Source organism: Ziziphus jujuba, chromosome 8 (assembly GCF_031755915.1).
Source record: "Ziziphus jujuba cultivar Dongzao chromosome 8, ASM3175591v1".
NCBI lineage: Eukaryota > Viridiplantae > Streptophyta > Magnoliopsida > Rosales > Rhamnaceae > Ziziphus > Ziziphus jujuba.
The window spans coordinates 5,870,488-5,942,576 of record NC_083386.1 but is presented as its reverse complement, the minus strand read 5'-3'; the positions used below and the strand labels follow the sequence as shown (position 1 = coordinate 5,942,576).

General features: G+C 34.5%; 3 protein-coding genes and 1 pseudogene across 6 annotated transcripts; 3 read left to right on the top strand and 1 right to left on the bottom strand.

Moving 5' to 3' along the window:
* Nucleotides 1–30,283: 30,283 nt before the first annotated feature.
* Nucleotides 30,284–33,573, bottom strand: LOC107412915 (uncharacterized). The gene is made up of 9 exons (XM_016020745.4): nucleotides 33,439–33,573; nucleotides 33,214–33,354; nucleotides 32,662–32,707; nucleotides 32,501–32,552; nucleotides 31,660–31,755; nucleotides 31,116–31,169; nucleotides 30,979–31,044; nucleotides 30,793–30,871; nucleotides 30,284–30,726 (listed from the first exon to the last, which is right to left on the bottom strand). Exons 1-9 carry the CDS (start codon nucleotides 33,499–33,501, stop codon nucleotides 30,649–30,651), a joined length of 675 nt encoding a protein of 224 aa, XP_015876231.3. The 5' UTR covers nucleotides 33,502–33,573; the 3' UTR covers nucleotides 30,284–30,648.
* A 3,593-nt stretch (nucleotides 33,574–37,166) lies between these two features.
* On the top strand, nucleotides 37,167–38,283 carry LOC107412916 (NADPH:quinone oxidoreductase). Its single transcript, XM_016020746.3, has 3 exons — nucleotides 37,167–37,327; nucleotides 37,431–37,622; nucleotides 37,765–38,283. Exons 1-3 carry the CDS (start codon nucleotides 37,228–37,230, stop codon nucleotides 38,061–38,063), a joined length of 591 nt encoding a protein of 196 aa, XP_015876232.2. The 5' UTR covers nucleotides 37,167–37,227; the 3' UTR covers nucleotides 38,064–38,283.
* A 433-nt stretch (nucleotides 38,284–38,716) lies between these two features.
* LOC107412912 (NADPH:quinone oxidoreductase) lies at nucleotides 38,717–45,956 on the top strand. Of its 4 annotated transcripts, none has more exons than XM_048470280.2 (5): nucleotides 38,717–40,623; nucleotides 41,232–41,344; nucleotides 41,488–41,679; nucleotides 42,839–43,132; nucleotides 45,587–45,956. In XM_048470280.2, the coding sequence occupies exons 2-5, from the start codon at nucleotides 41,260–41,262 to the stop codon at nucleotides 45,697–45,699; spliced, it is 684 nt and encodes a 227-aa protein (XP_048326237.1). In that variant the 5' UTR covers nucleotides 38,717–40,623; nucleotides 41,232–41,259; the 3' UTR covers nucleotides 45,700–45,956. The 4 variants fall into 4 exon arrangements, with proteins under 4 accessions (XP_048326237.1, XP_048326236.1, XP_048326239.1 ...); XM_048470279.2 differs by having other exon boundaries at nucleotides 38,717–40,632; XM_048470282.2 differs by lacking the exon at nucleotides 38,717–40,623 and having other exon boundaries at nucleotides 41,124–41,344; nucleotides 45,625–45,647.
* LOC125421353 (probable UDP-glucosyl transferase 73B6) lies at nucleotides 39,409–40,999 on the top strand (annotated as a pseudogene).
* Nucleotides 45,957–72,089: the final 26,133 nt, after the last annotated feature.

Sequence of the window (72,089 nt, the reverse complement as noted above, 5' to 3'; positions counted from 1 at the left end):
GTCGGGTACGATCATCGAAAATTAAGACCGGATCTGTGATTAGCATCACTCGAGCTTCGATTCGGTATATAACTCGTAAATTCTAGATATCGTTTGTGTTTTGACCCCCCCGGGTACCGGGTATTATTTACCCGAATAAAATATTAATTTATTTGACTGTCTGTGAATTTTGTTCTAGGAGCACCGGTGAGTCGTAGAATTGATCCCGTAGTGGATCATGGGTTAATTGCGTGCTCCAGGTGAGTGACCCACCTTCAAATTAATTTTGGGGAATTTAATTGATGAATATATTATGAGTGAATTAAATATTTGGAATTTAATTTCTATGTGCCAAATATTTATTGGATTTATTGTAGAATTATTTATGAATTTATTGGATTTAAGAAAATGCGAATTCTACAAATTTATGCCATGTGGAATTATTTTATGGTTTTGAGGATTTTGAAATTGGTGTGGTTTTAATGGTAAATTGGGCACGATTTGATTTTCAAATATTTCAAGGAAAATATTTGGTTATATTGGTGATTTCAATTTTTATAAAATATGCCCATGGAATATTATGAGATTTGATTATGATATTTCGAGAAATTATTTATGCTATTGGGAAAATGTGGATATTTGAATTGATGGATTTGGAAGTTGGTGGATTTGAAAATCATGGAATTTATGGTATGGATTATAAGGAAATTATGGGAAAATTCCCGGTTCAAGCGGATGGATTATGCCCGCTATGTTTATGAAAAATGTGAAATTTGTTTTATAATTTAAATTGTGGATTTTATGATTTTTAGATGCACCGTGCACGTACTGGTGTTCTGATTATGTGATATGGTATATGTGATATGGTTAGTGTGCACACGGTTGTGATTAGCGCGCAGGTGGGTGTGATTAGCGCGCAGGTGATGTGATTAGCGCGCAGGTGGGTGTGAGTAGCGCGCGGTTGATATTATGAGGGTGTCCTGTGGATGCCATCGGAGAGGGCGGCCACCCCCCTTTGGCCGGGACACCAGGTTAGCAGCGGCGCAGTGGGACGCCACGCGACCGTATGCCGGTTTCTTTCTATAACCTCCTGTCTGGCGGTACCTTGGGACGCTGGGTACTGTTGGCGCCACTGGTATATAGTGGGTGCATCAAATGATTTTCAGAACTGTGTTTTAAAAATAAAATGTTTGGAAACTGAATTGGAATTAAAGATATAATTGTTACCGCTTCTGGTTTTTAATTGATGTCTTGGTTTCGGGGAATATGGATAAAGGGTTTTGTGAAATTGTTTTAAAAGGGGAACCTTTCCAACTGAGAGAATTGTAAGGGTTTTGAGAGAAAATATTATTTCCAAATAATTATTATTTATACTTATTACTGTGATAATATATGGTATAGTAGTAGGGTCGCTCACTGAGATGATTAGCATCTCACACTCTTAAATTCCGTTCCTCTAGGTACCAGGTTGTCGGTGTTCACTCGGAGCGAACTTGATCTTCCTCGCTGTTTTAGTTCGGCAGTACCCTGTTATTCTTTTATTGCAGTTGTAATATTTCTTTCACTCTTGTTGTATTTATTTTGCACTGGATTACTGTATTTTTTTTTTAAGTACTGCAATTTGTGGAACCAATTTGTAGTTGTGGGAGGAATAAGGGGATATTTTTGAAGTGTGTTTTCAGTGCAGGTAAATTTGTGGTAAGTAAATCCCTTAGGGGAGGTGCTGCCGGATTTTCCGTTGGAAGGTTCGGTGGTATTTCCCTGGGATCAGGGCTGTCTAGGGTTCCGGAGGAGGAATTCTGGACGGGTCCTGACATTTCAACATTCATAGCCAATCACTAAAATCTTTTAGACTCTATCCTAACCGCAATTTCGAAAAGGATTTTATGAATATAGAGGTAATATAAGTGCCACAATTGATACACCAAATCTAGTCTACTCTAACTACAAAAGGTACAAAAATTCAACCATTTTAATAAACTCTCCCAATCTATTAGAAGCCGATGTGCAACTTTTGGGTCACAGTCCTCTTGGTGAAACATGGTATTTCAATATGATACTGTTTCTTTCATGTCTAAATTGCTCAAGCTCCGCCAAGCTGAAGTTGTTTGTTCCATGGAGAGAGGTATGTATATTATTGTATTTTCTATTATGTAATGTAATATAATACTACATTATGTTAAGTTTGTGATGTATATATTAATTTTTTATGGTTTTGTTATTGGAAATTCTTTGTAGGCTCTAGCTATTCCAGAAATTATAAAGAGAATATGCCGTCCACCCTTGCCTGATTTGAAGCATATAAAAGTGAAGATAAAAAATATAGATGAAATGACACAATTTCGTAATAGTAGGCAGAAAGCAGTCAGCTCGAGGTTTGATGAAGAAACCAATGATGATGAAATAAATAATGATGATAATTTTAGCATATATGATATAAAATCCATTGATGGTTTGCTGTGGTTGGCACCTTCTGCGGAGACTCATGAAATAGAATATGTATAATATATGCATTTGGGGCTAATTTTTATTACTACACTTTTAGTTATGATATGCTTCCCCTGTAATAATAATAATAATAACCTGACTTTTCTTCTTCTTCTTCTTGCAATTAGAAATTTGAGGTAGCTCAAATTATTTTGTTTACCTATGATTTGATATTTAATTTATGTTTATATATTTTTTGAAATAATTAGAATATATTTTAATAGGAAATCAGAATTTAAAAAAATCACATAAAAAATAAAAAGTTTAGGAGGTATATAATTGATTCACTTAACAAATTTTTTTCAGATGAAATAATTCACTATAAGTTAATACTATTATTTTTTATTACTTTTTGCTTTAGTTAATACTATTAATTTAGGTGTGGGTTAAACAAGATAATATTGTGCATTCCATATAATTTATAATTTATCCAGATATAATTAAAGGCAGTAATAAAAAAAAGAAGGAAAAAAAATATAGGACAATATTTTTCTCTATCACTTCCAAGAAATTTTTTTTTGGGGGGGGTGGGGGGGGACAATATCCTAGGTATGCCTGAAGGGAAAAAATAAAAATAAAAAATGCATATTTTTGAAATATATGTAGAATCTGAAATAAAATTGGAACAGTTTCTACAATATAGGTAAATTTAGAAAATATTTTACTTGTATTAGAATTTTTTTTCCAATATTGGAAACATAAATATTAAAAGAAGGAGATAATAATTGTAATTTTAAATTAATTAATATTTATTATATATATATATATATATACTATATTTAACATATATCAGATATTATGAGATGTTTACCATTTTCCAATAAATAAACATTATTCATATTTAATAATTACCAAACACATGATTTTTACTAATTTTATTAAATTAATCTATAATAATGTTTATATAAAACATTAACAAACAAGGCCCTAAGAAGCGAACAAAAAATGCATGGTCTGGAAATTACAAAGTCTCTAGACATAAAACCTATCAAGATCATATGGCACACAAGTTTGTGTCTAGAGACTTTGTAATCCGAAGTCGATGGGTTTTTTGTATTAATGAAGTATTTTTTTCTTTTTACTTGCCCGCCAAGTTTTTTTTTTTTTTTTAAATAGCAATAAATACGCCTATATTTTGATTCCTAAATATTTTGCAGATACCGTTCGGTTTTTTACTTTCATCGAAATAAGTATAAAAATTGTTAACAATTTTTACTTGCCAGCCAAGTTTAAACAAAACTAGCCATAAATACGTCTATATATGTTTTGATTCCTAAATGATACAGAACTTTCCTTCATCGAAATAAGAATTTTTAGTAATTTGTTACTTCTCTCAAAAGTAATAGAGATTAACGAGACAACTACAGCTACACCCGAACCAACCCCCAAAAAAAAAAAAAGGGGACTAGATCTACTACAAACCTTGAGACCTAGACCATTGTATATAATATTAATTATATATATATTTAGGGTTTTCCCAGGCCTCCATAAACATGGAAAACATGGAAGACAGATTATCGACTATGCCTGAAAGCCTCATCCATCATATCCTCTCATTCTTAACAATTTCCGATGCCATTAGGATGTGCTGCCTCTCGCAGAAGTGGAGAACTATGTTGCTTGACATTCCAATGTTAAACATTCTAGAGTTTGAGGACGAACAACTTAGATTAAAGTTTAAGTTCGTGGGGTTACAAAACTGCTTGAATCCCCGCCACCAAAGTGATCAGCAGCTTATTACTACCGGATATAAGCTCCATTTGAACTACTTTTGCCAGCCAATTATGGAATGTGGTTGGTTAAATTCTATCACTGAAACAAATTATACTTTGAGGGAGTTACATCTTTGTATAAATAGGTATAGCATACCCCACTCCGTACTAATTAACAATGTAAGTTCATCCCTAACGATCCTTTATAAGTTGGAACCAAATTATTCTACTATTAGCTTTCCTTCTTTAACATCTCTTTCTCTGGCTTATCATTCGGAATTTGAAGATTTCGACACTCTTGAAAGTATAATTTCTAGAAGCCTTTTACGTGGTATAGATCTAATTAGTTGTGAATCACTTAGAAATCTTTCATTATATAGAGTCACCGCCATTGACTCGTGGTTGGAAGATGTTGTTTTCGGTCTTCCTTCGGTTGAGAGATTAAGTTTGGATTCTTGTACAGGTTTGGTAGTTCCAAATATTCGTAGCCAAACACTGAAATCTTTCCATTACTATTGTAACAATCCTTGTGAGTACAAAAGGCGTAATATAGAGAGCGCCACATTTGACACACCAAATCTGGCCTACTTTAGCTACAAAGGGGTTTATGGGAGTTCAAGGTTTTTGATAAACTCTCACAATCTATTAGAAGCCAATGTGAAATTTACAAGTTACAACAATGGTAAAGAGTGGTATTTCTTACTGATACTGTTTCTTTCATGTCTAAATTGCTCGAACTCCACGACGCTGAGGTTGTATTTTCCATGGAAAAAGGTATTATACATTAATATACATATATATATATATACATATGCAATGCAATATTTATTTATCCTTTTTGTTATTTTCATTTTTGATATACATTTATAAATTTATTTAATTTTTTTTTATTGGGTTCTGTTAATTTTGTAGGCTTTACTTATCCCAGAAATTATAAAGAGATCATGCAATCCACCTTTACCTCATCTGAAGCATTTAAAAGTGAAGATAGAAGATACAAGTAATTATATGATACAAGATGATGATCATTTTAGCATAGATAATCCAGAATCGAGAGCTGCTTTGCTTTGGTGGGCACCTACTGCGGAGACTCATGAAATAGAATAAGGCTGTTTGGAACTAATTAATCATCTTCATTGTTGTTATGATGCAAACTTGTGTTTCCATTATGATAATAATTATAATTTCAATTAGAAATTCTAACTAGTAGTTCAAATTCTTTTTTACTTATTTGTTATTTTAACTTGTGTTTCTATATAAGAAGAGCGTTGTTTTGCTTAATTATTAGAATCTACTGTAAGATTTGAAAATTCTTTAGTTTGTTTTACACCTTTTACAATCAAAATACCAAATAATTATGTTGCGCAAATTTTCTTCTTTTGTTTTCTTGATTATTAACTAACAATAAAAGTACTTTTGGAACAGGTCTTGAAACTCGAGACCTGTTGATGAAATCTCTCTCCCCAATTCTATCAAAAATATAATAATAATAATAAATAAAATAAAATGTCAAAACAGAGTCCAATCAGTACTGGAGCATTTTTATATGGGGGAGGCAATAATCCAGTTTTATTATTTGTGGCTTTTTTACACTATTCGGAAATTTTGTTTTCTATTATTACTTCGTTGATATATTATACTATATGTATACAACCAAAATAGGACCCACAATAACTAATCTATTTGGTTTCATTATTGATTAAAAATGTGTGTGTATGTGTGTGTGTGTGTGTGTGTGTGTGTGTGTGTGTGTGTGTGTGTGTGTGTATCTATATATAAATCTTTTATCCGACTCCATCTTAACGAATCAGTACGTACTCAATAATTTAGCATCTTCATCTTCCTTAACATTCCATCAATTGGAAGGTATTGAGGTTGAATCTTTGTAAGCCAAAATTTCATCCTATAATCTTTCCCTCTTTGAAAACTCTGTCTTTGAAATTTCTCAGGATTGAAGGTGGAACAGATTTTCCTACTAGTTTTCCTTCTATAACTAGTTTGTACACCAAATCTAGTGCAATTTTAGATATAAAGGCAAAGGGAGTTTGATTTTTTTTTTATATACTCTTCCAACCTGTTTGAAGCAAGTGTTGCAGTTGTCAATCAAGATTATGGTAAATCATGGTTTTCTGATCTGTTGATGCTACTATAAAATCTCAAATGCTCGAATATATTGGCGTTTAGTGTTCCTTCCTAAAAGATATGGGGATTCAAACCCAGGATCCGAAGGGAAACTGCACCTTTTTTCTGTTAATTATTTACACTGCCTACATAAAGCTTTTTCTTACTAATATAATTGTGTTTCTTGCTGTTGAAGGCTCTACTTATTCCAAAAAAACATAGAGGGAAATGCCATCATCATTGCCTGATCTTAAGCATCTAAAAGTGAGGACAAAGAAGGAACGTGAAAATCTGAATTCAAAGAAGCTTTGTTCAGGAATTCTTTGCCTTGGTGTGCACCTTCTCTGGATATTCTTGAAATAAACTTTTATTTCAATAAGATTTGGGGGGGAAAAAAAAAAAATTAGTTTAACATTACTATAGTGAATAAAGAGCAAAGACCATGCTTCTATGATTATTCAATTTTCCACATATAGTAATATAACATCCCGTTCCAAAGTACATTGGAAATTTCTCAAATTTGACCAAGGTTGACCGGGTTTGACCGTCATTGATTGAGAAGGGGTGAAATGTTGACTTTTTGCTCCTGATGGAATTTCACGTTGACCGATGTACTGTTACGAAGTGCACATTGTCACAAATTCATAGACTAGTTAGCACGTCAAAAACGGAGCTACAGTTTGAAAGTTATGAGCAAAACAATTTGAGATCCAAACTGTCCAAGGGGTGGCGGAGTTGATTTTTGATTCATGCAAAGTTGAGCTTTGACTCATGCATGGTTGTGAAGTACTCGTCGATACGAGTTCATAGACTAGTGGCACGCTTAAATTGGATATCTGGTTAAAAAGTTATGGACATGTAAAGTTTTCCAAATACCGTAATATTTTATTATATTTTGACTTGAGTGAACAGTATGTGCCACGTGTTGCAATTTCAGCCAATCCTATGAGTGAACAATGTCACCCAGGGGTGGCTTTTATTTTGGCAAAACACGGGAGCCGGGGAGAGGAGAGAGAAAGAAGGGAGGAGAGAGAGAGCTAGAGAGAGAAACCAACCGGCAACTGCCGTTCATCCATTTCCGGCCACCGGAACAGTACACGCGCCACCCCACCTTGAAGCCCACCTGAAAACCAGCTAGCCAGCCATCGGATCGAGGCTTTTTCCGGCGGCGAATCCGATCACTTCAAACCCAGATTTCTCCCTATTCCGACCTCCATTTGCCTCACCGCCGGTCCCGTTAAGTTACCCATCACCAGATCTACCTTCCCACCAAAAATCACCTCCAGTGGCCACCGGACACGCCACCGGCGACGGTGGATTCCGGTGACCACGGCGGCTCGCCGGGAAATTGACTTTCAGACTAATTTCCAGCTGCACCGCCCCTCCTTTCCTACTAATTCTGACCCTCTGAATCCAAATCCGGTGTCCACTTTCCTCAATTCGCAATGGATTGAGAGAATCGAGGAGTTGAATTTTGAAAGCTTTCCGGCAAGATTCCGGCCACCTCGGGTCCGATCTCCGGGAAGTAAGACCGGATTCATAATCCTCGCTCCACAAGCTTCGATTCGGTATATTACTCGTCAATTTTGGTTAACATTTGTGTTAGTCTCCCGGGTACCGGGTATTATTTACCTGAATAAAATATTAATTTATTTGAGTTGTGTAATATTGTTGTTCTAAGAGCACGTGTGCGTCATGGAATTGATCCCATGGAGGATCTTGGATTAATTGCGTGCTCGAAGTGAGTGATCCACCTTCAAAATTATTTTCGGGTGTTAAATTATATTTATTTGGCGGTAATTAAATGTTTGGATTTAATATTTATGTTTTAAATATTTAGCAAAATTATATTTTAAATTTTGATACCCATATTTGAATAAATTGAAATATATGATTTTTGATAAATTATGGAAATCTAGATTTTATGACAATTTGATATTTAAAGGAATTGTAAAAGTAATATTATTTGATTTATTGTGGAATTTATTTGCGAATTTATTTTGATTAATAAAAAAATGCATTTATATAAATTTATGCATTGTGGAAATTATTTTATGGTATTGATGATTTGTGGAATTAAATTATATATGTTGATTTAATGGACTTTGAGGATTGGAGAAAAAAAAAATATTGTTTTAAAGCATTATGTTTCAAAATATTTATGCCATTGGAAAATTGTATATTTGAGTTGATGGAAATGAAAGTTGATGGATTTGAAAATTGTATAATTGTATCGATGGATTTTGTGATATGAGAAAAATTATATATATTATCGAAGTATTCATGCTGGTGATACTAAGAAAAAAAAATGTAGGATGTGAATTTGAAAAGTGGTATAATTCCCACGGTGAATTTTGGAAAATTGGTATTTTAATAATAAATTTAATAATTGGTTTTAGACGCACTCATACAGTACTGGTGTTCTGTACTGTATATGTGGATGAGCGCGCAAGTTATAATGTCTCCCGTGAGTTGCCATCAGACCAAGGGCAGGCAAGTTTGATATTGGCCATAAGCCGCCCCCCTCCATGGATAGGATGACGGTTTAAGCAGCGGCGCTATCGGGACGCCGAAGCGACCATATGCAAGTTTCTCTCTGTAACCTCCCGTTACACGGTGCTCAAGATGCTGGATATCGTGGAACATCACTAGTATATAGTGTGGTACGTCAAGTAATTATTTTTCTGATATAAATTTCAATTCCTAAAGTTTTAAAGCAGTATTTAAATTAGAATTATTTAATGTTGTTTTTATTATTTATTTAAATTTAAAGCTTTACACAAATTTTATGAAATTGATATTGTGATTTTATTACCTATTCTTATTAATGTTTAAAAATTATTTGCCTTGAATTTATCATTTAAATCGATTAATTTTTTAAAATAAATTCTATTATATTTTTATCATTTGTTTTATATCGATGTTTAAATTGATTTAAAATGTTTCTTTAATTATTTCATTGATTTAATTAATAAATTTTATAATTTATATATTAGGTTTATTTTTGTTCTTATGCCAAATTTCTTTAATATAAGTTTATTTATGATTTTATTTATTGTATCCAATGATGTCTTATTCTATATTTCCATTATAAATTTTGGATCTTTAAATTCTTGTATATTATTTGTTTATGATATTTATTAATCATTTAGTAGTTGTTACAAAATTATTTTTATCTCTATTCCTATTTTATTTTCATTATAAATTTTGGATGCTTGACTTATTATATTTTATTTGATATTTAGTTAACTAATTGTTTCCTTGGTTTTGGGGGCATAAAATATTGGGTTTCGCAAAAAAATGTTTTAAAAGGAGAACATTTCCAACGGAGTGAATAATGAGGGTTTTAAGAGAAAATATTATTTTCAATTAATTATTATTTATTTACTTATTTATTCTTAATTAATCAAATACGCTATAATTATTATTACTATTATAATTGTACAGTAGATAAGGTCACTCACTGAGATGATTAGCATCTTATATTTTTAAATTTCGTTCCCCCTAGGTACAAGGATTGGAAGACGTTGATCGTCCGGGGTGAGCCCGACGTCTCAATTCATTGCCGAAAGTCCAAGAAGCATTTCCTCCATTCTTTCTCTTTATCTTGTATTACTTCTTTATCTGTCATTGTATTAATTTCATATTTATTTGTATAATGCTCTGTATACTGCATTAATTCCCTATTATTATTTTGGAATGCTGCAAATTTGTGGAATTATATTGTAGTAATGTGGAAGGAATAAGGGGATGTTTCTAGAAGTATGTTTTCAGTGCAGGAAAATTGTGGTAAGTCCAACCCTTAGGGGAGGTTCTGTCGGATTTTCCATTGGAGGATCTGGTAGGGTTTTCCTAGGATCAGGGTTTGTCCATGATTCTGGTGAAGAATTTTGGACGGATCTTGACAGTAATCATTTTTTTGGGTGTGTTCTTCTTTAGAGACTATTGAAGTAGAATACAAAGTAATTCTTAGAATTTACTATAAGCGTTAAAATTCTTTTGTTTATTCTACACTTTCTTCTTCTTCTTCTTCTTCTTCTTACAATTAAAAATGTGAAATAATTTATTGTTTTACAAAATTTTGCCCCTGGTAACATAATTAACAGCTTCTTTTTTTTTTTTTTTTCCCTATATTATTAGTATTAACAATAAGAGTCCAAAACAGAGTCCATATTTATATGCAGAGACATAAATCCAGTTTTATCATTTGTTGGTTCTTTTACGTTATTCGGTTCCAAACAAAGAGTATGTATTATAATTATGTTAGTGCCATCGATTAATTTGCACTATAGGAACTTTTGTTTTGATAACAATGAGAATTAATTCATAGAAATATAAATGAAATTGGTTATATATTTATCAAATTAAACAGTTAAAAAAAAAAAAACAGTTTCAAAACCTTTAAATCTCAAATTATTGGTTGTGTAAATATGCGCTGGGATTTAAAAAGATGCATTCAGAGCTTAAATAAATCCATACAAAGGTTCATTTTACCCGCTTAGCTTAAACGAATCCATCCAATATTTTGGATAAACTCTCTCAATACCTGTTTGAAGCAAGTGTTTGCAGCTGTCAATGATCTTTATAAATTTATAGATTATTGTAAATCATGGTATTCTGATTTGTTGATGCTGCTATCAAATCTCAATTGCTTAAAATAAATTGGCGTTGAGTGCTCCTTCTATAAAGGTAAAAATATACATGCATTTTTTTTTTTTTAGGTATTTACTCTGCATACATAAATTTTTTGATGTTAATTTAATTTTTCATGTTTGTTTGTTTTTGCAGGCTCTACTTATTCCAGAACAAATAAGGGAAATGTCATCACCATTGCCTGATCCTAGACATCCAAAAGACTAAAAGTGAGATACAGAAGGAACGTGAAAATTGAAAAATCTGAATCTAGAGAAGATTTTGTTGAGGAATTCTTTAATGGGTTCGTTGGAAATTCTTGTAATAAATTATTGCTAATTTTTTATTACAATAAGAATTGAAAAAAAAAATCTTTTTTTTTTTTCAAACATTACTCTAATGAATAGAGGGCAGAGACCATTGCTTCTAAGATAATTCAATTTTCCAAATATAATAATCATTTGTTGGTTTGCAGCTTCTCTAAAGATTCTTGAAGTGCAATATAGTAATTATTATAATTTACTGTAAGATTTGAAAATACCTTTGTTTGTTCTACACCTTATTTGCAAATTTTATTCTCTTAGTTGTAACATAGTTAATTATTTTAGTGCAAAAGTTAGAGCAGGGTACATATTTATGTACAGAGACATTGATCCAGTTTTATCATTTGTACGTTTTTTTCAATTATTCGGTTCTAAAGACGATATATGATAATTTTTTTATTTTTTTATTTTTGAAAGGACTATATATGATAATTATGCTAGTGCAATTGATCAACCTGCATTATAGAAACTTGTTGTTTGATAACCATGAGAGTTATTCATATAAATAAATGAAATTACTTATATTTATAAAATTTGAAGAAAGACTATACTTTTCAAATTGAACAGGAAAAGAAAAGAAAAGGAAAAAAAGAACCAAAAACAAAAATAAAACAATGTATAAACCTATAAATATCAAATTATTGGGTTTTTTCTATTTATTAAAATCTTAAATTATTGGTTGTACTATTATAGTGGATTCATTTCAGTCTCCAAAGTCTATTTATTATCATAAATTTTTGTTTGGTTAATTATACAGAATACTCCATACACTCTTGATTGGACATCTACAAAGTCTTGTCTAGATAGCTGCAATAAATTAGCCACATTAATTCTTTTAATACCAAATTAATAATTAGTAGTTTACTGTTTAATTTTCGTTCCTTTTTGGAGTAATTATAACAAAAGAAAATAATATAAAACGCGTTACTTGCCAACCAAGTTTCCGTCTGATAAAGTATAAATTTATTAATTTACTTTCCTAATACAAATACACTCCGAAACCAATAAGAATTAGACGTTTTAAAATATATATATATATATATATATATATATAGTCTTTCTATAGTGTTGACATCCTCAAACTATTAATCAAGAAACAAAGGCAATGGCAATGGTTAGTGATGAAGAACACGGAGAAGATAGAATTTCAAAATTACCAGACCATCTTTTACATCAAATTTTCTTATCATGCATGCCCTCCATTGATGTTGCCGTTCGAAGAAGCTGCATTCTCTCCAAACGCTGGAGGTATCTTTGGCTCAACTCTCCTATCTTAAATTTCAATAATTTGGATCTTTTAGAGATGTATTTGAACACCCAAAAGTTATCTTCTTCACCAAGAAATAGAAGCTTTATTAGGTTTAAGCTTTTTGCATATAATTTAAGATTTATTAAATTCTTTCCTTCTAACAAACACTGTCAATGAGTTCCATCTCTCTATCTGTCCCTCCTATTGCTTTCCAGAGTCACTACTCAATAATATTGCAAAATCTAATAATTCTTTGACTCTACTTAGCTTGGGAGGTATAAATTTGAATGCAAATTCTTATACCATCTTTCCCTCTTTGAAAATTCTGCATTTGATTTATGTGACTATTCGAGGTGGGACAAAGTTTCCTATTTCCTGTCCTTCTTTAACAACTTTGTCTTTGAAATCTATGTGTTTGAAATAAAAAATTATTCAAAATCTAATTTCTGGTTGCCCTCTTATTCGGGATTTGCAATTTTCTGGAAATAGGTTTTTGTCTGACATAGATCTTACTCTTTGTAAACAACTTAGAAGTCTTTCGTTACTTAATGAGAATGTTAGTGATAAATGGTTGGACTACACTGTAACACCCCGTCCCAAAATACAACGGAAGTTTTCCAACTTTGACCGAGGGTGACCGTTGACCGTTGACTTTAACCGTTGACCATTGACCGAAAGGGGTCAAAAATTGACTTTTTGACTCGGATAGAATTCTATGTTGACTGAGGTACCGTTACGAAGTACACGTTGGTACGAGTTCGTAGACTAGTAGCACGTTGAAAACGGAGCTACGGTTTGAAAGTTATGAGCAAAACAAATTGAGGTCCAAACTGTCCAAGGGGTGCCGAAGTTGACTTTTTATTCATGCAAGGTTGAGCTTTGACTCATGCATGGTTGTGAAGTGCTCGTCGATACGAGTTCGTAGACTAGTGGCACGTCCGATTTGGACATGTGGTTTGAAAGTTATGAACCTGTAGAGTTTTTCAAATATTGTATTATTTTAATATTATTTTTAAACGTGTAACGATGTGCCACGTGTCACTTAATAAATGTGACCATGTGTCACCATGTTTAGATGCCACATGTCAACCATGTTTAATATCATATTATTTTATTGTTATTTTATATAATAATATTATTTTTAATATTATTTAATTATTTAATTTTATTTTCTTTCTCTTTCTTTTTCTTTTCTTTTTTCTTTTTTTTTCTTTTCCCCCACGTGGGGAAAAAGGACCACGGGCCCGTTCTTCTTCTTCTTCTTTCTTCTTCTTCTTCCTCCTTCTTCTTCCTTTCCTTTCCTTCTTCCTCTCGGCCTCACCGTTTTTGTTCTCACCGGCCACCACCTTGCTACAATCAGAGGGAGGAGGCGAGCTCGGCCGTAAAATTTCACAATCACCGGCCGCCGGACGCACCCAGATCGGGCCGGGGAAGCCGCCGGCCGAAAATTTTCTCTCTCCTCTTTTCTTGTGTTTTCCGGCTAGCCCAGTCCAAATTGCCACCCCTCTCCCCCTATTTTGGGTCCTCTGAGTTCAAATATGGCCTCCAATTTCCAAAATTTGAAGCGGTTTGCGAGATACGAGGAGATCAAAACTGGCCGAAGCTTTCCAACCACCACCGGTGGAATTGGGGTCAATGGAGACAGGTAATGCGATCCTCGTTCCACAAGCTTCGATTCGATATATTACTCGTCAACTTTGGTTAACGTTTGTGTTTAACCCCCCGGGTACCAGGTATTATTTACTCGAATAAAATATTAATTTATTTGACTGTATGTGAATTGTGTTCTAGGAGCACGGGTGAGTCGTGGAATTGATCCCATGGAGGATCTTAAGTTAATTGCATGCTCCAGGTGAGTGACCCACCTTCAAATTAATTTCGGAAATTAAATTTGTGAATATTTTGTGTGAATTGAATATTTGAAATTTATATTCTATGTGTCAAATATTTAATTGATTTATTGTGGAAATTATTGGTGGATTTATTTTTATTAAAGAAACTATGCATTATATAAATTTATGCCATGTGAAAATTATTTTATGGTATTGAGAATTGTGGAATCAATTATATATGAAATTCTTATGGTTTTAACACTATTTTGGGCATGATTTGATTTTCAAATATTTCAAGGAAAATATTTGTTTATGTTGGTGACTTCAATTTTGATAAGTATGCCCATGGAATATTATGTGATTTAATTTATTATATTTCAAAAATATTTATGCCATTGGAAAATTTTGAATATTTAAATTGGTGGATTTGGGAGTTGGTGGATTTGAAAATCATGGAATTTATGACGATGATTATAAAGGAATTGTGGAAAAATTACAGGTTTAATGGGATGGGATAAACCCGGTATATTTATGGAAAATTTTGAAATTTTGAGATGTATTGATTTATGATTTTTAGATGCACCATACACGTACTGATGTCCTATTTATATGTGATATGGTTAGTGTGCACACGGATGTGATTTGCGCCCGGGTGGGTGTGAGTAACGCGCAGGTGATTTTATGGGGTTGTCCTGTGTTTGCCATCGGATGAGGGTAGGCTGCCCCTCCATGGCCGGGGCACCTGTTTGCAGCGGCGCGGTGGGACGCCACGCGACCGTATGTGTCAGGACCCGTCCAGAATTCCTTCCCCGGAACCCTAGACAGCCCTGATCCCAGGGAAACCCTACCGGATCCTCCAACGGAAAATCCGACAGAGCCTCCCCTAAGGGATTTACTTACCACAAATTACCTGCATTGAAAACACACTTCTAAAACATCCCCTTATTCCTCCCACGAACTACAACTGATTCCACAACTTCCAGCACTTCTCAAAAGCAACAACAGTCCAGTGCATAAATAAAACAGGAATATCCCAATAGTATACAGAGCTTTAAGAAGTGCTAAACAACAGAAATACAACAAGGCTGAAAGAAATAATACACTGAAATGAAAGAGTACAAAGAAACTTCTCGAAACACAACAGCAGCGGAAAACTTGGTTCGCTCCGGAAGAACGTCTACCACCACTTGCACCTAAGGGAACGGAATTTAAGAGTGTGAGATGCTAATCATCTCCGTGAGTAACCTGAACTACTGAACACCTTTTTCGATAATAAAAATAATAGTAATAGCAATTAAGGAATAGAACAAATACCAGCAATTAATAAATAAATAATAATAACTTTTGGAAAATAATGATTTCCCTCAAAACTCTCACCAATCGCTCCGTTTGAAATGTTCCCTTTTTAAAACCTTTTCGCAAAACCCGATATACATACCTCCCAAAAGCCAAGGGATTAAACCATTTGATAAACAATAATTAAATAAATTCATACCCCAAATATATAATTAAAAATGTAATAAATTGTAGTAAATCATTTTGAACACCTTTGGGGTTTAAAACACTATTTGCAATTTACACCGACAATTACACCTGACGCACCACACCATATACCGGTGATGCCCTCCGATACCCAGCGTCCCGAGCACCGACTGGCGGGGGGTTAAAGAGAGAAACCTGCAGCGGTCACTTCGGCGTCCCGACAGTACCGACTGCTAAAAACCATCACCCGGCCAAGGAGGGGGGCGGCTGTGCGCAACAATAACCTTGCCTGCCCACGGTCCAATGGCAACTCACGGGTGAAGTAATAACCGCACGCTAAACCATATAATAACCGCGTGCTAAACCACGTGTCCATACACCATACACCAGAACACCAATACTGTATGAGTGCGTGTCAGGACCCGTCCAGAATTCCTTCCCCGGAACCCTAGACAGCCCTGATCCTAGGGAAACCCTACCGAACTCTCCAACGGAAAATCCGGCAGAGCCTCCCCTAAGGGATTTACTTACCACAAATTTACCTGCACTGAAAACACACTTCTAAAATTGTCCCCTTATTCCTCCCACAGTACTACAAGTTGGTTCCACAAATTTCAGCACTTCAAAATAAATACAGTAATCCAGTGCATAATAAATACAACAAGAGTGAAAGAAATAGTACAACTGCAATAAAGAAGAACAGGGTACTTCACGAAGTAAAACAGCGATGAAGATCGAGTCCGCTCCGAATGAACACCGACAACCTGGTACCTAGAGGAACGGAATTTAAGAGTGTGAGATGCTAATCATCTCAGTGAGCGACCCTACTACTATACAATATAATACCACGGTAATAGGTATATAAATAATAATTATTTGGAAATAATATTTTCTCTCAAAACCCTTACAATTCTCTCAGTTGGAAAGGTTCCCCTTTTAAAACATTTTCACAAAACCCTTTATCCATATTCCCCGAAAACCAAGACATCAATTAAATACCAGAAGCGGTAACAATTATATTTTTAATTCCAATTCAGTTTCCAAACATTTTATTTTTAAAACACAGTTCTGAAAAATCATTTGATGCACCCACTATATACCAGTGGCGCCAACAGTACCCAGCATCCCAAGGTACCGCCAGACAGGAGGTTATAGAAAGAAACCGGCATACGGTCGCGTGGCGTCCCACTGCGCCGCTGCTAACCTGGTGTCCCGGCCAATGGGGGGTGGCCGCCCTCTCCGATGGCATCCACAGGACACCCTCATAATATCAACCGCGCGCTACTCACACCCACCTGCGCGCTAATCACATCACCTGCGCGCTAATCACACCCACCTGCGCGCTAATCACAACCGTGTGCACACTAACCATATCACATATACCATATCACATAATCAGAACACCAGTACGTGCACGGTGCATCTAAAAATCATAAAATCCACAATTTAAATTATAAAACAAATTTCACATTTTTCATAAACATAGCGGGCATAATCCATCCGCTTGAACCGGAAAATTCTCCACAATATCCTTATAATTAATACCATAAATCCCATGATTTTCAAATCCACCAACTCCCAAATCCATCAATTCAAATATCCACATTTTTTCCAAGCATAAATAATTTCTCGAAATATCATAATCAAATCCCATAATATTTTATGGGCATATTTCATAAAAATTGAAATCACCAACATAACCAAATATTTTCCTTGAAATATTTGAAAATCGAATCGTGCCCAATTTACCATTAAAACCACACCAATTTCAAAATCCTCAAAACCATAAAATAATTCCACATGGCATAAATTGGTGAAATACACATTTTCTTAAATCCGATAAATTCACAAATAATTCCACAATAATTCAAATAAATATTTGGCACATAGAAATTAACTTCCAAATATTTAAATCACACATTATATATTCACCAATTAAATTCCCAAAATTAATTTGAAGGTGGGTCACTCACCTGGAGCACGCAATTAACCCATGATCCACTACGGGATCAATTCTACGACTCACCGGTGCTCCTAGAACAAAATTCACAGACAGTCAAATAAATTAATATTTTATTCGGGTAAATAATACCCGGTACCCGGGGGGTCAAAACACAAACGATAACTAAAATTTACGAATTATATACCGAATCGAAGCTCGAGTGATGCTAATCACAGATCCGGTCTTAATTTCCGATGATCGTACCCGACGGGGTCGGAATTTTATCGGGAAGCTTTTCGGGTTTCGGCTCTGCAATTCTCCCAAACCGTCGCGAATTGGTGGAAACGGAAGTCGGATTTGGGTTCAGGAGGTCGAACACTGCAGACTGGAGCTGGCCGGAATTTTCGGGTACTTGCCGGAACAGTATTTTCCGGCGGGCCGCCACGTCACCGGCAACCGTCACCGGAACAGTATTTTCCGGCGGTGGCCGTTTGCTGTGCAATTTTGCAGATTTGTAGATCGTGAGGAGAGCAATCCAACGGGACCGACGGTGAGCAAAACGGAGGTCGGACGGCGGAGAAATCACCGTTTGAAGATTTTCGACCCCTCGCCGGAAAACGCTCCGATCCCGGCGCGTCGGTGGTCCGATGGCCGTGATTTTTGGTGGGTAGGCCGGACTTGAGGAGAGGATGATGGGTGTATGGCGCGTGTACTGTATATCGGCCGGAATAGTGCCGATTTGCGGTGGCCGGCGGTGGAGGGGGAAAAATCGCCGCCAAACTTCGGACGTCCGATCCGGGCGCGTCCGGCGGCCGTCGCCGTGAAACTTGGAGGTTTTGCCGGAAATGAGGTGGGCAAGCTTTCTGTCCGGTGCGTGTACAGTAACTCGGCCGGAACAGTGGCAAAATCCGGTGGCCGGCGGTGGCTCTCTCTCTCTCTCTTTCTCTCTCTTCTCTCTCTTTCTCTCTCTTCCCCGAGTGTTTTAACAAATAAAACCCCTGTGTGACACTGTTCATGCCACGTGGACCAATCAGAAACTGACATGTGGCGTTTCACTGTTCACCGACCCAAAAAAAATATTAAAATAATACGGTATCCGGTAAACTTCAAACGTCCATAACTTTTTAACCGGATGTCCGTTTTGAGCGTGCCGCTAGTCTGTGAACTCGTATCGACGAGCACTTCACAACCATACATGAGTCAAAGCTCAATTCCCCATAAACAAAAAGTCAACTCCGGCACCCCTTGGACAGTTTGGACCGCAACTTGTTTCGTCCATAACTTTCAAACCGTAGCTCCATTTTCGACGTGCTACCAGTCTACGAACTCGTGGCATCGTGCACTTCACCACGGTACCCTAGTCAACTCAAAATTCTCACCGAGTCAAAAAGTCAACTTTTGACCCCTTCGGTCAACGGTCAACCTCGGTCAACGTGCACGGATTCCGGTGCGATTCGGGACGGGGTGTTACAGTGCGTCTAAAAATAAACAATAACAACCAACCGTACCATTTTTCCAAAAACCACCGTGGGAAGTATACCAATTTTTCACAAAACACCATCCCACACATTTTTATTTAATAACCCGGTACAAAATAGCAATAATCAACAAACCAAAATTTCCTCGAAGTACGAGATGTAACCATAACAATACCACGGACATAATTTATAAAATTCAAACCAATATTTTTGTAAAATATTTAAACCAATTATGCCCAGAAAATCAATTTTAAAAACCACGTACAAATGCCACCAAAATACACCTTGCTCATGCATAATAAATAAATTAAATCACAATAAAACCATAATTAAATCACACCACATGAGCATAAATTTAAATATCAATTTAAATACCAATTAAATATAATAAATTACCCCAAAATAATTTTTGAAGGTGGGTCACTCACCTGGAGAGCGCAAATCAACTAAGATCCTCCTCGGGATCAACTCCACTACTCGCGCGTGCACCTAAACAACCACAGTGCACAAACCAAAAATATTAATATTTTATTTGGGTAATCCCCAAATGGGTACCCGGGGAGCGAACACCAAGCGACATCTAAAGGGTTACGAGTTATATACCGAATCGAAGCTCGCGTGATGAGGATCACGGATTCGGTCTTACTTTCCGGTGATCGAACCCGACGGGGTCGGAATCTCGCCGGAAAGCTTTTCGAGTTTCGGCTCCGCAATTCTCCCAAACCGTCGCGAATTGGCGGAAACGGAAGCCGGATTCAGATTCAGGAGGTCGAACACTGCGGACTGGAGCTGGTCGGAATTTCGGGTACTCGCCGGAACAGTACTTTCTGGCGAGCCGCCACGGTCACCGGCAACCGTCGCCGGCAGCGGCGCGTGCGGTGGCCGTTGGTCGTGAAATTTTGCAGACTTGTAGATCTTGAGGAGAGCAACCCAATGGAACCGGCGGTGAGCAAAACGGAGGTCGGACGGCGGAGAAATCACCGATTGAAGATTTCCGGCCCCTCGCCGGAAATTGCTCCGATCCCGGCGCGTCGGTGGTCCGATGGCCGTGATTTTTGGTGGGTCGGCCGGACTTGAGGAGAGGATCAAGACTAGCTGGCGCGTGTGGCCGGAAAATGGCCGGAAAAGGGTCGATTTGTGGTGGCCGGCGGTGGAGGGGTAAAACTCGCCGCTGAACTTCGGAGCTCCGATCCGGGCGCGTCCGGCGGCCGTTCGCCGTGAAATTTGGAGGTTTTGCCGGAAATGAGGAGGGCAACGTTGCTGGCCGGCGCGTGCACTGTAGATTGGCCGGAACAGTGGAAAACTCCGATGGCCGGCGGTCTCTCTCTCTCTCTCCTCTCTCTCTTTCTCTCTCTTCCCCGAGACTTTTAACAAATAAAAACCCCTGTGTGACACTGTTCATGCCACGTGGACCAATCAGAAGTTGACACATGGCTTTTTAACCGGATGTCCGTTTTGAGCGTGCCGCTAGTCTGTGAACTCGTATCGACAAGCACTTCACAACCATGCACGAGTCAAAGCTCAATTCCCCATAAACAAAAAGTCAACCCCGGCACCCCTTGGACAGTTTGGACCGCAACTTGTTTCGTCCATAACTTCCAAACCGTAGCTCCGTTTTCGACGTGCTACTAGTCTATGAACTCGTGGCATCGTGCACTTCGCCATGGTACCCTGGTCAACTCGAAATTCCCACCGAGTCAAAAAGTCAACTTTTGACCCCCTTCGGTCAACGGTCAACAGTCAACCTCGGTCAACATGCACGGATTCCGGTGCGATTTGGGACGGGGTGTTACAGTATGCCGGTTTCTTTCTATAACCTCCTGTCTAACGGTACCTTAGGACGCTGGGTACTGTTGGCGCCACTGGTATATAGTGAGTGCATCAAGTGATTTTCAGAACTGGGATTTTAAAATAAATATTTTGAAATTGTATTGGAATTAAGAATATAATTAATACTGTGTTTATTATTTATTTGAGTGAGGATTTTAAATTCATTTAATTTTTCCTTTACTTAATTATTCAATAAATTAATTTCTTTTTAATTATAAATTTGGAATGCTTGATTATTACTATTTTATTTGATATTTAGTTGAATAAATTGATTTCTTGGTTTTCGGGGATTATGAATAACAGATTTTGTGAAAAGGTTTTAAAAGGAGAACTTTTCCAACCGAGAGAATCGTAAGGGTTTTGAGAGAAATTATTATTTCTAATTAATTATTATTTATCTACTTAATTATCGTGGTATTATAATTGTACAGTAGATAGGGTCACTCACTGAGATGATTAGCATCTCATATTTTTAAATTCTGTTCCTCTAGGTACCAGGTTTTTCGGTATTCATCCGAAGCGGACTTGATCTTCATCGCTGTCTTAGTTCGAGAAGAACCTTTGCCTTCTTATATTGCAGTTGTAATACTTCTTTCACTCTTGTTGTATTCTATACTAAGTAGTACCTCATAAAGCTCTGTATACTGTCTCGGACATTTATGTATTATTTATGCACTGAGTTACTGTTAGTCTTTTGGAGTGCTGCAAATTTGTGGAATCAACTTGTAGTAATGTGGGAGGAATAGGGGGATGTTTATAGAAGTGTGTTTTCAGTACAGGAAATTTTTGGTTAGTCCTACCCTTAGGGGAGGTGCTGCCGGATTTTTCATTGGAAGGTTCGGTGGTATTTCCCTGGGATCAGGACTTGTCTAGGGTTCCGGGGAGGAATTCTGGACAGGTCCTGACAACACTCTTTTCGAACTTCCTCTGCTTGAGAAATTGACTCTGAGACATTGTTATGGTCTGCAACAGTTCAACATCGATAGTGAGAGCCTAAATACTGTCAATGAGTTCCTTCTTTCTATATGTCCCTCCAATTGCTTTCCGGAGTCACTAAATAATATTGCAAAATTTGATAATTCTTTGACTCTACTTACCTTGGAAGGTATAAATTTGAATGCAAATTCTTATACCATCTTTCCCTCTTTAAAAATTCTGCATTTGACTAATGTGACTTTTCTAGGTGGGATAAAGTTTCCTATTTGCTGTCCTTCTTTAACAACTTTGTCTTTGAAATCTATGTGTTTGGAATCAAAAAACATACAAAATCTAATTTCTGGTTGCCCTCTTATTCAGGATTTGCAATTTACTGGAAATAGGTTTTTGTCTGGCGTAGATCTTACTGTTTGTAAACAACTTAGAAGTCTTTCATTAGTTAATGAGAATGTTAGTGATAAACGGTTGGAGTACATTGTTTTCGAACTTCCTCTGCTAGAGAAATTGACTCTGAGACATTGTTATGGTCTGCAGCAGTTCAACATCTATAGTGAGAGCCTCAAATCCTTCTGCTGTATTCATCATTTTAGGTATGGGATATCGGCAACACTTTGTACACCGAATTTAGTCTACTTTCAATATGAAGGTAATGGGAACTCAGTTTTTCGTAAGATCGGTCTCAAGCCATTAGAAACAAGTGTGAAGCTTCATACTTCTTGAAACTTTCAAGTTTATGATCAATATTCATGGTATTCCGCTGGGGAATGATTTACATTGGTATGCACCTTCTCTGGAGACTCTTGAAATAAATTAAAGCTAAAATCTTTTGTTTTGTATTTTAACATTACTCAAGTAATACTCTTGCTATGGGCTATTGCTTTATACAGTTTTACTTTTCACTACAAATTTGCTTCCCTTATTTGTAACGTAATATCTTTTGTTTTTATATTTTAGTCAACAAGTTTGAACTTGGAAAAAAAGTGTAGAAGTTTTTCCAGTCTTTTTGGAATCTATACAATACAATAGGAATTCCATAAAAGAAGCCAATGTCGCACCCAAGATTTTCTCTGCTCCTTTTGCTCAATGAAGACAAACAAAAACTCAGATTTATGCCTAAAGCAAATTTAAATCTGACAGTGAACCATGACAATCCTCTGTCAAAAAAATGCGCAAGCATAAGGTTACTCCATGAGAGGCATTTTATATCTTTCTTGACTACATCTTAACAATGTAAGTACTCAATAATTATTGTGGCATCTTCATCTTCTTTAACTCCTCTTAAGTTGGAAGGTATGAGGCTGAAGCTTTGTAAGCCAAATTTACATCATATTATCATCTTTCTCCCTTTAAAAACTCTTGTCTTTGACTTTTGTCTGGTTTGCTGGTGGAACAAAATTTTCTATTATTAGCTTTCCCTCTTTAACAAATTTGTCTCTGAAATATAACATTTTTTTGTGCAAGCTATGTCTTTATCTGGTTTAAATCTTTTAATGTTTGCAGAGCACTTAGAAATCTTTAATTGGATTTGTTGGCAGTGGCTTATTAGACCAATTTATTGGAAAACCTTTTTCTGGGATTCCTATTTTAACATTGATAGAGGGAAGAGGATTCCTTGCATTGGTAGACTCTGTAAGATTGAAAAATCTTTTATCTATTCTACAACTTTTTTTTCTTCTTCTTCTTCTTTTAATTACAAATTAATTAGTATTAAATAGTTATTGTGGTACAAATTTTTTTCCTCTTATTTCTAACACTATTAACAGCTTCTGTTTTATTTTTATATACATTATTAGTATTAAAAATAAAATGCCAAAACAGAGTACAGTTTGAGCAGAGTATATGTATATAATGTAGAGAGACAAAATGATCCAGTTTATTTATTCGGGGGTTTTCACATTATTCCATTACAACCAAAGACTACATATGATAAATAATTATCTTTAATTGTGTGAATGATCAATTTGCGCCAGAGGAACTTTTGTTTTAATATCTTTAAATCTCAAATTTTTGGTCCCATTCTTCAAACGGTAAGCTTTGTGCTGCTATATAGTATCCCTTTCAAATTTTTGATCTCTAAGGCCTTTTTCTTTTTTCTTTTTTGGTTAATTATACTTTATACTCTCTTGTTTGGGGCATCGCCGAATTTGTGCTGCTATATAGTATCCCTTTCAAATTTTCGATCTCTAAGGCCTTTTTCTTTTTTCTTTTTCGGTTAATTATACTTTATACTCTCTTGTTTGGGGCATCGACGAATTAGATAATTACCATATATATATATATATATGTACATAAATAATGCTATTGGGTTTTGTTTCTTAATACAAATAGTGTTTCCCTCTCCCAAACAATCAGGCATTGTAACTACATGACCTCAGCTTAAAAAATATCCTCACCTAAGCACCATTTTAGATATATATATATATATATATATATATACGGAAATTCTATTGTGAGGACGGTCCGCATGAGAATCGCAGTATTAGTGACGATTTTTCATAGTATTAACGACGGTTTTTTAGAAAATCATCACCAATACTATGAAAAACCGTCACCAATACTGTGGTCCGCATGAAGACCGTCCGTACCATAGACGGACTGTATGTATATAATACTATATATATATATATATTACTGTACTTTTCAGTTTCTAATCACTAAAACACGGAGGCATTATGGCAAAAGCAAAAGCAAAAGCAAAAGCAAAGGCAAAGGCAATGACAATGGCTGGTATGAGGAAGAAGATGAAGACAGGATATCAGAATTACCAGATCATCTCTTACCACCTCTTATCATGCATGCCTCCATTGATCTTGCGGTTCGAACAGGCTGCATCCTCTCCAAAAGTTGGAGGTATATGTGGGTCAACATTCCTGTTTTAAATTTCCAAAATTTGAAGCTTTTAGAGATGTATTTGAACAACAAAAAGTTACCTTCTTAACCAAGAGATAATATTTTTATTAGATTTAGCCTTTTTGCATATAATTATATTCATAGAGGGTATAATAGAAGATTTATTCAATTAATTCCTTCAAACAAATATTGTCAACGAGTTCCGTCTTTCTATAAGTCCCTCGTACTGCTGAATAATTGCAATATCTAACTCCCTGACTCTCCTTAGCTTGGAAGCTGTAAACTTGAAGCCGAATTCTTATACCATCTTTCCCTATTGAAAAACTCGTATTTGACTAATGTACTTTTACTAGGTGGAACAAAGTTTCCTATTAGCTCTCCTTCTTTAACAACCTTGTCTTTGAAAAATATGGGCTCAGAAGAAAAATCCCTTATAAATATAATTTATGGTTGCCCTCTTATCGAGGATTTGCAGTTTTCTGAAACTCATACTTTTTTGCCTGGTTCAGGTCTTACTGTTTGTAAACAACTTCGAAGTCTCATATTAGTTGATAAGTAAGTTACTGATCAATGGTTGGAAGACCTTAACTTCCTCTACTGGAGAAATAGACTCTTAAGGCAATGTGAGGGTCTGAAACAGTTCAACATACATGGTCGGAGCCTAAAATCTTTCTGTTATATTCATCTTTTTTGTGATGTAGATGCAGAATTTTTTACACCAAATTTAGTCTACTTTGGATATGAAGGGAAAGTGAATCCGATTTTTTGGATAAACTCTCTAAACCTGCTAGAAGGGAGTGTGAAGCTTGTTCCTTCTTACTATCGAGATTACAACCGATCATGGTATTTTAATCTGTTAACACTGCTATCGAATCTTAATCATTCGAATACATTGTGGTTGGATGCTCCTTCGAGAGAGGTATATGTACATCTACATGCTACATTTACTTGTTAATTATCATTTTTTTGTGTTTGTTTGTTAATCTTAATAATGTTTTATCTTACTAATATTATATGTGGTGTTTGTATCAGGCTCTGCTTATTCCAAAAGCTTCATTACCACTGCTTTATCATGTTAAGCTACTAAAAATGAAGATACAGAAGTCATGTGAGAAACATAGAAAACAGAGTGGAGCTTTGCTGAGGAATGCTTTACGTTGGTGTGCACCGTGTTTGGAGACCCTTCGAATACATTACTAGTAAATTAGAAGTTTACTGTAAGATTTAGAAAATTCTTTTATTTTGTATTTTAACACTACTCAACTGACTAGAGGCTATTGCTTTCTACAGTCTTTTATCTTTTTTCTTGCAATTACAAAGACAATTATTTCAATTAGTAAAAAGGTTCTTCTCTTATTTCTAACATAATAATTCAATTAGTACGCTGAGGTTGTTTCTTCCCCCTAATAAGGTATGTTATATGTATCTTGTATATCTTCCCTCCAATAGGATATAATATAAAATTATACTACTTATAATTAATTTAGTAGATAATATTAAAAGATAGTTTTTATTATATTGTTATATCTATTTGCATATATATATATATATATATATATATATATATATATATATATATACGGAAATTTTATGGTGAGGACGATCCGCATAAGGACCGCAGTATTAGTGATGATTTTTCATAGTATTAACGACGGTTTCTTAGAAAATTATCACCAATACTATGAAAAACTGTCACCAATACTGTGGTCCGTACCATAGACAGACTGTATATATATATATATATATATTTATCTTTTATTGTTTACAAAAGATGATAATATGTATATTTTTTGTTCTTACAAATTGTTACACAGGATCTAATTGTTCCAAAAAATGTAAGGAAATTCTGTCGTTGACCTTTACCTCATCTTAAGCATATGAAAGTCAGGAAGATGTGATTCATATTACTTTGTGCCATCCACAAATGATGATTTTTGGATACCGTCAGAATAATCAAGTGCTGCTTTGCTGTGGTGGCACCTTCTGCTGAGACTCTTGAAATAGAATTTTATCTATTTCACAGCATTTTTTGGCACTAATTATTTTACAACCTTGGGATTTGACATTTGAAATGATTATCAGTTAATGTATGGTTCAGATTAATTTATCTGTTAGTTACATTCTGTTTGTAAAGAGAATATAGGAATTAGTATAGTAAATGAGGAAGTTACTGACCAATGGTTTGTTGGTATTTTAATCTTTGTGTCTGCTATATTATACTTCATGGATCGAGCTCTATACACCTGTCCATATGCATGGTTTGTTAAGTTCTGTCACTGAAACAAATATCTTGGAGGTGTTGGGTCTTTATATCAAATTTTCATGTAATAAGTACAAGTGATATGCCAAACCTATTATGTATTATTAGTTTTTAAAAGGAGACCTTTTATGTATTATTCGTATTAACAATAAAATGCCAAAACAGAGTCCAGTCTGAGCAGGGTACAATTTATATAATATACAGAGACAAAATATAATCCAGTTCTGTTTATTTGTGGTTTTTAACATTATTCTGTTCCAACCGGAGACTGTGTATGATAATCAAATAGGAAATAGAAATTGTAATCCCAACAAGAAATATAATCGATGTTATATATAAATGCATATATATTACACTGACTAGCCCGTTTCTAATAGCCACCAAACACAAAGGCAATGACAATGGCAAAAGAAGATGAGAAAAAACACAACGGCAATGGCGGCGGATCATAAAGAAGAAGAAGAAGAAGAAAAAGACAAAATATCAGAATTACCAGATTGTCTGCTACAACATATTCCACTTATTCTTGCACTCAATTGAACTAGTTTTTCAAACAACTCTGTGGCCTAACATTCCGGTCTTAAAATTTCCAAATTTCAATCATTTAGTGACGTGTTTTAACACCCAAAATTCAGTAGTAGCTAATTCACATAGCAAAGGCAGTAGTATTGTTTGCCTTATTAAACTTTGTTATGTATAATTTTGATCATAATAATGATCATGTAGAAGGTCTTTTAAATTCTTTCCTCGAAACAAATACCTTGAATGTGTTAGATTTACTGTCAATAACTTCTACATCTTAACAAAGTCAGCACTCGGTAATGTTGCATCTTCATCTTCCTTAACTCTCTTTAGGTTGATAGGTGTATTTTTTGGAGCCTTGTGAGCCAAATTTTAACAATATAACAATCTTTCTCTTTTTTAAAAACTGTCTTTGAATAAAGTCTATACCTATTACGAAAGATTGGGACAGATTTTCCAATTAGCTTTCCTTCTTTAACAACTTTGTCTTTGATAGATATGTTGGATTTGGAAGAGGAAATATTTCAAAATGTAATTTCTCAATGCCCTATTCTTTAGAATCTACGTTTTTGTTCGACTAGTTGTTTATGTGCTGGCAATTTTGATCCTAGTGTTTGTATACAACTTAAAAATCTTTATTTGGATTTCATGAAATTGAGTGACAAATTGTTAACAATGAGAACTTAGAATGTACAAGGAAAGAAGAAAAAGTAGATAAGTGTTTTCCAGTTTCATTTTTTCTTTTCTTTTTTTTTTTTTTTTTTTTGGTTTTTGGGAAATCTAATTTAATATCATATACTGAAAATAAAATAGATAATAAGCTGAAGTATTAGAATGATCAATAGTTTTCGACAAATAGGAAAAAAAAATTTCACCGAACGTTATTGCCAATTAGAATGTACCACATGAAAACAGAATAACTAGTAGTTTATTTATTCATATAAGTTCCCTTTTTTTGTAATTTAGGACTAATTATAACCAATTAAAAAAAAAATATATATATATATATATAACATGTTACTTGCAACCAAAGTTTTATCTTTTTGACTTTTTATTTGCTTGCCACCAAGTTTTATCTTTTTCTTTTTATTTTTTATTTTTTATTTTTTAAATCATTACCGTGGCTTCGATTTCCCTTTTTCATTAATTTTTTATAAAAGACTGATAATTACCTTCCTAATGCAAATACATATATATTTCACACTCCTAAACTATTAAGAACGTACTATATCAGTTTCTAATCACAGAACACCAGCATTATGGCAATGGCTGGTGATGGAAAAGAAAAAGAAGACAGAATATCAGAATTACCAGACCATCTTCTAAATCATATCCTCTCATTCTTGCCCTCATTCGAAGATGCTGTTAGAACAAGCTGCCTCTCGAAACGCTGGAGAAATTTGTGGGTTAACATTCCAATCTCAAATTTCCAAAACTTAAATGATTTCGAGATGTATTTGAACAACCAAAGGTTAACTTAATTCTTTCCTTCAAACAAATACTGTCAAAGTGTTCCATCTTTCTATCTGTCCCTCCTACTCTTTACCAGAATCAGTACTAAATAATGCAAAATCTAATTCCTTAACCATCCTTAGCTTGGAAGGTATAAACTTGAACCCAAAATTTCATACCGTCTTTCCCTCTTTGGAAATACTGTATTTGAATAGGATAGTTTTTCAAGGTAGGAAAGAGTTCCCTATTAGCTCTCCTTCTTTAAAAAAAAAAATTGTCTTTAAAAAATTTGGATTTGAAAGAGATCACACTACAGAATCTAATCTGTAGTTGCCCTCTTATTGAGAATTTGCAATTTTCTGGAATTACCTCTTTGTCTGGTTTAGACCTTAGTTTTTTTAGACAAGTCTTTTATTGGCTAATGAGAAAGTTAATGAAAAATGGTTGGAACACCTTGTTTTACAACTTACTCTACTTGAGAAATTGACTCTGAGACACTGTGACGGTCTGATAAAGTTCAACATCTATAGTCAGAGCCTAAAAACTTTCCACCGTGTTCAACATTTTTCTGGTACTGTGGCAAAATTTCGTACACCAAATTTAGACTATTTTGGATATGAAGGCATAGTGACTCCTGGAAAATTTCAAGTATATAATCAGTCATGGTATTTTGCTCTGTTAACACTGCTATCCAATCTTAATTGCAGGAACGCATTGAGGATCAATGCTCCGTCTGGAAAGGTACATTCTTATATATATGTATATATATGCGCAACAATTATTTGTTAATTATTTTTCTACCTGTAAAATTTTTTGTATATATATGTGTAACATTTATTTGTTAATTATTTTTCTGCACATAAAAGTTTTCTTAATAATATTATGTTTTGTGTTTTTATCAGGCTCTACTTATTCCAGTAACCTCAAAACCATTGTTCGGTGTTAAGCATCTAAGAGTGAAGATAAAGAAGGCGCACGATAAACATAAAGAATTGAGCACGGCTTTTCTGAGGAATGCTTTACTTTGGTGTGCACCTTCTCTGGAGACTCTTAAAATAAATTACTACTAATTTAGTAGTTTACTGTAAGATTTTGAAAATCTTGAGTTCTGTATTTTCACATTACTCAAGTAATACTCTTACTATAGGCTATTGCTTTCTACAGTTTTTTTTTATTTTTATTTTTGGCAATCGCAATTATGAAATAATTATTTCACAACATATTTTCTTCTCTTATTTGTAACATAATAGTTTCTGCTTCTATATTTTATATAACAAATTTGAACTTGGAATGGATGAGGAAAAAAGGAAAAAGTGTAAAAGTTTTTTCCAGTCTTTTTGGAATCTGTATAATATAATTGACCTGAAAAAGAAAAATTGATAATAATAATAATAGACTGAAGTAACAAATCTTACAAAACCTGCAATTTGCAGCAAGTGGAGAAGACTGAAGAACTGGTTGCGGCACCAACTCTTGGTGGAAATTCCATAAAAGAAGCCAAAGTCACAAGTACGATTTTCTCTACTCCTTTTGCTCAATGAGAACAAACAAAACCACATATTTATGCCCAAAGCAATGTCATGACAAGAAATAGCATGATTGCCAGTCCAAAACAGAACGCAACAATTGCTGTGAAAGCCTGGAAATGTTAAAAGGCATTGAGAATCTTCAATTTAAGAGAATCTGATGAATTTAATTATATTACCTGACCCTGAGACTCAAATTTAAATCTGATAGTGAACCATGACAATCCTCTGTCTACAAAAGGCGCAAGCGCAAGGGCCCTGAAGGGGGTAAGAGTGGGGATGAGAGAGAGGGTACACTTTATTTGAAGAACCAACCAGATTCCGGTGAATAAAAACATAAAATTTCTTAATTTATAGTAGCTCACCCTCCAGCTCTTATAAGTTTGGTTACTTGGCTTCCAGCCCACACCATGGCCATTAGTTTAAGAAATCTGGAAGATTGCCAAAATGTTATTACCATTAAACATCAGCAATATTCAAATATGAATTCCTTTAGTCTTACCTTTCAACAGCAGCAAGGTAACCCATCTTCCCAGGTGCTGGTGCAACATAAAACCTAAAAGTGAAGCAATCAAAAGTTTTGGTATATAAAAATATTTTACATGCCTAAAGAACAACTCCATGGGGAACTGCTTGCAGGGGAAAAAAACGCTGCCAAGGTATTAATGTTGTCAGCTGATGGACCTAAGAGACAAGTATGAGTATAATAAACAGCGATAAAACTTTTCAACTACCTATATAAATGTGGTAACAATGGCATTGAACTAGTAAATAGGAGGCTCAACATCATATTACAATATGTTAAAAGTCAAAAAAGAATATTTCTATAAATATTGTTATGAATCTATACAAGTAACAGATAGAAAATTCAAACATCTTGAATAAGCATTTAAAGCTCTGGGGAATTTTCAATAGTGTAAATACAAGAAGCTGTAACTCGATCTAATGATTGTCCAATGGAAAAACATGGGAGTTCAGAGGTCGGTAATATTCCGAAGGTTTATTGTACATACCAAAGATGAAATATTAGATACTAAATCACTTACCACACCAAGAGAAAGGTTGTAAGATAGTAGATGGTATTCAGTAGTCCATATGATAGTATTCCAGCAGTTCCATATCTCTTTAACTTCTTCAACATCCTGACAAGTTAATTAAAGATCAACACCATCCACCTATGAGGACACATGTAATTTAACCCCCAAAAGAAAAAGAAAAGAAAAAATGAAAGCCCTCATGAAACAAAAGGAACCAAGGAGAATGGATTCCTTGCTCGCATATACCTGCAGAGTTCCATTTTAAACAGATTATATAATTAACTACATAACTGAAAAAGCCTATCCATGTTCTCAATTTTCCAAAAGTCCTGTTGTACCAACTACATCACAAGAGTACAAAAAAGATATATGTCTTCCGTATGCCCAACTTAGCAAGCACATCTAGGATGCCAGATTTTATTGTTTGTTTTATCTAAGCGTATTCAGATGTAATCAATAAGAACAGAATCTAAAATAAGCCAACTCTCGACATAGCATTCAGATAATCTAACCCTCCACTACCTTGCCCAGCACAACTTCTAAGTTCTAACCTGCTTCCCAATACGGCCAACACCATAGCAATATACCATATTAAATGAAGTGTAGCTTCTAACATTCTCGAATTTAGTTTATACCTATGCTCTCTATTTGTGTAATTTAGCCCTTAACTAATAATTTTCCCAAGTTGCAATTACAATGATAATGGGTCAAGTATATTTAAAGATCAGAGACAAAGGGTGAGCAAGAGTACAAACTCAGTCTCATCAACTAACAAAAGTCATTAGCCCCTAATGTTGACTGATAAAGAAAGTAGTAAGTACTCTTTGGATATGAAGCAAGTAGTAAGTACTCGTTGGATGTGAGAGATGCTCCTTGACCACTATTATTCTTTCCCAGTGTACCTAAAACAAAACCGCAGAATTAATTTTAGGAAATTGTAAGTTTTTATACTGAGATATGATGAATGAAAAACAATCTTTCTAGTGAATTTTGTTAGCACTGCTTTGATACCTTCATCTTCAGTGGAGCAGCTTTTAGCATCTGAGGAGCCATATGCCTAACCTCACACCAAAAAAGCAGGAAACAAGGGACGAAATTTTCAAAATGTTGATTTCAACAAAAAACAAATTAAAGCAAGTAAAATGATCATCAATATTCAAAATGATGATTTCAACAGGAGTTAAATATAAGCACAGTTCCATTTGAAGACCTATAGTCTATTTTTCAAACTCTTTGCTGAGAATAAGCTTGCTTTTGCAATTGGCAACATACTTCTTTTTCCTCTATGACAAATAGAAGCATAAGTAATATCAAATATATCTAAAAAAACAAGGAAGCATGAACATTCAAACATCAATTACAGGACACATTTCACATGTAACATGAAATTGACAAACTTTCAGGCCATAAAAGTAGGTTCAAAGCCAATAGAAAATAAAGAGAAAAAAAAAAATGTACTTTCTCAAATTGCAAAGAAATTACAGCAAGTGGCAAACACGGCATTGAAATGGTTGTCGTTTTTTGAGGTGCCGAGAAATTGAGAATGTAGCAACAAGAACTTACATCAGTGTCGTTGCCATTGTTGACTGAGCAGAGTTTCGGGAATTGGGTCCTGTTCAGTACTGAAGAATGGTGAAGTTTCCGTGACCAAAAGCGCGCGCAAACGCCATTAACGTTCAGATAGGAGAAGTTTCTGCGACCCACCTAAAACCCACCACCAAAAACAAATGAAAAATAAAGAAAAAGGAAAGCTTGCAAGAGATAAATGAAAGGTTTGGAAGCCTTTACCAGATGGAACGAAGACGATGCAGAAGAAGAAGGGACGCTCACGAGCTTCAGATGGAGCGCCATTTTTACGAATTTACCAATGCCCCTATATGCAGATTTCTCAGCCCTTTTATCACAAAATATATATATATATATATTATATATGTTTTTTTTTTTTACATTTTTCTTGCGAAATTACTGTCAATTTTTACTCTTTTTAATTTCTTTTTTTTTAAGGTCCCAGTAAACTCTCATCAAGTTCTCCCCCAAAAACTAATTCTTCTTCACCAAAGTAAAATAATATTTCATACTCATAATTATTATTGCGGGCAAGACTATTTAATTTAAGTTTTCTACCTTTTATATTCCCCTTTTGTTTTTCAATTTGATCAGCCTCATTCTCTTATGTATAAAACCGTTATTTAATGGACAAAATTTATCTGTTAAAATCTTTACTATATAAATATTGTGCAAAATGTTGCTAAACAAGGATAAGTTTTTATTTTTTATTTTCCATAAATGTTTGTTAAATTTATCAAATGTACAATTAAGATCTGGGTAAGTTTATATCAAAAATAAAAAATAAAAAAGGCATGGGTAATTCTTCTTTCTTTCTTTCTTATTTTTTTCCCCCCCTCTTTTGAGAAAACATGGGTAAGTTAGTTGAAAGTTTTATGTTGTTAGCTGAGGCTAACTTGAATCAAGTTAAAATGCGAGGATATTACCCCCCAAAAAATAAAAAATAAAAAGAGTTAAAATTCGAGGAGCTAAATTAAGACGCAACTAGAATAGGTATTGGCTAAATTTTAACTTTAAAAAATGGGTTTTAAAAAATGGGTTATATATATATATATATATCCATCTATCCTTAAGTATATGTCTGTATATATTTATATATATCCATCTATCCTTAGTCTTTCGTGTTTTAGTCCTTGATTTTTTTTTGTTTAGGGCACTTCAGTTTCTTAAAATTCAGTTTTTTAAAATTCAGTTTTTATTCACTGTTTGATTTTTAAATTTTTTATCTATTTTTTAACAAATTTTAAAACATGCTGTACATTTATCGGAATAATTAAACTATAAAATTAGACAATTCCCACAAAATTTTTGCATGTTGTGTTAAATATAAATATATATATATATATATATAATAGTTTAAAAATTAAAATGTATCAAAAAGTGAAGTTTAATGATGAAAAATGGTAAAAATAAAAAATAATAATAATCTAAGACTAGAGTTAAAAAATAAAAATAATAAATAATAAATAAAAATAAAACTTAATAATTAAGAAACATAAGTGCTAGATATACTCCTCAAAAGTAGAAATGCAAAATGTATAAAATAATAAGGAGAGGGTTGTTTAAAAAGCTATCCTATTTTATTATCATATATTTTGATAACTTAGTTTTTAGTATATATGTATACAAATACAAGATTTTCATCTCAATTGTTGATTAATAGTAGTTAGCTTTACAGTTGGAAAATCAAAAACCTTTAAATTGTGAAAAATTAAAAGCACAAGCACGATAAGTATGAATCATGCCCGCTCTTAAAGTTGTAACTTCCATCTACTGTAAAGAAAACTCATTCAACCCTCCAATTTAATACTTTATAAAAAATATAATAAAATACCTGATAAAATGTAAAAAAAAAGTGTTGATCCTTTTTTGGGGGGCATGAATAGAAGTATTGATTTATTTTATTTTTTTGCTGAATAATAGGAATGTTGGTCTTGATTATGTTTGCAAGCCACAATATGTAATGTAAATTTTCAATAGTACAAAAGTGGCACACAAGAATTGGTTATAATTTTAAGTTTACAACTTACCACTTAATTAATGCTGCCACTTCTAGTTTATTTAGTCGTATAATGTAATATTTGAAAATTCTAATTTGTGTGCTTATGGTTTTCTCTTATTATCAAACACCTTCCAGCCCATCCACTAAACATCTCTTGAAAGAATTTTTTTTGTTTTTTTTGTTTTTTTTTTTGTTTTTGGGGGGGGGGGGGGGGGGGGAATCCTATATCTTGACGGTTAGTACTCTTTCTTTCTTGGACATGTACACGTTGGCATTTTATTTTTAGATTATAGACATTTTAGCATTTGCACCTAGCTGTGCTTTGGTGTCAAATGCATGCATGCTGTTATTATAGAAAAGGAAAAAAAATAAAATATATATATATATATATATATATACGTATGCACAGACAAAAACAATAAAAAATTATCTATAATCCTCAAAGTGCACCCGGAATGCTTACTTTCGTGCCTAAATGGAATTTTTTTTTTTAATTGACTTTGAATATTATACCAATTGAATATTTATATATATATATTCATAGACTAATTGTCAAATGGAACAAAACTTGCAAGGGCTTGTTTTAAATTGCTATTTGATATTTAGTATTTTAACAATCATAAGCATTGATCATATTAACGCAATGCTTATCTCATTTTAAAGTTTTTAATTTTTTTTTCTAAAAAAAAAAAAAGTTTTTAAAATTTAAAACTTTGAATTCGAACAAAACACGAAACGTCGGATAGGTTAAAAAGAATAGGATGATGAATTTACATTTTTTAAAGACCTGGCCTTGAGCCGCCCTTAATAACATAGTTTTTCTTTTTCTTTTGCTTTTTCTTTATTATCATAAAGAGCAAACAACTTGCTTAACCAATATTTTAAGAATCTGACACAAAAAGACATTGCTAGACAATTGCTAAATTATGTTAAAAATTACAACTTGTTCATTTTATATTTTGTGTGATAAAAAAGTATGACTTTACTTATCTAGATTGTTGGAACCAAAACTACTTATAATTGGAAGTTTATAGCAGACATGGTCATGATACAAATTAAATATTAGAAATTAAATCACCCAGCAATCAATCTTGAAATTTGAAATAAATTAATTGAAAAACCAAAACTTTTTTTTTAATTTGTTATTTGATTTTAAAAGGAATTTTTTTTTTTATAAAAGAAAATCGAAAAATTATAAATGTGAAAAAAATTTCTAAAGTACGTTGTAGACACCATGCAATATGATTTGGTTGTATGTTATCCGGTTACAGGTCAAGTTCTGAATGACAACCTCATTGATTGTACTTTGAGTGCCCAATAAGAAAAAGGAAAGAAAATAAAAAGTAAAGAAAATAAAAAGTAAAGCAAAGCAAATATATATATCTATATATATATATATATATGTGATAAAATAATTATTTTTATAAACCTAAAACGTTAAAGTATATTTTAAATAATTTTATCATTCAACCAACCACATCCATGTAATGTTGATAAAATAAAATAAAGGATTTAACTAATCAAAGTGGGACAAGAATTTGACTGAATAGTACATACAAAGTTGGGACGCCCAATGGAAATCCAGCAATCAATTTGGAACAAATTTTTCCAACTGTATTTTCACTTAAAAATAATTTATTGGGAACCTTTCCTAATAGTGAGAAGGAAAGATTCGAATTTAATTCACGATAATAACACTAAATTCTGATTTTAAACGTCATGCCACATCAATTTTTTTTTTTTTTTTTTTGTAGATGTGCCATGCCACATCATCACATACGTAACGTATCTGCCAAAGTTATTTATTTACAATTTAAATTTTAAAAATGAATTATTTTGATTGGACAAAAATCATATAGAAATTCACATACCGTTCGATTTCAATCGTACCGTTCAGAATCTTCCACAAACCTTCGGGTCCATCCTATAAATAGAGTACCCGGCACCACACAGTATACAAAACGAACCAGTCCAAGCAGTTGTTGCAGAGAGAGAGACAGAATAAGAAAATGGCGGCGACATCAATACCTGCAAAACCGATAATCAAAATAGCGGCTCTTAGTGGGTCCCTTCGCAAAGGCTCTTTCAATACGGGCCTTCTTCGTTCTGGTAAATCTTCTTCTAGCCTTATATATATATATATAAATATATATGTTTCATTTTCTTTTTTCCTGTTTGGTTGGTGAGAAAATATTTTTTTTTTTCCTCACAGCAATCGAACTGAGCAAGAACTCAATTGAGGGAATTGAGATAGAGTACGTAGACATCTCGCCATTGCCGTTCCTCAACACCGACCTTGAAGTCCAGGGAACCTACCCGCCCGCCGTTGAAGCATTCCGGAAGAAAATTCAAGAAGCCGATAGCATCCTCTTCGCTTCGCCGGAGTACAATTTCTCCGTCACCCGTCAGTATATCTATCTATTTCTCTCTCTCTCTCTCTCTCTATATATATATATATATATGTGTGTGTGTGTGTGTGTGTGTATCTTTCTATCTCTCTCTATATATATAATATGCATTGAAATTTTTTTTTTCCATGGAAATAGCGCCGCTGAAGAATGCGTTGGATTGGGGATCGAGGCCACCGAATGTCTGGGGCGATAAAACGGCGGCGATTGTGAGCGCCGGAGGGGGATTCGGAGGAGGACGATCTCATTACCATCTCCGGCAGATTGGAGTATTTCTGGACATCCATTTCATCAATAAGCCAGAGTTTTACTTGAACGCGTTCCAGCCTCCAGCGAAGTTTGACGCCGAGGGGAATTTAGTCGATGAAGCGACCAAAGAGAAGCTGAAGGAGGTTCTTCTTGCCTTGAAAGCTTTCACTTTGCGGCTCAAAAGCTAAATATCCATCCATTTTAATCAAAAAAAAAAAAAAGAAAGCTTTTTCTGATTATTAGAATTTCAATATTGATGTAATAGTTTGAAATTATTTGGGAAATTTCATGGTTTGGTTTTGTATATTATGTATTTCAGGGTATGAAATGTAGGTCAATAAAATGAAGAATTTACCTACTAAAAAAAATTGTGATTTTAATATATACAAGTTTATTTTATGTCAAAAAGTGCCAATATGTGTGTGTGTGTGTGTGTGTGTGTGTGTGTGTGTGTGTGTGTGTGTGTGTGTAAATGGCGTTGAGATTGAAAATACTAGAAGTTATTTAAAATCTTGTCTTTGGATGCATAATGAACTTGTTTTAAGAAAATGCATTTTTGTTGTTAACGCAAGAAGTTTTAAATTAACCAAAATTTGTTTGGATTTTTTTGTCAAAATTTTTACCATCTAACTAATTGGAGAAGAAATGAAACAAAATTAAAAACAGCTAACGAAGTTGATGCTTCATTTTTAGAGGGGAAAAAAAAGAAGAACGAAGATAAAATGTAAAAAGGAAGAGCATTTTGCATTAATTCGATAAAGAAAACAAAAACACAAACAGCAATATGTCATACTACTCCCGTGACATGTAACACATTAAAATTTTAAGACAATATTCTGCAAAGTCCAGCCTACCCCAACATTTTTAGCTTTCTATGAAGACAAATACAAAACTTTTTCTCACACATATGTCACATACGACTACTCCTTTACAATAGGCAAATTGTATGGATGCAAAAATAATAATAATAATAAAATAAATAAATAAATGAGGAAGAAAAAGAAAGCAAATATCTGAATTCTGAGGTCCTTTTACGCAATATTACCCAGCTCAGCTGCCAAGTCAAAGTCTTGAGGTCAATTTTACCCTGCCGACACTTATTTCAATCATTAACCAGAGATTACTACTTTACAGAAATTTTGTTTGCCATCTCGTACACCGTCTAATCATCAACTTACCAACCGTATTTCTTCTTCTTCTTCATCTTATGTTTTTTTTTTTTTTTTTTTTTCGTGGTTAATTTTAAGAATGTCGGAATATGAAATTCCTGCTCCACTCCGTGTCTCTTCCGTTACTTCTTAATATATAAAAAATTTCTGATCTGCTCGGTTGCAAGGCAACCATGGAAAGCAAAACTGATGATGATAATCAGCTTCACAAGTTCTTCTTCCCCTTTATGTCTTTAGGCCATGCTCGACCTACCATTGACATGGCCATCCTCTTTCCTTCTCGAGGTTCGAAAGCAACCATTCTCACCTACCCTTCTTTTGCCGCTCCCTTCTCCAAAAAAGGAGCAAACTTTCTCATACCCACATGATCAATATTCTCACCTTCCAAATCCTTTCTCTGAAAAATTCTTCTTCTTCTTCTTCTTCCATTGACATAATGCTTGCTTCACAACTCGACCAATTCTTGAAACGGCACCGTCCTGACTTCCTTGTGGCCGACACGTTCTTCCCTTGGACTACTGATGTTGCATACCCATATGGGATTCCCACTCTGGTTTTCCACGGAACTTGTTATTTCTCTCTCTGTCCTGACCTATGTGTGCATCTCTATGGGATTCAGAAGAAGACTGATTCAGATCTGTTCTTTGTTCCTAATTTACCTGGCAATGAGATTGAATTCATAGGATACCAATTTCCGGATTTCCAGAAGAAATATTGATGTTGAAACGGAGATTACAAAGTTGTTCAAAGCAAGTAATGAAATGTTGGAAAGAGGAGCTATGGGGTTTTGGTAAACAGCTTTTACGAGCTTGAACCAGTTTATGCTGATCATTACTGGAATGTTTTGGTCAGGCATGGCATATTGGCCCGCTGCACTTATACAGCAAGCAAGAAGAAACCTCCATTGATGATGATGATGAAGAGCACTATGGTTTCTGTTTGAAGTGGCTTGATTCAAAGAAACCCCGTTCAGTTGTTTATGTATGTTTTGGATGTGCTGAAGAGTTGATCAATGATGCTCAAATTAGGTAGCTTGCAATGGGTCTCAAAGCTTCTGGGTAGGATTTCATTTGGGTTGTGTCTAAACAAAAACATGATGAAGAAGATTGTATTCCTAAAGGATTTGAGAAGAGAATGGAAGGAAAAGGACTAATTGTAAGAGGGATTCCACCCCAAGCGAAGATTCTTAATCATGAAACCGTGGGAGCATTTGTGACCCATTGTGGTGGACTTCAACAATTGAAGGAGTTTGTGCAGGGGTACCAATGGTAACATGGCCAATTACCAACGATAGTTTTTACATTGAGAAGTTGACTACAAAGATACTTGGAATTGGGGTTGGTGTTACTGCTCAAAGATGGGGTGGTTTTGAAGGGGTTAATGTGAAGAAGGAAGAAATAGAAAAGGGTGTGAGGAAGATTATGGTGGCTGAAGGAGAGGAAATCAGAAACAGAGTCAAGGCACTTGGGGAAATGACAAAAGAGCCATTGAAGAAGGTGGTTCTTCTTACGTGGATTTGAATGCCTCCCTTGAAGAATTGAAACTTCGTAAGATGGCCCATCAGTGATTCAAGAAGCTGGTTTGATTTGTAAACTCTGCCTTCTTTTTTTATTTTTATTTTTATTTTTATTTTTTTAATAATATCTAATTTTGTTTACAAATGAATGGAACACTCAAGAAAGCACCAGAACATCTTGGTGGAGACTGGAGATAAGTATTGACATCTAGAAATGTCAAAAAAGTTATGTCATGTGTACTTGGAAGTTTGGAAATAATGCAAGAAAATTAAGAAAGTGTTTTTTAGAATGAAATTCAACGGTCAAGACAATAATTTTGTCTTATCCTTTATTTGGTTGTTCATTAAAATGAGTAATATATTATGAAAAACAAGTATGATAAAATACCAAGAACAAAATTTGATATAGAAAGAGTTTTTTTTTTTTTTTTTTTTTAATTATCCAATTTCAAAGCACATGTTGATGTTGGGTTCAATCAGAATTTCTTTTATATGTTTAATTTTTGTGGGATATTTGCATTGCTACTTTTCAATATATTCAATATCTGGGTTAAATGCAAAATGGTCAAAGTCAAGGGGTCAATTTGGGGTTTGACCAGCATCTGAAATGGCTTGCTCCATGTACTATTAATTTATTATTCCCCATGGCTCATCACTGCAAGCTCTTACAGAGCAGAGCCGCCGAAGAGGGAAGAGAGCATGGAGGCAAAACCGCCGATTAAAGTGGCGGCTCTTTGTGGGTCTCTTCGAAAACGCTCTTACAACTGTGGGCTTCTTCGTTCTGGTAATTTTCCCAATCTCCCTCTCTTCTTTTTTTCTCCTTTTTTTCCTTTTCAATTTGAAATACATATATACAAATGGAACAAAAAAACGAATGTGGATTTTGTGGGTTTTGATGGGTTGGTGGTGGAACTGGAATCCTCACAGCAATCGAGTTGAGCAAGGAATCAATGGAGGGAGTGGAGATAGAGTACATAGACATCTCGCCATTGCCGATGCTCAACACTGACCTCGAAGTCAATGGGACTTTCCCTACGGCCGTCCAAGCATTTCGTACCAAAATCCTAGAAGCTGACAGCATTCTCTTCGCCTCGCCGGAGTACAATTACTCCGTCACCGGTGACTCTCTCTCTCTCTCTCTCTCTCTCTCTCTCTCTGGTCATACTGTTATTATAATGGTGAGGGCATAATTGTCATTTGGCACATTGGTATATATGTGGGATTATAGATTGCGTTATATCTAAGCTATCATGATCCAATAAACCAAGAAAAGGAAAAGCTGAATAATTTGTACGGAGTTCGCAAGAAGTTGATAAGCTTAGCATTCAACCGGAATCAATAATGGCCAAAAGCTTCCATTTTGAAGTGCTGAACATCCTTAATTTATATGTAGAAAATTGTGTTAGAATAAGTTGTCTGAATATGTAATTAGTTTTTAAGTCTTTATTGCTCAAGTTCAGCTAGTTTAGTACGATAATTAGGAGTCTTACATGTTGGAGTTCAAGTAGTTCAAAGCTTCCATGTTTATTTAACTGATGTTAAACTAGCTCAAGGCAATCTGAAAGAGCAATTTAATCCTAAAGGGATTGGAGTGCAAGCATGCTGTCTTGAAAGGTCACTTTCTTCATTGACACGTTGCTACTTCGATTAAGATTATTCAATGTGCAAGCTCTCTTGCATTTAAGTGTAGATATGTAAATCTTTATTATTTCTAGCAGATAGTTTTGTTTTCAATAAAGTTTATGTTATTGGATTCAATTATTTTTCTGAATTTGCTTTGGTTGGCCCTGTTTTAAAGCCCTGAATTGGTTGTGGAATAGTGTTGAGACCTTGAGAAATGTTGATATACCTACTTCTCATTTAGTCTGAACTGAAGAGTTTTGATCTGGGACTAAAGATGACTTAATTAAGCTAGGTATAAGGATAGTTGTTACTTTAGTGGACAAAATCAACATATTCCTCTTTTAGTATCTGTATACAATTAAAAGGTAGAAATCACAACTATTACTTCCATATTTCAATATTTTTTCTTCCACATTGTGAAGATGGTAGAGCTGATTGTTCTATAATATTACACATATTTAACTAGTTTAATTCCGGTATTTAATATTCTATTCTCTGAGATTAAACTTTCCTACATTGATGAAGCGGGATCTCATCTAAATCATTTAATATAACTTGATGTATGTGGATTTGGGATTTTTGTGACAAGAAATTTGGTGCTTGCGAGTACCTCTGCTTCTACATTCTAAAACATTTTTCCTCCCTCCTGTGCCAGCACCGCTGAAGAATGCAATTGACTGGGGCTCGAGACCACCAAATGTTTGGGCTGATAAAGCTGCTGCGGTTGTAACAGCTGCATACGATCTTAGTGCTGGAGGAGCACAATATCATCTTCGCCAAATTGGAGTTTATATCGATCTTCATTTCATCAACAAACCTGAGATTTTTGTGAATGCGTACCAAACTCCAGCAAAGTTTGACAGGGATGGTAACTTGATTGATGAAGCAGTCAAGGAAAAGTTAAAGGAACTTCTTCTAGCCTTGCAGGCATTTACTTTGCAGCTCAAAGGTAAATGATGAAATAAATGTGTCATTTGTAGATAGAAAGATCAAGGTGTTTCTGGCTCTATCTAATGTGAATGCCATGGATGATTATATATTCTTTTGTTTTATGTCTATTCTTTTCACCATTGTGCTTCTCTTTATAATTTTGAAGACTTCATTTTCCTCCATGTTTTCTCTAAACCTTCATTTTCTTCCATGTTTTCTCTAAACCTTGCTAGTGCTAAGATTAGCGAAAATTGTCTTCTTCATTGCGCACTTTAGAAGTCCTTCCATTGAAAATTCTGTCCATGAGAATGATTTATTCAATGATGTCATCAGGAAATGAATGCCCTTGGTTTGTTGTTCAGTTCTGTTGCATTTGTCACATTTGTTTCTTTGAGTTGGGTAGTTAGTTCTAATCAATCATTAACGTAATTATTTACAGTCGCGCTATATGTTACTTCTAAGTAGGTTGTTATTTACTTTTTTAAGCATATGTATGTTGGAAATTTTATTTTGGGAAGTTCTACTTTGTAAGTATATAACTTCTCAAAATAAACTACATAAAATTATGATTTACGATGGGATTGTAGATGTACAAGTTGATTTTGTAGTCAAATGTAACGATACTTCATTATGAAAGTGTTTCTGTAGAACCTTCTACACAAAAATCTACATAGGAATTGACAAATTGTTAAGGATTAGCGGAGGATGGTAGATACAATATGACAATCTTGAAACCTGATTAGTTAGAGTTTTCTAACTCATGTCCTCTCCTTCTTATTCTCAACAACCATGACCATGATGAGGTCGATCTGCAAATTTCTCCTCAGTCTACTTGTTGCATAAAATTCCCTCCAACCAAAAAGGGAAAAAAAAAAAAAAATGAAGAAGAAGAAGAAAACATCATATAATAAATGTACACCAGGTAAGTAAATTCCAAACCAGCCTTTTGAAACCATCCATCTACAACTACCAACTTATGAGATAAAATGATACCAAATACTAAAAAATAATATAAAATGTAATTATGTCTCAGTCTCAACCACTCCAGAGTCCAAAACGACTTCTAGCATTGATTCGAGGCGGTTTTTTGAGGAGTATTCTGGTCATTGAAAATGTAATCATTGATATCACCATAACAGCGATAAAGATGGCAACAAACATTTGCTGAATAGGAAATGGGTTTCGATCTGAATGTTCTGGGAAGATTGCTTTTATGCCGTGGTCAAAAGCAACCACCATAAAAACAAGAGATGTTCCTGTTAATAATGTTATCCAAAACATTGGGTATAGAGGGACTGCCAAAGCTCCAAGTACTGGTACAACAAAGTGGATTAACATGGAAGCAGTGGAGCAAACAAAAGCCACTGTATCACAAAACAGAAACTTTTTAAAGTCTGCTCTGCTGCTTGAAACTGCTAAGCCATCTTTGTTGTATCCGCCAGGCAGTTGGAAAGCAGCTGTGAAAGTCGCAGTAGCTATGAATGTTGCTATCATTAGATTGATCATGGCAACGTCCTTGACTGCTTGCTTCAATTGTGGATTATGCTTCCTGTTGTATGATGCCACATGTTTTTTTTGCACATCTTCTCCATTAGGTTGCTCTTTCCCTTCATCAACTTGTCCATCTATTTCTGCCTCATGATTAACCTTATTAATCTCTGCTTCTTTAGTTTCTTCTCTGATGAACTTCTGTTCCAAACTCGGTAGACCAGTACCTACCTCAAAGTTCAGCAGTACTACTTCCAACTGGAGACGTAATTAATTTGCATGATGTTATTAATATATATATGTATGTATGTAGCATGAAAAAAAAAAAAACAAAAAAAAAAAAAACTTGTTATTTATCACTTGATCACCAATGAAAATGGACCAAATTAATGAAGATTACTGGTTTAATTTAAAGAAAAGATATTTGTCACGTTAGACACAGTGTACAAACAGCAGTGCTAGAGGTATCAAGTTATATACCAACTCATGTGAGATATGAGTAAATGAGATGTCATTATTTTATTAATTTATCGTTAGAAATATGTTCCCTTAATAATAACTTTTCTATGAGGGCCTTGAGTTTTTGTTAACAATAAGTTAAAATAATAATATACCTTACAAATAAAGTGTATAAATTTTATAAAACAACTTAAAATACATATATGTCCTCTATATTGTTTGCAACACCAAAATCCAAAACGAGGTTGAGATGTAAGGCAATCATTCATATATAATAGTCAAATATTGAATGTGTCAGTGCCAGAAAACTTACAATTTCTTTATCCTTTAGCTGCTTGTTTGATAGAACAATGTCATAAAATGTCATACCATCGTTATTTGTAGTCTCTTTGTCAATTTTTGAGTCATTTGCCAGCATTGCTAGAATTTTGAAATCTGCTCTAGTGGAGGCAGCTGCTAGATGCAAAGCTGTATTTCCTTTATTATCTTTCTCATTTATAAGGTCCAGAAATGTCAATGATTGTAGGAAGAATTTCACCACTTCTGCCTGTCTGCTTTCCACAGCAACATGAAGAGCCGTCCTGTTTTTGTCGTCAAACAACTCGCAAATTTCTGGATATTCTGCGATTAGTTTTTTAATTACATCAACATGTCCTTTTTTCGCTGCAATGTGAAGGGAAGACATACCTTGTTTGTTCTTTTTGCAAGCAAGAGACGTATTTATGTTATCGCCCTGCTTCAAAAATTGTTCAACAAGTTCCGTATTCCCATAGTGTGCGGCATAGTGGAGAGGAGTCCACCCAAAATCATCATCTTTTTCAAGTATTGAAGAGTCTGAGTTTACTTTCTCCAGCACCTTATGCACAAAATCTATATATACATCTGTAGAGAGAGAGAGAGAGAGAGAGAAACTGATAGGATGTTAAGGATTAGCTGAGGAAGATATATATATATATATATATATATATATAAGATGATTTAAATAATAGTTTGATTGTATTGTGGAATGTACCAATAATCAACACCTGCAAGTCTACTGACAATATTATTTTTAAAAAAAAGTACACAACTTGCTATCTTCTAATCTTGCCAAAAATTCATTTTCGGGTTTTAGTTTTAAAATGTTACAATTTAAATCTCATTTTACTTCTAATTTGTTATATGTTAGTGTTGCTTAATTTTAGTTTGCATTAACTAGGATACTTTAAATTTGTAACTCTAATTGTCTGTTTGAATAATGATAAAGTTAATGAAAATCTAATTTTTTTGGAATAGTGATTATTTTTGAAATAATTTTGAAATTTTTTAAAAATATATATTTACCTCTTAATTTATTATATAATATTAAATTTAATTATTTATAATTTCTAATTTTTTTATCATTCACTAAACATAAAAAAACTAATTTCTAGAAAATTAATCTTGAAAATCAACCTTCTCAACTTTAACGCTGACCAAATGGGTCTATGAATTTTATAAAACATTATTGATGAGGAAAAAAAAAATCTCCCAAAATTGCATTCGTGGGGTTACTTGACTTACATCTGAATATTGAAAAACAATGATCTAAAATAGAGGATGCTAACGAGCAAAGTCTTAAAAGTTATAGAATACCAAAATGCCTTTTACTTTATTCCATATACTACCCCAAAAAAAGAAAAAGAAAAAAAAAGAAGAGATAATTATATTTTAATACTTTTTAAAATTATATTATTTCATTTAGAGGGTCGTACACTTTTTTTAACACCCTAATATCTTTTATTTTTAAAATTATTATAAATTAGTCTAAATCTCTAAAAAATAATAGAAACTTTTCAAAATATTTTTTTAGCACCTTGTAATTTGTATTTTTTCAATTTTGCCAATGAAATTTAGTAAAATAGATTGGTAAACTGAAAAAAAACTTAAATCCAAAATAAAATCCAAAAACTCACCATTTAATCCAACCAAACATCACATGTGTAATTTTTTGTATAAAAATTTTACTTTTCTCAAAGAATTACATTATTTATAAAAACTAATTAATCACTGTTTTTTAGATGCCTTTATATTTTGTTATTTTATTTTGAATCTCTATAATATAATATGTACGGGTTACTATTTTCATTTTTTGAAAAATTATATTTATATTTTTTAATATTTTACCAATTTATTAAAAGAATAATAGTTGTCTCTTAAATAAGTTTATAAAATTTGTTTTATTTTTAGTATGAAAGTAATAATGTGCAAAACACTCTTGATTTACACTTTGAAAATTTATATTAATAAATATTATATATTTTTATTAATATAAAGTTTCAATACATTTATAAAGTTTCAATACATTTTATAAGCACTTTAAGCATCTCTAATTTGGAATAATTGCATTCTAGTATTAGTCATGTGCTAGTCATATAAGGCGGCTGTTAGTCTCTTCCGTTAGTTCGGTCTCTTTTTTTAATTTTTTTTTTAATTTTTACTCAATCAAATGTGAATTTCATGATAAATGAAGACCTAAAATGCATTTTCATGAAATTAGTTATCTAAATTGCAATTAATGCATAAAATAATTTTTAAAAAAATATGTTCGAAAAATATATGAACTGTAGTACAAAAATGTCAAGAGATAATAATACAAAAAATATATTTATTTCTTTATTTCTTGTGAATGCCCGAACCACAAGTCCTCAGTGTATAACCTATATCATCCAATCACTGAAAATAAACAATTTTGTCGGCAATTCAATTATATATATATATATATATATATATGTGTGTGTGTGTGTGTGTGTGTGTGTGTGTGTGTGTGTGTGGAGTCATACCGTACGTTTAATTTTTCCCCGTTTATATGACACATGGAGAGGATTTGGAGAAAGAATCATTTTTTAATGTTAGCCAATCATAAAAGTTAAAATAAAAAAATTCATACCTGATTTTGGTTTGGGGAGTCTACTCAAGAGTGGTTGTCGATGAAGTTTATGGATTCTATGAAGATTCCGGAAGAAAAGTGAAAGATCCTCTTTAAAAGTAGAATTTCTTCTACAGCCTGCAAAGAGATTAAAAATTGAAGAACACTGAAACATGTACATATATATATATATATATATATATACATATGTATGTATATATAGCTTAGGTGAACAATATTAATGGAAGTTAACAAAAAAAAAAAAGATTTTAACTTAAGACTTAGATGGTGATATACTTTGGGAGCGAATAGCAGTTGCATGCAAGACATTCATGCCGTTCCTTCCATCAAAGGAGCGGTTGTTTTTTCCAAGGATATGAAGAGCAACTGGGTAAAAGCATCTATCCACCGCCATAAAAAGAGGAGATTCTCCCGCATCGTTCGTAAGTGAAACCAATTCCGGTTGTTCCTCAATGAGTAATTTGACGATATCGAAGTGATCATGTCGAACAGCTTCATGGAGAGCTGTTTCCCCTTGCTTATTCACCATGGTCAGCAGCTTCGTGTTTCTTTCCACATCCTCCTTTCTTGCCCTGATTAGGACTCTTACAAATTCCAAATGACCGAATTTGGCAGCAATATGTAGTGCAGTGTTTCCTTTCTTATTTTTCTCGTACAGAAGACCAACCACATGTGGTTGGTCGTCTGCAATCTGTAGCTTCCCAGATTTTGCTGCCACATGAAGAATGGTGTTTTTTAGTTTCGTTGTCACCTGCCCACTCAAATTCTCTGGGACCGCGGCGGCTCTCGTAGCAAAGAAATCATCCTTTCCATTGATTGCAGCGTCATAAAACTTAGGGTCCATTGCTACTTGGTTTGCTAGAGCTTCATCTTCTTGAATATCTCGTCCCCATCATCTAGCCCTCTACCCACTATTTTGTGTATATATATATATATATATATATATATATATTTTTTTTTTTCCTTTGGGTGAATTATTTTGTACCACTACTATAATAACAAGTAGGAAACATTAGTAGGTTCCAAGGCTACCCTACCCCAGGGATACCGAAGTACGTTCATAATAAGTAAAGCTTAGGCTCGAGGTATGTAATATGTATGTGTAATTTCATATTTATAGTTGAATGATTGATCTTAGTATATTTATCATTGAAACAATTAACTTAAAAAGTAAACATTCAAATTATATTAAGATGGCATGTTTTTATAAGATCAATTATGAATTACTAATTTTGTTGACCAAAAAATAAAATTGGAACTTCATTTTATTTCTATTTTGGATAAATAAATAGTTTTATTAGCTTAAGTTATATTAGGAGACTTGTACTATCATTTTTGACATGCCCAAAAATATAACTTAATTTGTATAATTTTCTAGTTCTATAACATGATCAGTCCTCTACATTTGTTCTCTTCACCAGATATGTCCTTGTTATATCAAATTATATATATGTATGGATTTGATAGATATAGCAAAAGATTTATAAGAGGATTTATAAGAGAATTATAGAGGGGGATTTGCCACATCATTTAAAATTTATAGGCTTATAAGGGGAATTTGCTACATCATTTAATTTTCTAAGTCATTTAAAAAATACTTATGATTCAAAATCGATTCACTTCTCTTATTTGATTTGGCATGCTCTTTCTTTCTCATAACTGGCCTCCATATTTAAATATTTTTAATTAAAAATCTTATTATATATTATTATTGATCACAATCATCAACTTACATAATAAATTGTAATTGAAAATATTTAAATTTATTATTTTTTAATAAAATTTTAAAAATAAACTCTTTAATAGTAACTATTTAAATAAATTTTTTAATAAATATTTAAATTACTATATGATATAGAGATCTTCAATTGTGATAAACAATATTTTTTTTAAATTAAAACATAAAAAAATAGTTTGTAAATATTAATTATATGTAACTCTACAAAGTAACTTTATGTGGAAAATAAAAATAATAATTATTTGATGATAAAGATAATTCTTTTTCCTCTTCAATTAAAGAATAATACTTTCAAATCCTGTTCGCCTTAAATAAATAATAATAATTATAATAAAATAAAATTTAAAAAAAAAAAAAAAAAAAAAACATATACAAATTAGATGTCAACGTCGGCGGATGCATGAACGTACATTTGAAAAGAAGAAGAACTCGAAAACCACGAAAGTAAAGGCCAAGAGAAAGAGCAAAAATGAAAGGGGGAATTTCCACTACTTCCGAACATGGAGCATTCAGTACTCCTGCCATTCACTAAAAACAGCATTGCTGAGCTCAAAAACATATACAAATTAAATGTCAATATCCGCCTTTTTTTTTTTCTTTTTTCAAAGAAAGAAATGCCTTTCTCCTTCTTTATGGTTTTTTGTTTTTTTTTCGTTGTTTGGCTTCTGGGTTGTCATACAAAACCAACATATGAGCTCAAAAAGAGGACCAAATCCAAGGATTCTTTTCCAAACGATTTTTTCCTCTTAAACAAGAAAATCAGAAATCTAGAACCATTCATTAGAGAAATGGTGACTCGGCTCCATCTCATTTATTTATTTTGGTAGAATGGAGGGCTAAACTCAAGGAAAAGTTAACGTACACGATTGCCTGCAAAATTCTTTCTCGTTATGCCCATATTTAGATCATTGCCCCACAGAAATGTTTTACAAAATTTTTTTGTTTTTTCCTTCTTTTTTATTATTATTATTATTATTATTATTATTATTATTTTGGGAAAGAAATCAGCGTTACAACTTGTGAGGTAGCAAAATGATATGACAGGTCGTGATTGGTCAAAAGAAAAACAAAGGAACATTTTTTTTTTTTTTCTACCAAGTGTTGTAATGTGACAAGTATAATAATGCAAGGGGTAAATATATAATATGTGCAGCGGCATTTTTATTCGAACAGATACTGATATGTATATAATAATATATATATATATATATATATATTTTTTTTTTTTTCTTTCTCTTTTTGATATGCTTGGGTTTTCAAATTCAGAACTTTTGCACTAAAACAAAGTAATTTTGTTCTTAAATGTTCCTTGGAAACGACAATTTTTTATGTATTTTTATTATTATTTTTTTATGATAATATTAATAACTACATTTTTAAGACTAAGACTATGAGAACCATACTACCATACATGATATTTTCAGAAGGCATTTTTTTTTATTTATCCAAAAAAAAAAAAAAAAGAACCATGTGCCGACATCATAGATGCGACTGCAAATCAAATAAATATGTCCCAAAAAAATTTAAATAAATATGTCCCACATATGTACATCGTAGGGCCGTATGGACACCAAATAAGAATTGACCTTTATTCCAAAAAATAATCATAAAAAATTTGACCCAAATAAAAAATAAAAAATAAAAAAAAGACCACTGACGAAAAAAAGAAAAAGAAAAGAAAAATAAAATATTATAGTGCGAGGACTTAATTTTATGTCTTCCTTAGTCTTTGTTAATGCCGATATTAAAAAAATTCAAATTGTTTATTTCTAAAAATAAATTTAACATTGTCGAACAGTTGGATTTCTCTACATATATTATAATTGTGAGAAGACAATTAAGGTTTTATAAATAAAATTTTTGATCTTGGAGTCTAGCATCAATTTTTTTTTTTTTTTTTTAAATTTTTGTATGGGAGAACTTACACGCGTTTGGACTAAGTCCTTTCCTAGGCTAATCTTTGGTGTACAAGGAAATGGTACACCTCTCCTTGCCAACTACTGGACTAATCTTTTTTATTTTTATGTCTTTTAGAAATTGGTCTGGTTTTAAAAGCCTCCAGTTGTTAGTGGTATAGCAAAAACCTTGATAAATTTTGTTACCTATACCTACTACTCATGTCTGAAGAGGTTAGATATGGGATTCTAGTACTGTTATTATATATTTGACTTATTAAGGATAATTGAGACAGGGACATAAAAATATTATTGGTAAAAGTTTTCCTAAGGCCATGATAAGTGATTCATTTAGGATTTTTCATGGAAAAAGAAATTTTTAGTACTTGTAACTTGTATAACTGAGTCCTAAATAACACTAAGACCACCAAAATGTTTGAGCTAATAAAACAGCTGCCATTGTTTGTGTAAAAGCTGCATATATGATCTTAGTGCGGACTCCATTTTCTTCCATGTTTTCTCAAATGCTTGCTAGCTGCTAAGATTAGTGAAAATAGTCTTCTCCATTGCCTGGTTCAGAACTCCATCTCTGATCGAATTTGTGAAATTCTATCGATAAGAACGATTAATATTTATGATGTCATTAGAAATGAATACCTGTCCTTGGCTCATTTTTACAAGTAATTTTGCTGTAGCACATCACAAATTATACCTAGCTAAAACTATTGCATTGTCACAGTTCCTTTTTTCTTTTCTTTTTTTTTAATTATAGTATATATGAAAATTTTCCATCTTTTTCGCATTTCTGTTTTTCACCATATTGTCTCCCTTCCTTCCCTACAATTTTTTTTTTCTTTTGATAATATCCTTCCCTACAAAATTGTTACATATTTTCTCTACACTAAAATATCCAATTCAGAACCAACGCCAATTGGTTCAGGTGGTTTGGCACCTGTTTTCCGTAAGTAAACTCTCGGATTCGAGTATTGTGAATGGAGAAAATTAGCGGTGGGAGAACTTTACACCCTTGTGATCTAATTCGGCTCGACCCGGATTAGTTGAGGCTCAATGACCACCAAAAGGATGGAGTTCTATGACTTAGTGATCTCGAAAAAAATAAGACCCATGGGATACCAAGGATCTACAAAAACTGGAGATAGGTCAAATGCTTGTGATCCGATCCAGCTCGACCCGGATTAGTAGGAGCTCAGTGACCACAAAAAAGATAGTCCTGTGGCTTAGTAATCTACAGAAATATGGAATCCATGGGATGCTGGGGGATCTACAAAAACGGGAGATAAGTCAAATGCGCCGGCCTTTTTCGTTATCTTGGTTTTTAAATGGGACCACAGGTTCCTGGACATACTCCAATGCTGGTAAAATCCATTTCTTTTTTATGTATATATAAATAAAAGAAGTTTCTTATCAAGTTTACCCCCAAAAAAAAAAAAAAAAAAGTCTCTTATTCAAGTTTTATTTTTTGCTTTTTTAACTGAAATATTATCAAGTCAATCTGATAGAAAACTAATATATATATATATTTATCTACATTCTTTTATTATTATTTCTAAAAAATAGTTTTATCGTTGGATTCTAGCTTCAATTATTTTTCTTTGTTTTGGTTGTGGATTTGAAAATTGAAAACTTGAGAAATATTGTCCCCTAATTTAGTCTGAAGTGGTTTGATTTGGGATTGCAGTATTGACTTAATTCATTTAGGTATAAGGATAATTGTTATTTTGGTTGATAAATCAACATATTCCTCTTTTAGTATCTCCATACAATTAAAAATTAGCAGAAATCATATCTTTATACTTCCATTTTCAATATTTTTTCTTCGACATTGAGAAGATGATAGAGCTGATTGTTCTATAACATTGCACATATTAAAGGAGTTTAATTCTGGTATCTAATTTTCTGTTCTCCAACATGAAACTTTTTTGAACATTGACGAAGTGGGATCTGATCTAAGTAATTAGGGTTTGTTTGTTTTTTGCACTTATATTTTAAAATGAACTCAATTCATTAAAACATTTTGTTTTATTTCTTTGTTTTTTTAACTAATGACTAAATTTAAGATATTTGTGTCTTAATTGAAAAGACAAATTTTATAGCTTATATCTTATTCATCATTTCTTTCTTTTTGTTTTTGGATTTCAAAATCTTCTCAATAAAAAACAACAATATTTCAACTTTGTCTTCAAAATGGTTTAACAAGTCCTGAATTTTGTCTTCAAAGTGGTTGAACAAGTCCTGAATCCAAAAGACCGGCCAAACAAGTCCGAGACCTGAGACTAGTTGAACGGACACAAGACCTGAGAACGACCGAATGGGTTTGGGGCTTGGGAACGTTCAAATGGATTCCAATCTCGAAAACCTTCGAGCAGGTCGAAAACCTAGAAACATTCAAAGGGATCTGATCTAGAAAACTACCATAAGGATTAGAAACCCGAATTCTGAATCCATTTATAAATATCAAAAGTTTTGTTAATCAAGGATAATTATGGCTTTTTTTATTAAACTTCATTACTAATATGACTATCTAAAAAAATAAAAATTAGGTCTATTTAGATCCAAGATGCATCAAGTCTTAAAACAAAAAAACACACACCTTACTATAACTTGATTGTTTAGATTAAGGATTTTTCGATTGATAAACAAATTCTGTCCTTGTGAACATTTCTGATTTTCTACATGCTAAAACATTTTTTCACCCCAATGTACCAGCCCCGCCGAAGAATGCAATTTACTGGCGCTCGAGGCCACCAAATGTTTGGCCTGATAAAGCTGCTGCGGTTGTAACAGCTGCATATGACTTAGTGCGGGAGGAGCACAATATCATCTTCACCAAATTGGAGTTTATATCGATCTTCATTTCATTAACAAACCCGAAATTTTTGTGAATGCATACCAAACTCCGGCAAAGTTTGACAGGGATGGTAACTTAATTGATGAAGCAGTCAAGAAAAAGTTAAAGGAACTTCTTGTAGCCTTGCAAGCATTTACTTTGCACCTCAAATGTAAATGACAAAAATATATGTGTATCTGATCAATGAGTTTTAGGCTCCATGCCCATGGATGAAAAATCAGTGTGCTGATTGTATATTCTTTTGTTTGAAGGCTCGCTAATGCTGAGATTAGTGAAAACATTCTTCTCCATTGCCCTATATAGAACTAGTTGTCTGGTTGAAGAAATTATAAAATGCTGTAAGAAAGACAGAAACCAATATGAATCACATGACGTTGAAATGTGAGGAGAACTCATCGTTAGGCCGCCATTGGATGTAACGAGTGCACCTTTCAGTGTTTTTGGTTGTCACAGAGTACAATATATGTGGTTTTTGAATTTCACCAAATTATAATTAAATTGAAACACTATTTTTACCGGCGGTGTTTCCACTTTTACTGAAGATGAAATGTAAATATGGCAACAAATTCACAACAACTACTCACATGACCCATCTAATCTCAATTTCGGCAGCCATTCACAAAGCTAGGTCCACAAAAAGCAAAGATGGCTTCGGTAGGCTTAACTATTGGGTTAGGTTGGTCTTGAAATAGGCCTTATGTTCAAGCCTGGATACCACTGCTGGTAAATTCCACTTTTTGTTTCATAATTTTTATTTTTGGACAGATTCTTTTTTGTGTTTTGGGAGATATGAAAAAATACGATGGAATTTGTTGGTGTTTTTTTTTTTTTTTTTTTTTTTTTCTCCTTTTGAAGAAGAAGAAGAAGTTTGTAAGGGTACAGGTTAGCATATCCGACGAGTGTTATACCCGTCTGTGTTATACCCATCTATATGTATAACAAAGCTTTTGACCCAGATTTATACTTCAAATCTGCCTTCTTGATTAGACTTCAAATGTCTTATAAAGCTATGTTCGCACTGAGTATTATAAATTAGAGCTTTAAAGGTATTTTTGGGAGATATGTATGTGAGGCTGGATGATAGTGGTTTTCACTCCAGAATTTGTAAATACTCCAAAATTCTATGGAAAATTAGACAAATAAAATGAAGATTTAAGCATTCTTTATAAGAGATTGCTGTCCCTCTAGTTGATTTGTTTGTTTCTGTGCTTACAATTTTCCAAAATTTTTTAAAAAACTATCTTAGATAAAATGATTTTTTTTTTTTTTTTTAAGAATAAATTGTTGTTCATAAGGGAGGAGGTGCAATGCAAAAGAATTGACATGGTCACTTACTTTTACAATTTAAACTGATTTTAAATTAGATGAATATTATATAAATATCTATCGATAGAAAGAAGTAAATCAAGATGGGAAATTGGGAAAGTTGATGGAAAATCTTTCAATCATACTGAGGGGATGGAAATGAGAAAATCAGAAGGAATTGAAAGCTGAAAAAGGGATTGTTTATTATTTTATTGTCGTTATTCCAGATTTTGAAAACTGCTTTATCCACCACACCCGTATCTTTTTGATTCTTTCTACTCTCAAACTCTGTTTGTTTCTACTTTCCCAAGATTTTATCCTCAAAATTCACTACTCAATAAACACTTGAAATACAAGTCTCTGCAGTACTACACCACTGCGCCGACTTTTTCCTCTGAACAAATCACACCATTCTTTTTTCTTTTTTTTTTTTTTTCTTTTTATGACGTATCGCTTTAAATTAAATTGAGAAATAATTCAATTTTACCAAAGAAAAAAATCAAAATAACAGTGGGGCTCGGTACGCTATTAATTAAACTTTAACTTCAATTATAATGCATCAGATTTTTTTAAGAGATAGCTTGACCAACTTTCAATTATCAAACATAAATATTAAACAAACATATAACTACGATTGTAAATTAGCAAATTTCGGCATATGCTACTCTCCACTATTTCTCTTTCAAAAAAAAAAGAAAAAAGAAGAAAAGAGTTATAACTGTTGTTATTTACATGATATATAGCAATCACTAATCTCAATTTTTACAATTAGCAAATATTTTAGACTTTGGCGGTTCTAATCCCTATGATTTTGTTTGTTGACTTAATAAATTAGAGAGTAAAATTTTTTAAGTCATATAAAACTATTACCCATCTATTTATCATAAAGTTCAATAACAAATTGAAAAATTAAAAATAAAAAATATCAAAATATAATTAATTTATGTATATGTATCTCTGTGTGTGTGTGTGTGTGTGTGTGTGTGTGTGTGTTCTTTTTGATCTCATCAACTTTAATGCACATATCGTAGCTCTCAGAATCTAAGAATAATTAATTTTACTTGGTAACTACGTAAACTTAGGTAAACTTTGTAAAAACCATTGGAGATTGTCACAAGCTGTTACATGTATTTTCTTTATTGAGGGAAAAAAAAACACAAAAAAACAAATTCAACATGACCTTTTTCTAATGTCTTCTTTTTGTCTGGTTTGGAAAATAGCATACAATGTAGTTTATGGTTTTTCATCACATGATTTTGCAATCTTGAAAGATTGCTACTTCCAAAAAGCTATGGTTGGCATGCCTAATTGCTAGATAAAACCAATCTTAGGAGGATCTTTAATGATCCAAGAGTTATAAAAAGCTATGGACCAAGGCATTAAAATGGCGGATATATATACATTCGAGTAAATGGTATTATAATGCTATTTTTTTAATATTATATTTTTATGGTGAAAAATATGGTATGACATTTTCACGTTTCACTACTATTTCAAAATACCATTATTTTTTAAATCTTTTAATAATTAAGTTAAGGTTTGACTTATTCATGTTCATTTAATGAAATTTTTTTATCCATTTTTTAAAGATAAAAATAATGAAAGTTAATGAATAAAAATAATATATAAATTGATAATTAACTATTTTTTTCTTCCTTTAAATTATTTTTTAAAATGTATTAAGCTTTAACTTTTCAATTTGTATAAAGTCAATTATGATTATTACGTATAAGTTGTTATCTTTTCATTTATTAATTGGGGAAAGGGATTTTAACACCAATGCTTTTTAAAGATTTAACAATTTTAGAAGAAGTATGTAGGTGTGTTTATGCTTTTTGGGTCATATTATTAATTTTCTAAATTAATATTTTAATATATTGAAATATTATTATTGGGAGATTAATTAAGAAGTTTTAATCCCACATTGATTGGAAATTAAGTGGTTATGTAATTATCATATGCATAAATTGAAATTTTGAAGTTGGAATGTTGAAAAAGAAAAAAAAAAAAAAAGTATCACATCGAAAGCGCGTGAAGCAACTCAAAATTCTCTACATATATAAATAGGAGCTTCATTGGCTTTGAGAAGGACATCTCTACACACCTTCACAAATGACTACAAGAATATAGACTAATTAGTTTATTCTTTTTAGAATTTACTTTCTGTAGTTTATCGTTCTTAGTTGTTTTCTAGTTGAAATTTTATTTTTAAAAGCCCTTTAATCATTAATGTAACACCCCGTCCCAAAGTACACCAGAATTTTTTCAACTTTGACCGAGGTTGACCGCTGACTTTGACTTTGACCGTTGATCAAAGGGATCAAAAGTTGACTTTTGACTTGAATGGAATTCTAGGTTGACTGATGTACCGTTATAAAGTACGCATTGGCACGAGTTCGTAGACTAGTAACACGTTGAAAACGGAGCTACGGTTTGAAAGTTATGAGCAAAACAAGATTGGGGTCCAAATTGTCCAAGGGTGCCGAAGTTGACTTTTTATTCATGTAAAGTTGAGCTTTGACTTATGCATGCTTGTGGATACTCATCGATACGAGTTCATAGACTAGTGACACGCTTAAATTGGATATCTGATTAAAAAGTTATGGACCTGCAAAGTTTTAAAATACCGTATTATTTTAATATTTTTTTTAAACGTGTAATGATGTGCCACGTGTGACTTAATAAATGTGACCATGTGTCACCATGATGAGATGTCACATGTCAACCATGCTTAATACCATATTATTTTATTATTGTTATTTTATATAATAATATTATTTTTAATATTATTTAATTATTTTATTTTATTTTCTTTTTATTTCTTTTTATTTCTTTTTCTTTTTTTCTCCTTTCCCCCACGTGGGAAAAAAAGGGCCATGGGCCCCTTCTTCTTTCTTCTTCTTCTTCCTCCTTCTTCTTCCTTTCCTTTCCTTCTTCCTCTCGGGTTCTTGCCCTTTCTTTTAATTCCGGCCACCACCTTGCTACACGCACCAACCAGAGAGGAGCGAGGGATGGAGGCGAGCCCGGCCGCAAAATTTTACGGCCACCAGTCGCCGGACGTGCCCAGATCGGGCCGGAGAAGCCCGACGGCCGGAAATTTTCTTTCTCCTCTTTTCTTGTGTTTTCCGGCCAACCCAGCTCAATCCATACCTCTATCCCACCATTTTTGACCCTTCTGAGTCCATTTCCATGATTAGATTGCCCAAAACCCCCACCATTTGAGAGATCTCTCAAGTTCAAGTTCGGCGGGTACTTCCTGGGCAAATTCCGACCACCACCGGCGGAATTGGGATCAATGGAGGCCGGTAATGCAATCCTTATTCTATAAGCTTCGTTTCGGTATATTACTCGTCAATTTTGGTTAACGTTTGTGTTTAACCCCCGGGATACCGGGTATTATTTATCCGAATAAAATATTAATTTATTTGACTGTGTGTGAATTGTTGTTCCAGGAGCACGTGTGAGTCGTAGAATTGATCCCATGGAGGATTTTAGGTTAATTGCGTGCTCCAAATGAGTGACCCACCTTCAAAATTATTTTGGGATGTTAAGATATATATATTTTGTGTAAATTGGTTGTTTGAAAATTATGTTTGATGTGTTGAATATTTAATAAATTTATATTTGAAATTTTGGTGCCAAAATTGAATGGAATTAAATATTTGTGCATTATAAAATATTTTGGTTTTAAGGAATTTGAGATTTTGGTAATTATTATCAAATTTTATTGTTGAAATATTTCATAATTAAATATTTGGTAAATATATTTTATGTATTTGATATTATGAGAATTTCTATCTAGAATTGTATTGCCAATTTATAATGTTCTTAATATATGTTTTGGAGCCAAAATAATATATTGGGGGATTTAAAGAAATTGTGGTTTGATTTATTTTAATTATTGCTATGGTTATTATTCAATTATTGTGCACAATTATATGAATTAATTATATATGAAATTTATTTGATTTAAGGATTTGTTGATTTAAATGGATTTTGAGGATTGGAGAAAAATATTGTTTTAAAGAATTATGTTTCAAAAATATTTATGCCATTGGAAAATTGTATATTTGAGTTGATGGAAATGAAAGTTGACGGGTTTGAAAATTAAATAATTGTATTGACGGATTTTGTGATATGAGAAAATTATATATATTATCGAAGTATTTATACTGGTGATATTAAAGAAAAAAATGTGGGATGGTGAATTTGAAAAATGGTAAAACTCCCACGGTGGATTTTGGAAAAGTTTGCGTATCTTTTTATAATAAAATTTGATTATTTATTTTAGACGCATTCATACAGTATGGGTGTTCTGTACTGTATATGTGGATGAGCACGCAAGTTATAATATCTCCCGTAAGTTGCCATTGGACCGCAGACAGGCAAGTTTTATATAACGCGCATCAGCCGCCCCCCTCGGTGGCCGGGATGACGGTTTCAGCAAGGCGCTGTCGGGACGCTGAAGCGACCGTATGCAAGTTTCTCTCTTTAACCCCCGCCAGTCGATGCTAGGGACTCTGGGTATCGGAGGGCATCACTGGTATATGGTGTAGTGCGTCAAGTATAAATTTTCAGATAGAAATTTCAAACCCTAAAGGTTTTAAAATCGTATTTAAATTAAATGTATTTAATTTGTTTTATCATCTATTTATAATTATTTAAATTATATTTTTGATACTATTTATCTTAATTTATTTAATCAAATTATATGAATTATATATTGAATTCTTCTTTTATGTTATATTTCTTCATGCAAGTATTCTAAATTTATTTTATTATATTTCATTACATTTTATTGGCATTTGGATTGTTTAATTATTCCGTGATTTGTGGGGCATAAAATATTGGGTTTTGGAAAATGTTTTAAAAGGGGAACCTTTCCAACGGAGTGAATAGTGTGGGTTTTGAGAGAAAATATCATGTTCAATTAATTATTATTTATTTATTTATTTATTCCCAATTAATCAAATGTGCCATAAGTATCGTTGTTTTATAACTGTACAGTAGATATGGTCACTTACTGAGATGATTAGCATCTCATATTTTTAAATTCCGTTCCCTTAGTTACAGGTTGGGAGACGTTGATCGTCCGGAGCGAGCCCGACGTCTCTGTTCATTGCCAAAAGTTCAAAAAGTATTTCTTCCCTTTTTCCTCTTCATCTTGTATTGCTTCCTTATCTGTCATTGTATTAATTCCACATTTATTTGTATAATGCTCTGTATACTGTATTGGACACATTTTATTAAATACTGCATTAATTCCTTGTTATTATTTTGAAGTGCTGCAAATTTGTGGAATCAAATTGTAGTAATGTGGGAGGAATAAGGGGATGTGTATAGAAGTGTGTTTTCAGTGCAAAAAATTTGTGGTAAGTCCAACCCTTAGGGGAGGTTTTGCCGGATTTTCCATTGGAGGGTCCGGTAGGGTTTTCCTGGGATGAGGGCTTGTCTAGGGTTCCGGTGGGGAATTTTGGACGGGTCCTGACAGTTGGTATCAGAGCATTAGGTTCTAATATTCCTAAGGGACTGTGCATTATTGTGCGTCCCATCCGCGTCTAACCTCTCGGTTTATCATCTTAAAGCGTTTTTCCTTTTATCTTGAAGCAAATTTGTTGCCCGAGTTTGAATAACTCTAATCTTCGAGGGTGTCAATTAGAATCACCTATCCTAACGGGGAATTCCTATGGCCTAGTCAATGGTCGAGGATTATCTTTTCTCTATCGAAGCTCAAGTAATGGGGGCAGATCCAATTCTATGAATATTTTTGGGATTCGAAGCGGTCCTAGATATGGATTGAGTAGTTATGAATCTTATGTTTATGGACTGCTAGCATAAAGGAGTAAAGTTAAAGTGATTCAGCTTACCTGAAGTGGTGCTCTGTGGAGGAGTTAGGAGGCCTGTACCGTGGTTCCTTTCTATCCTCGTCTCCAAGGAGTTATCGGAGAATGGTTGTCAAAGGTATTTGACCCATGTGGTTGATGCCCGAATAGATGGCGAGCGTTGGAACTGCTCATAGTGGGAAGCAATTCGAAAGCGTTTTCCTAACAAGTTACTTGGATTACGACCGTAAAAAGGATATCGAATAATTATTGAATTGGCTTTAGACATCGATCTATTTCAGTACCGCCATGCCATGCGACTCCATTAAAGTTAAAGGACTTAAAGGTTTAACTGCAAGATTTGGTGAATAAAGGTTTCACTAGACCAAGCTTATCATCGTGAATGACATCCGTTTCGTTCATGGAGAAGAAGGATGATTGCCTGAGGGTGTGTATCGGCTACCAACAACTTAACAAGGTGACCACCCATAATCGATACTTGTTGTCGAGTATGGATGTGTGTCGATCAACCTTAAGGTCAAGATATTTTTCCGAGCGATTATTAAAAATTAAATACTTTTCAAAGTGATATTTGAAATTAAAGGTATTTTATTCAAGTATTTTTTGTTTATGTTCGTACATGTATTTATATGTTATATTGTTTGATATTATATTGCATATACCGCACCATACGGAGGCGGCGAACCAATGTGGTCCATGTAGAGCTAGCCCCATAATCATGTTGCTTACGAGTCCAGGGAATCGGACGGCCACCGAGACAGTTGGAATCATGGATCACGTATCATGTTAGAAGGTATCGTACGTACCTCCATTACGAGCGTGCATATTTCATTTTATGCTATGGATTTTAAGATATGATTTTATGCATTTATTCATGTTTTTATTATTGTTCCAATGTGAAGTTTTAACAATTACCTATGCAAGTTAAGATACTTTACACTAATTAAAATAATTTTCTTATTATTTATTATTTCATTGATTTAATTAGTAAATTTCATAAATTATATTTTGATTTTTGAAGAAGTTTGGAAATTTAATTTGGGTTGATAAATTGTGTATATTTTATGTTGGTGGTATATTTGAAAAATATATTTATTATTTGTTTTATGTTATGGTCTTTTCAAGAGTGATTTAAAGGTTAAGTATCGCCAATTGAAAATCCAAGAGTAGGAGATTGTTGAGTTCAAAAAGGAGATCCTAAAGGGAGCACGTGATTCGATGTATGTGATACACCCCAAAGGTACAAAGATATATCGAATGCTCACCAAGTATTATTGGTGGAATGGCACGATAAAGGAAGTTGCCAAATTGGAATCAAGGTACGTAACCTGCCGACAAGTGGAAGCGCGAAGTAGAAATGTTAGCACACTTTTTACTGGTACGAGAGTGATTCTCCCAGAGACAAGTCGGCCAAGCTGTTCGTAAAGTGTATTATGAGTTTGCACAGAGCATCAATCACCATCACGACTATTTGAGATTCAAGCTTTACTTCAAGACTATGACGAAGGTTAACAGATACGCTTGGAGCGAGACTTAACTACTGCATCGCCTTCCACCTTAGGCCAATGGACAAGCAAAGTGCAGAATTTATACTGTGGAAGTTATGCTGAGATCGTCCATTATGGAATGTTGAATGAAGTGGGAATAAGCAATTGTCGTTAATAAGGTTCGTTGTAACATTAGCTACAAAGCGAGCATCGAAATGTCTTCATACGAAGCTCTATGTAAAAGACAACATTGAACTCCACCGTGTTGAAGTGAAGTTGGTGAGGAGAAGCACCATACGACGACCAACGTGAATTGGATGCGAACACCTACGGATGACTATGAATAAGGTGAAGGTCATCTGAGAGAGTTTGAAGAGTTTGAAGACCGCTTAGGATCAACAATGAGTTAAGCCGACGTGCATGAAAAAGATCTTGAATTCGAAGTTCGAGATTGAGTTTTTTGAAATTATCTTTGTAGAAGAGAGTCGTACGCTTTGGTTGACAGAGAGAGCTAAGTTCTCATTATCTTAGTTTCTATGGGGTTATTGGAAGAATTGGTTTGTGGTATGCAAGTTAGTATTTTTAGGAAAGCAGACATGGGTATAGAGCGTAATTCACGTATTGTTGCTACGAAAGGACATCGAAGACCTGTCATGTAAGGAGCAACCAGTGCAGATTTTAAGTCATGAAGAATGCGTATTGGTCAATAAGACTTTTTCTCAAGTAAAGTCTTATGGTGAATTTTAACCTAGTCAGGAAAGCGACATGGAAGCTCGAGGCATAAATCCGCAACCAACATTCTTATGCATTTTAGTGACGTATAAAATTTCGAGGATGATTTTTTGTAAGGGGGGAAGATTGTAATACCCTGCCTGAAGTACACCGGAATTTTTTCAACTTTGACCGAGGTTGACCGTTGACTTTGACTTTAACCGTTGACCCAAGGGGTCAAAAGTTGATTTTTTGACTTGGATGGAATTCTAGGTTGACTGAGGTGCTGTTATAAAGTACGCATTGACACGAGTTTGTAGACTAGTAGCACGTTAAAAACGGAGCTACGGTTTGAAAGTTATGAGGAAAACAAGATTGGGGTCCAAACTGTCCAAGGGTGCCCGAGTTAACTTTTTATTCATGTAAAGTTGAGCTTTGACTCATGCATGGTTGTGGACTACTCATCGATACGAGTTCATAGACTAGCAGCATGCTTAAATTGGATATCTGGTTATAAAGTTATGGACTTGCAAAGTTTTAAAATATCGTATTATTTTAATATTATTTTTTAAACGTGTAATGATGTGCCACGTGTGACTTAATAAATGTGACCATGTGTCATCATGATGAGATGCCACATGTCAACCATGCTTAATACTATATTATTTTATTATTGTTATTTTATATAATAATATTATTTTTAATATTATTTAATTATTTTATTTTATTTTCTTTCTTTTTCTTTTTTTCTCCTTTCCCCCACGTGGGAAAAAAAGGGCCACGGGCCCCTTCTTCTTTCTTCTTCTTCTTCCTTTCCTTTCCTTCTTCCGCTCGGGTTCTGGCCCTTTTTTTAATTCCGGCCTTGCTACACGCGCTGGCCATAGAGGAGTGGGGGACGGAGGCGAGCTCGGCTGCAAAATTTTACGGCCACCAGTCGCCGGACGCGTCCAGATCGGGCCGGAGAAGCCCGACGGCCGGAAATTTTCTCTCTCCTCTTTTCTTGTGTTTTCCGGTCAACCCAGCTCGACTCATATCTCTATCCCACCATTTTCGACCCTTCTGAGTCCATTTCCATGATTAGATTGCCCAAAACCCCCACCATTTGAGAAATCTTTCAAGTTCAAGTTCGGCTGGTACTTCCTGGGCAAATTCCGACCACCACCGGCGGAATTGGGATCAATGGAGGCCAGTAATGCGATCCTCGTTCCATAAGCTTTGTTTCAGTATATTACTCGTCAATTTTGGTTAACGTTTGTGTTTAACCCCCTAGGTACCGGGTATTATTTATCCGAATAAAATATTAATTTATTTGACTGTATGTGAATTGTTGTTCTAGGAGCACGTGTGCATCGTGGAATTGATCTCATGGAGGATCTTAGCTTAATTGCGTACTCCAGGTGAGTGACCCACCTTCAAAATTATTTTAGGATGTTAAGATATATATATTTTGTGTAAATTGGTTGTTTGAAAATTATGTTTGATGTGTCGAATATTTAATAAATTTATATTTGAAATTTTGATGCCAAAATTGAATGGAATTAAATATTTGTGCATTATAAAATATTTGTGGTTTGATTTATTTTAATTATTGCTATGGTTATTATTCAATTATTGTGCACAATTATATGAATTAATTATATATGAAATTTATGTGATTTAAGGATTTGTTGATTTAAATGGATTTTGAGGATTGGAAAAAAATATTGTTTTAAAGAATTATGTTTCAAAAATATTTATGCCATTGGAAAATTGTATATTTGAGTTGATGGAAATGAAAGTTGACGGGTTTGAAAATTAAATAATTGTATTGACGGATTTTGTGATATGAGAAAATTATATATATTATCGAAGTATTCATGCTGGTGATATTAAAGAAAAAAATGTGGGATGGTGAATTTGAAAAATGGTAAAATTCCCACGGTGGTTTTTGGAAAAGTTTGCGTATCTTTTTATAATAAAATTTGGTTATTTATTTTAGACGCACTCATACAGTACTGGTGTTCTGTACTGTATATGTGGATGAGCACACAAGTTATAATGTTTCCCGTGAGTTGCCATTGGACTGAGGGCAGGCAAGTTTTATATAATGTGCATCAGCCGCCCTCCCTCCGTGGCAGGGATGACGGTTTCAACAGCGGCGCTGTCGGGACGCCAAAGCTATCGTATGCAAGTTTCTCTCTTTAACCCCCCTCCAGTCGGTGTTCGGGACGCTGGGTATCGGAGGGCATCACTGGTATATGGTGTGGTGCATCAAGTATAAATTTTCAGATAGAAATTTCAAACCCTAAAGGTTTTAAAATCGTATTTAAATTAAATGTATTTAATTTGTTTTATCATCTATTTATAATTATTTAAATTATATTTTTGATACTATTTATCTTAATTTATTTAATCAAATTATATGAATTATATATTGAATTCTTCTTTTATGTTATATTTCTTCATGCAAGTATTCTAAATTTATTTTATTATATTTCATTACATTTTATTGGCATTTGGATTGTTTAATTATTCCGTGATTTGTGGGGCATAAAATATTGGGTTTTGGAAAATGTTTTAAAAGGGGAACCTTTCCAGCGGAGTGAATAATGAGGGTTTTGAGAGAAAATATCATGTTCAATTAATTATTATTTATTTACTTATTTATTCCCAATTAATCAAATGTGTCATAAGTATCGCTGTTTTATTATTGTACAGTAGATAAGGTCACTCACTGAGATGATTAGCATCTCATATTTTTAAATTCCGTTCCCCTAGGTCCAGGTTGGGAGACGTTGATCGTCCGGGACAAGCCCGACGTCTCAGTTCATTGCCGAAAGTCCAAGAAGCATTTCTTCCCTTTTTCCTCTTCATCTTGTATTGCTTCCTTATCTGTCATTGTATTAATTGTCAGGACCCGTCCAGAATTCCTCCCCGGAACCCTAGACAAGCCCTGATCCCAGGGAAATACCACCGAACCTTCCAACGGAAAATCCGGCAGCACCTCCCCTAAGGGATTTACTTACCATAAATTTACCTGCACTGAAAACACACTTCAAAAATATCCCCTTATTCCTCCTACAATACTACAAATTGGTTCCACAATTTTCAACACTTCGAAATAAATACAGTAATCCAGTGCATAATAAATACAACAAGAATGAAAGAAATAGTACAACTGCAATAAAGACGAACAGGGTACTTCACGAAGTAAAACAGCGATGAAGATCAAGTCCGCTCCGAGTGAACACCGACAACCTGGTACCTAGAGGAACGGAATTTAAGAGTGTGAGATGCTAATCATCTCAGTGAGCGACCCTACTACTATACCATATAATATCACAGTAATAAGTATAAATAATAATTATTTGGAAATAATATTTTCTCTCAAAACCCTTACAATTCTCTCAGTTGGAAAGGTTCCCCTTTTAAAACAATTTCACAAAACCCTTTATCCATATTCCCCGAAACCAAGACATCAATTAAATACCAGAAGCGGTAACAATTATATCTTTAATTCCAATTCAGTTTCCAAACATTTTATTTTTAAAACACAGTTCTGAAAATCATTTGATGCACCCACTATATACCAGTGGCGCCAACAGTACCCAGCGTCCCAAGGTACCGCCAGACAGGAGGTTAGAGAAAGAAACCGGCATACGGTCGCGTGGCGTCCCACAGCGCCGCTGCTAACCTGGTGTCCCGGCCAAAGGGGGGTGGCCGCCCTCTCCGATGGCATCCACAGGACACCCTCATAATATCAACCGCGCGCTACTCACACCCACCTGCGCGCTAATCACAACCGTGTGCACACTAACCATATCACATAATCAGAACACCAGTACGTGCACGGTGCATCTAAAAAATTATAAAATCCATAAATTTAAATCATAAAACAAATTTCACATTTTTCATAAGCATAGCGGGCATAATCCATCCGCTTGAACCGGGAAATTCTCCACAATTTCCTTATAATCCATACCATAAATTCCATGATTTTCAAATCCACCAACTCCCAAATCCATCAATTCAAATATCCACATTTTTTCCAAGCATAAATAATTTCTCGAAATAATCAAATCCCATAATATTTTATGGGCATATTTTATAAAAATTGAAATCACCAATATAACCAAATATTTTCTTTGAAATATTTGAAAATCAAATCATGCCCAATTTACCATTAAAACCACACCAATTTCAAAATCCTCAAAACCATAAAATAATTCCACATGGCATAAATTTGTAGAATTCGCATTTTCTTAAATCCAATAAATTCATAAATAATTCTACAATAAATCCAATAAATATTTGGCACATAGATATTAAATTCCAAATATTTAATTCACACATAATATATTCATCAATTAAATTCCCCAAAATTAATTTGAAGGTGGGTCACTCACCTTGTGCACGTATCTCAATCAAGATCCTCCGCAGGATCGACTCCGCTACTTGCACGTGCACCTAAAACATCCACAGTACCAAAACCACAAATATTAATATTTTATTCGGGTAATCCCCAAATGGGTACCCGAGGAGCGAACACCAAACGATAACTAAAATTTACGAATGATATACCGAATCGAAGCTCGAGTGATGCTAATCACAGATCCGGTCTTAATTTCCGATGATCGTACCCGACGGGGTCGGAATTTTATCGGGAAGCTTTTCGGGTTTCGGCTCCGCAATTCTCCCAAACCGTCGCGAATTGGTGGAAACGGAAGTCGGATTTGGGTTCAGGAGGTCGAACACTGCGGACTGGAGCTGGCCGGAATTTTCAGGGTACTCGCCGGAACAGTACTTTCCGGCGGCCGCCACGTCACCGGCAACCGTCGCCGGAACAGTAATTTCCGACGGTGGCCGTTTGCTGTGAAATTTTGCAGATTTGTAGATCGTGAGGAGAGCAATCCAACGGGACCGACGGTGAGCAAAACGGAGGTCGGACGGCGGAGAAATCACCGTTTGAAGATTTTCGACCCCTCGCCGGAAAACGCTCCGATCCCGGCGCGTCGGTGGTCCGATGGCCGTGATTTTTGGTGGGTAGGCCGGACTTGAGGAGAGGATGCTGGGTGTATGGCGCGTGTACTGTACATCGGCCGGAATAGTGCCGATTCGCGGTGGCCGGCGGTGGAGGGGAAAAATCGCCGCCAAACTTCGGACGTCCGATCCGGGCGCGTCCGGCGGCCGTTCGCCGTGAAATTTGGAGGTTTTGCCGGAAATGAGGTGGGCAATCTGGCTGGCCGGCGCGTGTACAGTAACTAGGCCGGAAAAACGTGAAAATGGCCGGCGGCCGGCGGGTCCTCTTTCTCTCTTTCTCTCTCCTCTCTCTCTTTCTCTCTCTTCTCTCTCTTTCTCTCTCTTCCCCGAGAGTTTTTCAAAATTAAAACCCTGTGTGACACTGTTCATGCCACGTGGACCACTCAGAAGCTGACACGTGGCATTTCACTGTTCACGACCCAAAAACATTAAAATAATACGGTATCCGGTAAACTTCAAACGTCCATAACTTTTTAACCGGATGTCCGATTTAAGCGTGCCGCTAGTCTATGAACTCGTATCGACGAGTACTTTACAACCCTACAAGAGTCAACTCACAATTACATCACAAGAAAAAGTCAACTCCCGGCACCTTTTAGACAGTTTACACTTCAACTTGTTTTGCCCATAACTTTCAAACCGTAGCTCCGTTTTCGACGTGCTACTAGTCTACGAACTCAGGGCGTCATGCACTTCGCCACGGTACCCTGGTCAACTCGAAATTCCCACCGAGTCAAAAAGTCAACTTTGACCCCTTCGGTCAACGGTCAACGGTCAACCTCGGTCAACGTGCACGGATCCCAGTGCGATTCGGGACGGGGTGTTACAGCCTTCCCCCCTTACAAAAATTTCGTCCTCGAAATTTCCGCACGTCACTGGAACAGATACGGGTACTGCTCACGCATCTGTGCTTCGGGTTCCCACGTTGCTTCCTCGACCAAGTGGTTCCGCCATAAGACCTTAACTAGAGGAATAGTCTTGTTGCGTAGCGTGCGTTCCTCGCGATCCAAAATCTGTACTGGCTGCTCCACATACGAAAGATCTTCCCTTATCTCTATATCCGGACTCTCGAGTACGTGCGAAGGGTCTGCAATATACTTCCGTAGCATCGACACATGAAACACGTTGTGTACTCGAGCTAGCTCTTCCGGTAACGCCAACCTATACGCCACCGGGCCAATCCTCTCCGTAACCTCGTAAGGCCCAATATAACGAGGACCCAACTTACCTCGTCGTCCAAAACGTACTACTCCTTTCCATGGAGATAGTTTTAGGAATACCCAATCTCCTACCTCGAATTCCAAATCCTTTCTACGCACATCGGCGTAACTCTTCTGTCTATCTTGGGCAACCTTCAATCGATCCCTAATGATCTTCACCTTGTCCAAGGTCATCCTTAAATACTCAGATCCGACCGCATTAGTTGTTGCAAGGAGCCTCTCTTCTCCTACCTCACTCCAACACAAAGGTGTCCGACACTGCCTCCCATATAAAGCTTCATACGGGGACATTCCAGTACTCGCTTGATAACTGTTGTTGTAGACAAACTCTATCAGTGGCAGTTGTTCATCCCAGCTACCGTTAAATTGCATAATGCAAGACCTTAGCATGTCTTCTAATGTCTGGATTGTGCGCTCTGCTTGTCCATCAGATTGTGGGTGAAAAGCGGTGCTGTAGTTAAGTCTTGCTCCTAGTGCATCAGCCAACTTCCGCCATAGTCGTGAAGTAAAGCGCGGATCTCGATCGGAGACGATGGCTAACGGTACTCCATGAAGACTTACAATGCGTTGCACGAACAACTGGGCTAACTTCTCGGGCGAAAAACGTTCTTGTACCGGTAGGAAGTGTGCCGACTTGGTGAGACGATCAATGATTACCCAAATGCCGTCGTACCTTCTAGGTGTGGAAGGAAGCTTGAATACGAAGTCCATGTTGAGTTCTTCCCACTTCCACACGGGAATCGGTAAAGGTTGGAGTAGTCCCGAAGGCTTCTGTCTTTCTGCTTTCACTTGTTGACAAATCAAACACTTTGATACAAAGTCTGCCACTTCTCTCTTCATACCAATCCACCAATAATACTTAACAAGCGTCCGATACATCTTGGTACTCCCAGGATGCATCGCATACATCGAGCTATGCGCCTCCTCCAAAATCTCCTTCTTGAGTCCTGGGATATCCGGAACGCAAAGTCGTCCTTTATACACGAGGGCTCCATCCCTCCTTATGGAAAATTCCGGATCAAGACCTTCTTGTACCTTGCCCTTAATTGTCCTCAACTTAGGATCTTCCATTTGGGTCTCTACTATACGATCCACCAACACCGGTCGTACCTGGAAGCTAGCCATGAGAACTCCTGAAGGATGCATATGCATTAACACCCCCATCTTCTTCAACTCCACCATGAGAGGTAGTTGGATGACTTGGATGTGAGCAAGGGATCCAGTAGCCTTCCTACTCAAAGCATCTGCCACTACATTCGCCTTACCCGGGTGATAGTCAATCACACAGTCATAATCCTTTAACAACTCCATCCATCGCCTTTGCCTCATATTTAACTCCTTCTGAGTGAAAATATACTTGAGGCTCTTGTGGTCGGTATAGATTTGGCACGTGGCCCCATACAAGTAGTGCCTCCACTTCTTTAGAGCAAAGACTACCGCCGCCAATTCTAAGTCGTGCGTAGGGTAATTCTGTTCGTGCTGCTTCAATTGCCGAGATGCATACGCTACCACCCTTTGATTCTGCATTAGCACGCAACCCAACCCTTGATGGGATGCATCACAATAAACTTCAAAACCTTCATTCCCATCAGGTAAAGTTAAAACAGGTGCGGATGTCAACTTTTGCTTCAACTCCTGAAAACTCTGTTCACACCTGTCCGTCCAACTAAATTCAACATTCTTTCGGGTCAATCTATGAAGCGGCCCGGCAATCCTTGAAAACCCTTCAATAAAACGACGGTAGTAACCCGCTAATCCAAGAAAACTTCGTACCTCCCTCACAGTGGTAGGGCGCTCCCAACTCAACACTGCCTTTACCTTATCAGGGTCCACATAGATACCTTCTGCCGACACGATATGTCCGAGAAAACCCACTTGATGCAACCAGAATTCACACTTGTCGAATTTAGCATATAGCTGATGCTGCCTTAGAGTTTGGAGCACTCTCTTCAAATGCCTCACGTGCTCTTCTTGGCTCCTTGAATAGATCAGAATGTCATCAATAAATACAATGACAAAATGATCCAAGTACGG

Excerpts from the sequence above, each read along its gene's own strand:
- LOC107412915 (XM_016020745.4), bottom strand. The coding sequence starts at position 33,501 with ATGGCGCTCCATCTGAAGCTCGTGAGCGTCCCTTCTTCTTCTGCATCG. Across the intron at positions 31,756-32,500 it reads GCATCTCTCACATCCAACGA|GATGTTGAAGAAGTTAAAGA; the intron begins GTACTTACTACT and ends TTAACTTGTCAG. Across the intron at positions 31,045-31,115 it reads TACCTTGCTGCTGTTGAAAG|ATTTCTTAAACTAATGGCCA; the intron begins GTAAGACTAAAG and ends GCAATCTTCCAG.
- LOC107412912 (XM_048470280.2), top strand. The coding sequence starts at position 41,260 with ATGGAGGCAAAACCGCCGATTAAAGTGGCGGCTCTTTGTGGGTCTCTT. Across the intron at positions 41,345-41,487 it reads CTGTGGGCTTCTTCGTTCTG|CAATCGAGTTGAGCAAGGAA; the intron begins GTAATTTTCCCA and ends GAATCCTCACAG. Across the intron at positions 41,680-42,838 it reads GTACAATTACTCCGTCACCG|CACCGCTGAAGAATGCAATT; the intron begins GTGACTCTCTCT and ends CTCCTGTGCCAG.
- LOC107412916 (XM_016020746.3), top strand. The coding sequence starts at position 37,228 with ATGGCGGCGACATCAATACCTGCAAAACCGATAATCAAAATAGCGGCT. Across the intron at positions 37,328-37,430 it reads TACGGGCCTTCTTCGTTCTG|CAATCGAACTGAGCAAGAAC; the intron begins GTAAATCTTCTT and ends TTTTCCTCACAG. Across the intron at positions 37,623-37,764 it reads GTACAATTTCTCCGTCACCC|CGCCGCTGAAGAATGCGTTG; the intron begins GTCAGTATATCT and ends CCATGGAAATAG.